A 72,089-nucleotide genomic window follows, 5' to 3' on the forward strand; every position below is an offset into this window, starting at 1 on the left:
GAAGAATGCCATTTATACAGTATTATTTATACAGTAGGTAGTATAACAAATTCTGTATCCTCCTGTTAATTGGTATACACCTAGCAATTGTTATAAGTTCACTCGTGCACAGACATGATCTGGTATATAATGTATGAAAAGCCTTTGGTTGGTACCGTCTGGCTTTGCGACAACAGCTGTAATGATTCAACAGCTTGGGCTAACTGGTTTCTAAAGTTCTGACAAGACGAGCCATGTCTGCATGATACCATGAGCTCAGGGAACGCAATAAAGTGCACAGCTTTATGGAAAGAATGTAAGAAAACATTATCTGGTTAAAGTTTCTGCATAGGATGAGACAGTCCTGTGATAAAAATCACAGGAGAGCTTTGAATAGGTACAGCTGTTTAAATAGAAATTCAGGTTACCACAGGCTACTGATAGCAGCTGGCTTTTCACAGATCCTCTTGAAGAGGTTTTTACAAACTGATTTGTACCAGAGTGTCCTGTATTTGAGGCTGGGAGTCATGCGAACACACAACTCAGTGGAGGATTCTCTTTGTTGTTTTCGTTCCAGCTGTTAGACACCCTTTGACCCCAGTATCTGAAAGACATAAACACTGCTACCTTTAGAGTTTTTGTAAAACAGGTGATTACATTCCACACTCTGACCACCACCAGTTTAATAAACCTGACGAGCTGCTAAAAGATTTATAACAGTCTTTTGAATTTATTAAAAAAAAACTATGACAGCTTATTAAATCGAGATGATTGGCAACATAAATTATTTTGTTTCTTATGTATATACTGTATATAGAAAGATAAGTAAATTTTTGGAGAACGGGAGACACAGTGATTACTGCCAGCAGTCACTTGCCAGCAGCCAGCAGCCATATCACCAATTAACTCACACTGAAGCTCAGGAGGTGTGAGCCTGGTCAGTACCTGGATGGGAGACCTCCTGGGAAAAACTAAGGTTGCTGCTGGAAGAGTTGTTAGTGGGGCAAGCAGGGGGTGCTCACCATGTGGTCTGTGTGGGTCCTGATGCCCCAGTATAGTGATGGCGACACTACACTATACTATAATGAGGTGCCGTCTTTCATATGAGATGTAAAACTGAGGTCCTGACTCCCTGTGGTCATTAAAAATCCCAGGGCATTTCTCAAAAAGAGTAGGGGTGTAACCCCGGCGTCCTGGCCAAATTTCCCCCTGGCCTTTACCAGTTATGGCCTCCTAATAAATCCTCATCTCCGTTCTCCTCTCCACTGATAGCTGATGTGTGGGGAGTGTACAGGTGCACTATGGCTGCTGTCGCATCATCCAGGTGGATGCTACACAAAGCTCTGTGAAGTTGACACCCCCAAACAGCACAAAATATTAAACCCATTTCATTCATTTGCCGGTTTGTGCTGTTGAAAGTAGCTTCCCAGCTGATTTTGTTCATGAGCGCCTTCTTTTTCTGGTGATCACGTGACCCCTTCTGCCGAGTTCAAGCGCTCTGTTACTGGTGCAAGAGTACCAGTATCTTCACCCAAGGCGTGAAGACAGGGCTGTAGCCTGAGTCCAAAACTGTTCAATATCTATATCAATGAATTAGCAGGAATTTTGGAACAGTCTGCAGCTCCTGGTTTCACACTACACGACACAGAAATCAAGTTCCTGCTCTATGCAGATGATTTGGTCCTGCTGTCGCCCACAGAACAGGGGCTGCAGCAGAACCTGGAACTGCTGGAGCAGTACTGTCAGACCTGGGCGCTGATAGTAAATCTGGACAAGACCAGAGTTATGGTTTTCCAGAAGAAAGCCAGACCTCAGGGAACAGGTACAAATTCACACTCAACAACAACACATTGGAGCACACATCCAGCTACACATATCTCGGTCTCACCATCAGCTCTTCTGGGACTTTTGACCTGGCGGTGAAGGCACTGAGGGAGAAGGTACTCAGGGCTTTCTACGCAATAAGAAGGAGGCTCTTCAACATTAACCCACCAACAAGAATCTGGCTCCAAATATTTCAAAGTGTAATCCAACCCATTGCCCTATATGGCAGTGAAGTGTGGGGTCCCCTTACAGACCAGGATTACACTCAATGGGACATAACACCCCACAGAAACTCTGCACATGGAGATCTGTAGAAACATCCTCCATGTCCAGAGAAAAACACCTAACAACGGGTGCAGGGCTGAATTAGGCCAGTACCCACTATTGATAAACATACAGAAAAGAGTATTAGAGTATTGGCTACACACAGCACTAACGAATGAGATAGGTCTCTTCATTTGTGCTGTTTGTAGGGGGGCCAACTTCACAGAGCTGCTGCACATTGGTGGTGGAGGAGAGTCCCCATTACCTGTAAAACACTTTGAGTGGAGTGTCCAGAAAAGCGTTATGTAAGTATATACTTTATTTTCTTTCCATTTTTTCGGGTTAAATTCTTTAGTAAAGACAGGGAGCTTTTTGATGCTTTAAAATCATTATTTCAGCATAGATTTTATCACGGGTCTTGGGTGACTTCTGTTCGCTTCTTTTGCCTCACTGAAAACTGCCTTAGTCCCCTCACCTCCTCAAATTAAGAACATCAAAACATAAGAAAGGTTTTATATGAGAGGTGATCATTTAGCTCAGCTGGTCTCTTACTAGCTGATTGATCAAAGGATCTCAACCGAGCCGTTTCGTGAAGGAAGCCAAGGTGAAAGCTTCAACCACATTTCTGGGTAGCCTGCTGTGTACTTCTACAACACTTTAGTAAAGAAGTGCCTCATGTTCTTGGTTTTGAGTTAAAGATAGAAAAAGATTAGTTTAAGTTAAAAATGTAATAATTCTGTTGCTGGGTGTTTTTTTTTTAAATGCAGATATTTAGCAGCTACTGCTCATGGTGACGTACTGTAACTGAAAGCCTAAAATCTTGTAACTTGATATTTTCATTATTATACTTAATATATGTAGTTAACAATAGTGTGTAATAATAGTGTGTGTATAATGCATGATATTCTCAGATCTTAAAAAAATCAAAATCATATTTAAAAGACAACAATATAACAAATAAAAGATGACCATTTGACCCATTGTGCTTGTATGAGTGTCAAAGGTTTATGTAAAAAAATCTTAAATTAATTCCTTCTTAAGATGTATTATACTGTACATCTGTTCAGAATTGCTGCTGCAGATCAAGCACTGAACTGCGACCAAATACATATGCTTATATCTGGCTTTGATTCTATTTAACTTGACAATAAAATGCTGATTTGATTTATTACATTTCATGTTTAAATGCCTCAGTTACAAAATTATCCCATCATAAGAAAATGGAGCTTATAATGAAAGTTCGGGACGGATGACAACAGCCATGTAAATCGTACTCAGCTGTCAGCAATTAGCAATCACTCCCATCATCCTTCCTCCACCAAACACTATAAATACCAACCTGATTTCCTACTATCCCTTGTGTGCAACTTTCACATCCCACCTCCACCCCTACTCCACCTCTGCAGCTGCCCCTTGGTTACCCTGCGTGGGGGTTCTGGCCTCCTTGTCCTCTGGCCAGGAGGTCGGCCCTCAGCCAAGCGGGTTAAGCCAATATTCGTTCCATAATCATTCATCACGCTTTGATCTTGGTTGTTGTCGTTCCTAGTGAAATATAATTTGCAAATAACTGCTTTGTTCGTTTGGTTGACTGTCAGCTTCAACAATCTCAACAAAAAAATGTTTCTTTTGATTTGTCAAATGAATTCTGCAGATCCTGAACCACTACTTCTATTTTCACATTGATGGGTCTTACTTTACATCATTCTTCAGAGGCGTGTTGTCAACCCAGAGCCAGTCTCCATCATTACCCTTCAATCCCATCAGTCCAATCCAGTAGGAGTTCCCCTGACTTCGTCTGTTGGCCTTTTCCCACAGGAATGCCTGGGAAGCAAAGAAAGGTGCTGCAATAATGAAGCTACTATAGCACTTCTCAGCATGATGTAGGTTATGATGAAGTTCATTTCTTTAACCTTACATTAACAATTACATTAATGCTTAACAGTTACCACTTTGTCTCCCCAGTAGTATACATATGTAGTTTAAGGGAATTTTAAAAATAAATTTCTATCCCTATCAGTGCTCATTTTTGTTCATCTAAGTGTAAGTATCGGGTTTCTAATATTTTCCCAGTATTTGTTGCTTTGTATTTAGTCATGCTACACATATGACCTTCCCTGTTGGCTACAACCTCACTAATGGTTTGCATGACAACAAATTGCTCACCCTTGGGCTCAGATCTCTTCTCCTATCAACTCTTTTGCAGCCTAGTTCCAACCTTTCTGTTATTTCCAGGCATCCAAACGGGGAAGTTCTATCATTCTGGGAACTCAACACTGCTTCTCAATAAGATCTTTTAGCAGATCTCCAAGTGGTTAGTCTCACCACAATGTTCACAGCCAACAATCCATCTTCAGGTTTCAGTTGCTCAAAATCAAGTTTTTGTTTGTCTTTCACTTAAAAACATTTGGAACAGCAGCATGCGTCTCAATTCCATTGTAATTTATTAAACTCTATAAACATTTCAGCACAAAAGAGCCTTTATCTGATATCAGCTAACATAAATTAGCAGGAAACATACTGTACCTTATGAGAAATGTTAGATTCAGATTATTTGCCATTTAAGCAATTAGTGAATCAATCAATTGCATTATAAACACCAAATAGCCAGATATGACAGATACTTGACTTCACAAGGAATGAGGGCAGCTGAAGATTTTGGGAAAGAGTTTGTGGAAACTTGGCTTAACCCACCCGGCTGGGTGACAGCATGGGTCATAGGATGGGGAGGGTAGGAGCCCATGCCCGGTGAAAAGGCACTCAACGGGCAGCTGCAATGGTGGAGATGGGGTGGAGGAGAGATGCAAAACGAGTGAGGAAGAGGAGAGGATGATGTGCTGTACTGTATATATGGGAAACTGAGGAATTACAGTACGTCAGGATTAGGTGTGTATTGCAGCAGCGGAGTTTACCTAGTCCGGCTGCTTTAATCTCTCCCGAATTTTCATTAGAACTCCATCTGATATAAAAACCCAGGCAAGTAAACAGTGTTCATAACACTTAAATGATATAGTTATGAAATCATTCTTCATTCTTTTTTCAAAGATATTTAATTGGGAAATAATGCTAATACAATTCCTATGTTTTCAGTTACTTAATGTCAAATATAAATCTTACATTGAGTCCAATGTATCTGTCCAGATGAAGGCTTTTTTTGTGCAGAAATACTGAGTTAAAATAAATGACAATGGATTGAGAGTGTGTACTCCCGTTTAATTTTTAAGCTATTCTCTGTGGAAAGCTCCTCATTAATTTTATGTGTGTGTATTTATTTCCCTTTTCTGTGTATTACACTTTACTGCGATGACCTCACCTCAAAATTAAGTCACACCCTCTTCAGCTCCAGCTCGGACCCCTGGACAGTCGGACATACTGTACCACTTCCCATTCCTCTATCCTCTGCTGCAGTAACCCTGTCTCATATTGTTTACTGCTTTATGGTTTTCCCTTCCTTTAATAAGTCCTGGTGTCCTTTTCAAGATTCTTATTTTTATTTTAGCCTTTTGTATTTTCTAAATGTTTTCATTCTTATCTACTTCTTGTTTCACTCCTCTTTCTCTTTTTGTCTACAGCTTCCTCAAGTTATCAAATCTTCAGTGCTCCTTTCTCCCCAGTTAAAAGCATCTGATATCTCCTTCCCTGTTTTCCTGTTTGCTTCCTTCCCCTTACTTCCCATCTCTAAACTGTCTGTGGTTTTCCAATGGACAACATGGTGTTCCCTCCCTTGCTTAAAACTTCTGCTTTCCCTACCAGTTGTTTGTCTGTTAAGCCTTGGCTAGTGTTGTCTGTTTTCATCTTGTTTCTCAACACAGTCAACTTTCCATCCCCAGTACCAGTGTTGTAGTCTCTTTCCTGACTGGCCCCTGAATCCTTGTTTGATGCAAACCAACCTGGGCAATAGTTACAAGGCCAGATGCATTGTTCCCAGATCACCCCCAGGCTTGGTATCTCCTCAGTGTTTATCTTGGCTTTGGCCCCGACTTGTTTCGATCTTGTTTCATCGGATTCCCCTCGTGCTTTGGACTGTTTTGGACTCATTGTCTTTGATTTCTCCCCTGATCAACCACGAACTTGAACTATGCTTCTTTCCTGGGCCCCTAGTCTGCCGCAGCCCCCATCTACCTGCTTGCAGTACTGATCCATCGTTCCCCCAGGTCTCATCCTCCTTTCACCTAGCAGAGGGTTCAGTTTAGGGTCAGGATCTGCTGCTAGTTCCACTGAGCAGTGGGACCATTATGGTAGCAATATGCACTTGATGTATAGCCTACTGCTGCATTGTAGTTGTTGCCCAAAACTACGCCAGAGCAGTTGCTTTTTGTTCAAAATCTGAACTTTCTCTTTTTAATCACATCAGAAATTTTATTTTCTCATTCAGGTTTTAAGCAGAGAAGTTGGCTCTAATTCTTGGTTCTCAAATCATTTTTCAGATCACATATAGAACCAATATACAGTATAACCCACAAAGCTGCAGCAACAGCTTTTCATAAGTTCTTCTTATCAGTGGAGTGATACATACCTGCTCTTCTTCAGTCTCCACAATGACCAGGTGTCCCCCTTGTGCCATACACTGGTGCTCACTGGCTGTCCAGTCCAGTCTATCAGAGGAGTAGAAATAGCATTTTTCCTTGAATGACACCCATCTCTCTGGACAGGGTTGACAGTCTCTCTCTGCAGATAAACCAGATTCTCCCAGTCAGTGCTGGGTTTAGAAAAGAGGCACAGCACAGGCTGGTAAAGCAGTATCACTTCTGCTTTTTAAGAACCAATAAAACTGAAATGGCAGTGTTACTGTATTCATGGCAATACCATCTTTAATGAGTAACTTACATTTTGTTTGTTAGCTTATTGCTTGGCTTTTAGATCTAGTTTGCCAATTAAAAACTGTAATTTAAAAAAATAATTTTGATTTTTGGAAGCCAAAACATAATTTTGTTCTATTCGGGCAGACTGTGTGCCCATGCAATTATAATTTAGCCATCACTCTGATGCTAGGGAAACAAGAAGCCAACTTACCATTTGAAGTCATATCCCTGACAGGGCAGTATTTCATCAGCACTGGGTACTTCTGAAACATTTCATTATAGGTGTTGTTGAGCTTCTTGTATTTCTTAGACATCTGACTGCAGTTTTTTTTCAGTGACAAGTTCTGGGTCTGGAATCTATTGGTGACCTGCAGAACTGTTAACAGTTCAATGTAACAGTTTTAACAGTACAGTATGTGTAAATGAACAAGTAATAGGTTTATTCCATGCTGAAAAGAGAAGAAAGAAAACACATTGTTTTAGCCGTGGAGCCTTCTTCAGGTGTAGCCTTCTCAAACCTGAAGAAGGCTCCATGGCCGAAATGTTGTGTTTTCTTTCTTCTCTTCTTAGCATGGAATAAACCTATTATGTGTTCCTTTGCAGCCTAAGTCTTTCAACGCAAAGGATTTCCTGTTAGCAGGATCTGAAATCATAACCTAAAAGGCATCAACTTTTATGATCCCATTCTTTAAAGTTCTGTTTGGAACAATATTAAGTGAACCTACGCCAAAAGTATTTGGGATTGAGATCACAGCCTGATCTCTCAAAAACTGTTAAACCGAGACACAGTTTTCAAAGTGTTACTCTGCAATCTACGATAGTTATGAGTATAGTTAACAGACATGCACATGTGTCAAGAGCAGCTTTTTCCCCACTACTTTCAATCATGGTGGCCGCCACCTTCCATGTGGAATGGCAAAATTTGGTATATTAAAATTAATAATTGGTGTATTATGCCAGCAGCCATATCACCCTGCGACTCATAACTGGTAACTGACTGAAGCTAAGCAGATATGAGCCTGGTTATTACCTGAATGGAAGACCTCCTGGGAAAAACTAAGGTTGCTGCTGGAAGAGGTGTTAGTGGGGCCAGCAGGGGGGGCTCACCCTGCAGTCTGTGTGGGTCCTAGTGCCCCAGTATAGTGATGAGGACACAATAGCTGATGTGTGGTGAGCGTTCTGGCGCGCTATGGCTGCTGTCGCATCATTCAGGTGGATGCTGCACATTGGTGGTGGTGGAGGGGAGTCCCCATTAACTGTAAAGCGCTTTGAGTGGAGTATCCAGAAAAACCCTATATAAGTGTAAGCAATTATTCTTTTACAAAAATACTACAGTTTAATTAGCTTAAAGTCAAAGCTAGCTATTTTACATGTTTCTTAGGAGTTCTGAACTGACTTTTGTCAGAGATCTTGTAAATATCCAAGCCCCACATAGAACTCCTCTCCTTAGATTATTAAAGGATTTAACCCATAAGTATTTTAACTTATACATCTGTTTTTAAGATGTCCTTATTATGAAACAAATAACTGTATGATCTACTCACGGTAGACAGCTAAGAGAATGTTAGCAATCACTAACAGCATGCACAGCAACCCCAGGAACATAACGGCTTGTCTGTACATGGTGGCTCTGGAGTCTGTACTCTCAGACAAAGAAGAGTCTAGAGGAAAGCAATACAGCAGTGAACAATACAGTTATTATCACAACTGCCTTGACTCCAGTACGCAGCATGATATCTTTATATTGTACCTGAGGTTTTAGTTTGCCTAGTTTAGCCTCCAGCCACTCCTTACTGATAATATGCAGTGTTTTGCCTTAGAGTGCAAAGTTGTGCAGTTCATTTGCTTTTAGGACAGTTCTCCCATTGTCTGCATCTGCATCACCATCTTCCAGCCTCTGAGCATAACTGAATACTGGAAACCTGAATCAAGCTTTCTTTTTGCTGTTTTTGTCCCCCTCTCTGCCAGTATTGGACTAGTTTCAGGACATGACATGATGATAATAATTCTAGTTGGCAGTCTTTATAGGAAACCTTTGAATATTTCAAGTTTGTGTGGGTATCCCAAACATTTTTCTATATTTTGATATTAAACGGGACCTTCTGTATTGTAAATGGTAAAGGGCTGCAGTAAAATCTCTAGATACAATCTAGTGGTTTAATGTAGGAGTGTGAGGTAAAGAGAGATATCTCACTCAGATTCATTGGAGGGTGATGCTTTAATTTCACATGGTAACTTGCTATTAATATGCAAAATGAATTTAAAACTGAGAACACAAGACCTTATGGAAGTAGCTTCCCAACCATGTTGCCAGAAAACAAAACCCTGGCTTATTTGAAGCAACAGGTGAAGGTGGATCAATTTTTTACCAGCTAGCAAATTGGCTAAGTGGGCCAAATTCTCATTTGAAACCTTTCCTATGTTTTCATCATTGATCGAATCAACTGTTGTAATGCAGCAGGGTGGCTTGTTTGAGGTATTGGCCACACCCTGTGGAAGGGAATGTTTCCAATTTTACATTAAATAAAAGTAAGCCAAAGTCTGTGAAAAAGCACATGACTGACTTATAAAAGAATTAGACTAACACATATCACAAAACAGCCATGGTTTACTTTATTTACAGTGCTGGAGTAACCCTAATGAGAAATTATCACAAATTTATAAGGTATTCTGTAAGATTTCCTATAGTTTTGTTTTTCATATGGATACTATGTCTTTACTTCCAGGTTTCACACAATTTAACCCCAAAGTTACCGTAGTTTCCTTTTATCTTTAATGTGCATAGTTTGCCCTACTTGTGGAATCACAATTACTGGCTAATGACAAGAACCAGGCTAAAACTATGTGGAATATCAAAGCAAGGTTTTATAAGGGGTAATTTCTCTTACCATATGCAGCTTGGCTCATACAATGAGGTCGGCTCAGTATTTTGTTCACATTCTCCTCTGATCTCTGCAGCCACATGTGAACATTGCCCATATCCACAGATGGCCTGGTCTGAGAGACAAGTAGTGACTGATCTGAAGAGACTGGGCGCTGTCTCGTTAGAGGGCAGGGCCGAGCCAGGAGGGCTGTGCTTTGGCATTGAAGCATGAAACACACACAGAAACCCAGTCTGCAAAGCAGGATGGAAATGTGACACTCCGCAGTGAAGGAATGCAAGGAGTGTCACATTAAATTGAATAGTTTACTGTAAGCAGTATACTGTATACTGTATAATGGTTTAATTTATTTACAGTACTGGAGTAACCCTTATGAGAAATGATCACGACTTTATAAGGTATTCTGTAATCTTTCTAGTTTTTTTTTCAGATGACTACTATGTCTTTACTTCCAGGTTTCACACAATTTAACTCCAAAGTTTCCTTTTACATTGAAGGTGCATAGTTTCCCCTACTTGTGGAATCACAATCACTGGTATACAGTATTTAATTTGAGAGTAAATATTTCTGTAGCTACTTTTCAATGTAGAATGAAACCCTATATGTCTGTAGTAGGGCACCACAGTGGAACAGTGGTTAGCATGGCTGCCTTGGAGCACTGCGTCCAGCTTCAGACCTGGGGTGCTGTCTGCATGGAGTTTGTATGTTCTCCCAGTGTTTATGTGGGTCCTACATTGTCCTCCGACAGTCCAAAGACATACTGGTAGTTAATTGATTTGTGGGGAAATTGGCCATAGGTGTGAGCGTGTGCATGTCCGTGTTTGTGTCTGTGTGATGTGATGGACTGTGATGGACTGGTATCCCATCCAGACTGTATCCTGCTTTCTACTTGGTGCAAGGTGCAGGTGTGAGCCTGGTCAGTACCTGGATGGGAGACCTCCTGGGAAAAACTAAGGTTGCTGCTGGAAGAGGTGTTAGTGGGGCCAACAGGGGGCGCTCACCCTGCGGTCCATGTGGGTCCTAATGCCCCATTATAGTGACGGGGACACTATACTGTAAACAGGCGCCGTCCTTCGGATGAGACGTAAAACCGAGGTCCTGACTCTCTGTGGTCATTAAAAATCCCAGGGCGTTTCTCGAAAAGAGTAGGGGTGTAACCCCGATGTCCTGGCCAAATTTCCCATTGGCCCTTACCAATCATGGCCTCCTAATAATCCCCATCTATGAATTGGCTTCATTACTCTGCTCTCCTCCCCACTGATAGCTGATGTGTGGTAAGCGTTCTGGCGCACCATGGCTGCCGTCGCATCATCCAGGTGGATGCTGCACATTGGTGGTGGTGGAGGGGTCCCCATTACCTGTAAAGCGGAGTGTCCAGAAAAGCGCTATATAAGTGTAAGCAATTATAATTATTATTATTACTTGCTGCTTGCCAGGATAGGTTCCAGCTCCCCTGTGACCCTGAATTGCATGAAGTACACAAGGGATGAATAGATTGCTGTATTAACACTGCATTCCTGTCTATGTTCATTCACCTGTTGCAAGGTACGAACATAAAATATCCTGAATCTATCAAAGTTTCAAGTCTCTGCATTTAATATAATCTGAATAAGTTCAATTTGCTAATCAGTGGAAACTAAATCCAATCCTAAAGAATTATTCCCATCTGAGCTTTAAAGCTGCAACTGAATCAATTAGTAATGAGAGATAATAACGAGAAAGCGAGACTGACATTGTTCCTATGCTTTGATTGCCAAAGTTTAGAAGGTACAGTAAGTATTGCTGTTCCAAAATACATTTGAAGTGATATATTCCCACTTATTGAATATATACTGATGGAATAAAGAAATGCAATACCTCCTCCTCCACACTCTGGCCCTCCCATCTGTGTGGAACAGGCTGAAGAGTGACTTATCCGTGAAGAGGACCTAATGCCACTGCTGACAAGTCCCTCGCAGCCTCTGTCTGGCCAAAGCCAGTCGGGTGTGACGTCTAGGAGGTGTGAGCAGAGGGCCTCTGACAGGTCGCCTTGCTCTAAGGTCAGCAGCATGGAGCCTCACTGTCCTGTCACTGATGTGGGCATTGTGTCTGCTGGCAGTTTCAGCAGCAGTACAGGTGGCAGATCTGAAATGATCTCTCAGATGGACCAGTCTGATGTGTCGGTCCTGCTCTGGTGTGGTCACTCGAGGGTGACCGGATCTTGGAAGGTCATCTGTCCTGCCAGTCTGATGAAAACTTCTCTGCAGTCGAGACACAGTGGAGCGGCTTACTCCATAGTATCTGGCAATGCTGCCACATGACATGCCTGCCTGCAGCATGCCAATGGCCCTCTTCCTTGCTTCTGGTGACATTCGGGGCATTATGGAATGTACAGAAAACTGACCAAGTGCACTTTTTCTTGCAGTGACCTAAGCTTTGAATTAAGGCCTTTTTAAAGGTGATCTGATCAGGCATAGTTCCACCTGGACCTCGTTGGGTTAAAGTGCACCTAACGAGCTTTTGTGTGATTGGTAAGTTGCAATGCCTCACTGCATAAGCTGTATTGCTGGTCAGAGAGCTTAAAACAAATTGACAACTGATTGTGATTGTACATAAGCTACAGTATAACTATAGTATTCTCATTCCAGAAAATGTTGCGTTTCTTTTTTCCATCAGTATATATACTGTACCAAAAAAAGATTTTCATTGCTCTTCTAATTAAACAGTGTGTTTGCAAACAAAACTGTAATTAATTCTGTTATTTTGTTAATCATGTTATGTGCCTGTTATATGGTAACAAAAGTACATCAGGAGTAATAAAGATGCATTTTTTTTTCTAAAAAACTATTTTTGTTTAATGCAGTTTGGGTGTTGTTTAATTGTACTCTTTGTCAATTAATCTAGTGAAGTCTCAAGTCTTTGAAGCTAATAAAAAAAGTATTTTTTGTTGTCACCTATTATTTTCAACTTTAGTCGTGATTTTGGGGAAATCACAATCACTTTTGCTGTCTGGGCGGCACAGTGGCACAGCTGTTAGTTTCGGCCCCTGTTGTGAATGTGTGCGTGTTTGTGTTTGTGTGTCTGCCCTGCGATGGACTGCTGTCCTGTCCAAGGTGTACCCTGGCCCTAGTTCCCCTGCCACATTGAAACTGATGAAGTGTCAAGCCCTGTACACCTAGAGGGCGCTCTACTTCTGTCCTGTTCCTAGTTCCCTGTGATTATTCATGTCTTTCTGGTGTGTCTTGTTGTGTTGCCTATTTACTTCCTGTGTCTGCTCTGCTCCCCGCCTAGCACCAGGTCGCTCCCTGTCTGTGGCCTGAGGGCATAGGTTTCTATGCTAACATCGTCTGACCCCCTGAGTCTGGGCTAACCCCCGTGTTGCCCCCTTTTACCGCTACGCATAGGGTCTCTACTGCTTACCTAGTCATTCCTCGGCTTGCCCTTCTGACATCTGTGACATCGAAAATTCTGCCATCCTGGTGATGTGGCATATTGCTGATGCCTCGATCAGAGTGCCCTGATGCAGGTGGTTCTATTGTAGCTGGTTGCATTTTTGAGAGCTTTTGGACAAAACTTGGAGTGAAGCATCACTAAGGGGTTGGCAGATTGGAGAAAGATTGGTTTGGTTCGGGATGTGTTTGGTGGGATTGCAATTTCTATTTTGGTGCTTTATTGATTATAGCTGAATTTCTGTTTTCGTCAAAAAAGTAATGTTACAGCGAACTTTGTGTTTGACTGTGCATGTCACAGTAGCACAAACTCAAAATGTGGTTTTCTTAAGTAGAAATTAAATCTATGAAATGTTTCCAGGTTCGGATCCTTTCTGTTATGGACAAAAGCATAAACTGTGGATATCCAAGACTGTCTTTTAGTACAAGTATGCTGCAGTTAACATTATTGCTTTGGATATAGGAATATTCTGTATGCATTAATAATTCATTAGGAATAAAACAATCCTGCAATTAGAAGTTATTTATTGCTCCTGGTTTCTAATTTTTTTATAGCAAGTAATTCATGATCCAGCAAGTTTCAACTGTTTTCATATACAGGTACTGGAATTTTAAGACTTTAAACTTATTTGCATTTAGGTGCCTGCATTTCAGGAGGTTTTATTTGTTAGAGGAAACTCTATAATGAAAACTTTTAGCACTGAGAAATGATCACTTGCTGTGCCAGCCTTTTGCATTGACAGAGAGGGCCACGTGAGTTAGGTATATCTAACTATTCTTTCGACATACAGCAGGAGAACAAGGCTGTTCACAGAACATCCGATTTGAATAAAACTTATCAGAATTCTTCATCTAAGCAAAAGCCACAGTATCTGAATACATTATAGACAGACTGTGTGGTATAGAAATGTTAATCATAGTTTCGGTTGCTCTAGGTAATATCAGTGCTGGCATATACTGTAAAAATACTTCTTCTTCTTCTTCTTCTTTTTCACAGCATATATTGTATAAATACTGTAAGCATATAAATAAGTGATGGCTCAGCCAGTACAGACATTTATTCTGAGGAAGCTATCAGCCAGGTGACACCTACTGTATATTCCCTAATTGGATGAACACTAAGCCAGTATTGAGAAGGCTCAAGTTACCAACAGCTAACATTTTAACTTGTCAGATACACAGACGTTTCTAACTCTGTTTTAAGTATTATTAGTCTCAGATAATAAAATAATGCCAGATGGCTATGGCAGTGCTTCAGAGGAGAGTGCACACATGGTCCTTTGTGGTACCAACTGTGGTACTGGGATCCTAATGGTAAACCTCATTTGATTCCAAATCACTGGTGAAATAAAATTCTTAAGGTAAAATATCAGGGCAGACTACACTACCGCCAATATTATTGAACAAAAGGGCATAGTCTGATATATTTTTGCAGGAGGAAGCTGCGTCAGCATGGGTAGGCTGCAAAAGAACAATTAAAGGTTTATTGTTGTAAACTTTACTGAAAAGTAAAGTTTCAGCTGTGGAGCCTTCTTCAGTTGTGATGAAGACCACACCTGAAGAAGGCTCCAGAGCCAAAATGTTGTGTCTCTTTTCTTTTCAGCATGGAATAAACCTTTACTTACTTGTTCCTCTAAAGAAATGTGATGCTATGATAATATTGTAATGGGAGCCGGTCCAGGCTCCTGCCAAACATAGTTCTGGACCCTGTGCAGACGGTATAATCCGGAAGTGAGTGGAGTAGGACAACGGGGGGGGGGGGGGGGGGAGATGAGGATCAGGGCAGGTTGACAGACAAGGGGGTGTGACAACGGTGAACTGGTGCTTGGGGGGCATGGCCATGGCAAAAGAGTCCAAAGAGTCCAGGGGGGAAAATATTTTCTTTGTTATTTTTCTCTTGTATTTTCTCTTGATACATCTGTTCTGACCAAACTATCCTATTCTCCTCCCCACATGTCCGGATGGTGCTTGGGCTGGATACCATCTGAGCTGGATGCTTCATCACTGCCATGGATCCAAGAGGGACATAGTGGATATAGCTATCGTTTAGGAGGATTTTGATGGTCCACAGAGATCTGAATGGAGTACTGACATGCAGAAGACATGATGGTTGGATTAATACACTCATTCATTTATTTCTTTTTTAATTGTATAATGTTAGCATGCCCAAAAGGGTTGGGCAGCCAGTTGACCTTGGACCCCTAGAGGTTTTTTTTTCTCCTTACTAAGTTTTTGGTTCCTCTCCTCCGTCTTCTGGTCTTTTCTGTTCTGTGTTCACAACATGTATGGTCACAGAGGAGATTGTTACTTTTGACAGTTAAACAGGTGCGTGAGTGAGTTATGTGTTTTAAAATGTTCAAAGTTTTCAAAGTTCCTGGAACTAGAAATTTTGAATATCAAACAATGTAATAACTTTTCACCTTGGAGAGAAATTCTTATCGATTCCTTAATGCTACCTATGTTTCACTAGGAATAACAGCACCCAATAATTATGTTTATTGAAAGGATTATGCAGTTTGGCATAGGGCTGACATCCTGGCCATAGGATGAGGTGGCTGAGACTTCCATGCACAGTGACAAAGAGGCAGCTGCAAAGCTGGAGATGGGATGATGGTGGGATGCAAAAAAACATATGCAAGGGAGAGAAGGGAATTATGTAAAGAATATTTATATTTATAACTGGATTGAACTTGGCTATTGTCCTCTATTCAGAACTTTCATTTCATTAAACTCCATTTCACTAAGAATAACAACACCTCAGAATTAAGTGTACTGAAAGGATTAGAAAGTGTTTTGGTCAACATCTGGCTTAACCCACTTGGTTGAGGGCCATAGGACGAGGAGACTAGGACCCCCAAGAAGAAGCAAGCAGGATTCCATACCTCCAATGAAGAATTAGGGGAAGCATAGAGAAGATGAGAGATATGTTCTGCTATGTAAGGCCTGAACTGTGGGCCATTGTTGCAGTTGGATAGAAGGCTGGAGGAGTGCTTGTTTAAGGTTATCTGTATAGGTTTATGTAATCACGATAGGCCCCAGATGACCAGCTGCAAGGTTGCTGCAAATCTAGACTTTGTGTGAACATCTTGCAAATTAAAGAGAAATCAGTTACAGGACAGTAGGAGACTTTTCATTAGCGAAAAGAGGAACCTGCTGGAGATGCTCCTTGAGAGACGCAAAGCTGAAGATGATGGAGCAGAGGTTCTTAAGGGCTGATGCAGGTGGACTTAAAGTGTTTTTACAGAATGTTAAGATTTTCCATAACATAGAAGAGGAAGTAAGAGCAAAGTTGCTAACCTCTAACTCTGATAATAGCCTCCGAAGCAAATGGAAGGGCTGTGACTGTAAAAACTCTCTGGACTCATCATAACAAAAAGGCAACTCTTTCCAGTTTGTTAAAAACAAAAACCACAGCTGAACTTCTGCCTTGCAATTTGCAAGTAAGAGTGGTATGAAGATTGCACTGATGCACGTTTGAGAAGATGTAAAATAAAAGACCGCCCAGGGGGTATAATCCACATGGCACAGTTTACATGACCACCAGAGACAAAAGTTCATAATGTGCAAAATGGAACTGACAGGAAGGTGGAAAGACAGATACTGTATGGATGCAGTCACGAGGCAGAGAGTGCAAGATATTGTAATGAACAGTTCTTTCCGGACCCTATGCGGACGACACAATCCGAAGTAGTGAGGAAACACTGGGGAAAAAGGTCATGCAGGAATACGGGGATCAAAACAGGGGGGCGTGTCCAAAGTGCGCTGGTGCACGGGGAAGGTGTGGCCGAGGCAAACAATCCAAAGGTAATCCAGACTGGGAATCCAGAAACACAAGCATAAGTCCATGGCCAGGTGATCCATCCAGGAGATTAAAACCAGGAACCGGGTCAGAACCGGCAGGGGGAATGGGGGACAGAGACAGAGACGGAGACAGAGAAGGAGACAGAGACATAAAAACATGACGGAGCCAGACTCATCAGGACCTGGGCTTGCATGATATGGAAATCAGATTCAGAGCTCAGAACTGACTGAGTCTCTGGCTTTTGAGGGGAACGGGAAGGAGGCTGGAACAAGGGGCAGGTGCACAGAATTAAGTCCAAAGTGAAAAGAGCCAGAGCGCCCTTAAGGAGGAGGGACTACAATCGTGACAGATATGTGGAAGTGAGAATGTTTTCCAAAGTTGCACGGGAACTGGCACGATAACAGGGACTAAGGTTGTGAGTTGAGCACATTATTCTGGGGTTTAAACAGGTGTTGCATTGTAAAAGAAAGTAGCTGTAGTGAGGAAACAGCGTGGCTGTCTCCAAAGAGATGCTGGGGCAGATTAATTTGTCGACTTTGCAAACCCCTGGTGTGGCTGGAAGAGGTAAGTGTCGGGAACGAACTGCTGAGTGACACGGGTGCCAGCAGACTCTGAAAGATGCTGATAAACATTACCCATGTTTTAAGCCCATGGTTCTCAAATTATGGCGGAGCGCCCCCAGGTGGTTCGCCAGATGACTCTGGAAATTTGTTGTGTGCACTGAAAAATTGTGACGGGCTTTCATATTTTCTATTTTAATAAAATTTGATGTGTCAAATACGCAGCCTACGTACTATGATACAACGCACACTAATTCTTGAGTGGACACAAGAGCTACTATGTGATTCTATACCATTGTATAGGAATGCGTGCTACGAACGAAAGTGGCCAATTGTATTTAAAAAAGTTATCTCCAGCAAATAGGGAGATAGGAGAATGTGCATGGTTTTGGGACACTGACAATCTTGTGAGCACAGGAAAGAGTGATAGATAGAAAAACATTGAGATTTTCTGTGGTTCCTTGAAAATTAAGCAAGTGACAGTGTAGGGAACCATGTGGAGACGGTACCCCCCCCCCCGAGCAGCTACTGCAGGTATATTATCGAGTGTGGGCACCAGCTCTGGACTCAAGCTTTAATTCTACAACAGACAAGGTGCTGTACTGACCCAGAAGCAGCAGTTTGGAGATACCTACAGAAACCATTTGTGGATATATGCTGGTGAGCAGGATGTGATTTTTGGCAGTTTTCCAGCTATTGTGGTGTAAGCAATGTCGTTATTGTGTTTGTACCAGTTGCCTTAATGTCAAGTGTGACTTTTTTTTTAAATTGAGATGAACTCTGAAGCAACTTACTTGCACTGCCAAATAATTACTTGTTGCAAATAAAGAAGCATCAGTTTTTTGTTGGATAATGCAATTGTACTGGCCTATTGCAGGAACTGAATAGAGATAAAACAGATTGATGGTGGAATTGCTCTTGATACACTGAATGTAAATGTGACTTGTCTGATCGGCTTGTAACTGCTGTATACACTGTAGGATTGTGTTGGTAGTCCAAAACAGTGAAAGGCAACTGTCTTGAGGGAATTTTGAAAAGATTATCTGGTTGCTGGAGCAAAGGACAGATGGAAGAGGCCATGGAGTCAATATTTTTCTATGCCAGGGAACAGAGAATATTGTAAGATGCCAGCTGGCTGGGCTGAGTCTAGGGATACCCTACAGATCAGAGACCAAGGATGGCATCAGGTGCAGCAGGGACTGAGAGGGAGGAAACCGAAGCCAAACTGAATGCCGGGGATAATGGCATACAAGCCGGAGGACGACTGCTGACTCAGCCGGAGGCAGGATGCCTGATATACCCCGGGCCGAGGGGATGGCATCAGAACTCTTACTTTGCACCTGGGGCTAAATTGGATGCCAGGGAACGGAATCAGAAGACAGTGCAGGAGGAAGGCCCGATTAAATTAACGAACGTGAAGGAAAGAATGTTGTTTGAGATTCAGAGCAGTGAGTTTAGACAGGATAGGGAAGAAAACAGGAGGAAGCAGAATCAAGACAAACAGATCCAGACTAAGAAAGAACGCTGAAAGAAGAAACGAGCATGTAAAGAGAGCAGAATGGATGGTCTCAGGTGTGAGAGTGTCAGGTTCTAAAGGGTGCTGCCTGAGCACCGGCAGAGCGTTTCTTATCTTTGAGCGGTGTGTAGTCTGGGAAGGTGTCTGTTCTCTGGTATACAAGAAGATCGACTACGAACCAGAAAAATAATCCTTTGTAGCCGGCTTGCAAATACTCTGGTTCTAAGGGTGAACAAAGTCCGTGGCCGTGTGGGGATCTTAAATAGTGGACCTGATTAGCCTCAGGTGTGGAAGCTGCACATTCCCATGCGCTGCGGAGTAAGGAGTGCAGTGGGAGGGGTGCTCCACTGTCGCACAGGGTTGGCAGGAATGGCGGCAGTGCGCTGAGTGATGTCATCACCAGCCATCACCAGATGCAGACATATGCTAAATAACCACAGTTTACGGACAGCAGAGATCGAGAAAAAAAGCGTTCTTAGGTGCATTTCTCTTAAACGGGTTTGTAAGAAGGCATTTAACATATCAGCCATTCTGAGGTCATCATCTGAAAGTTTCCTGCCCTAATCCCTGACATCCTTTAAATCATGCTGTTAAAATCCAGAAAAATATTTAAAGTAGCCTCCATTGCAATATTTCTTTGTCAGTTGCTTAATGCCTTTCTGATATGCTAATTAATCCATGATGGATGCTTCTTGTTCTTCATTTCCAGAACTGGATCTGTTTTTTTTTTTAAATAATAAAATGTATTATTATCATGTATGATTTAAATTGATTTATTTGGGAAAATGCTTTCCATTCCTTGGTTTGCTTATGAGATTAATGTGTTCTTTTCCTTCCATTTTTCATTGATCCCATATCTGTTATATCATTCTATAAGCTTAGACTCATTCCTTCATAGTATGCATTCTTAAAATTGCAAACCTTCATTTTGAGCTCTACCTGTACATGTTTAAAAAATATGCCAATATGTTAAGAGTTAAGGGGTCATCAATTCAAAAAATGAGTAGAATTTAAGGTGTTTTCTGAGTTGTAGGAAAAGTAAACACAAATAATCAAAGAGTTCAAGTAGGTAGCTGTGTCAGCATGCGTAGGCTGCAAAGGAACAAGTAAAGGTTTATTCCATGCTGAAAAGAGAAGAAATGAAACACAAAGTTTCAGCTGTGGAACCTTCAGGTGTGAGAGAGAGAGGAAAATCAGCAGTTAATAAACAAAAGCCGGGAGTGGAGAGGAGGCGGGAGTAGGAGAGAAACAGAATCGACACTCAGGTGGTGCGAAGTTGAAAAATGAGAAGAGAAGTCAAAACCTGCAAATGAATAGAGAGGATTAGAAGGAAACGAGTCTGTTGTGAAGAGAACGGGTGAGGTGGGATCCTAGTTTCAGGACTATTTGGGTTTCGGATGTCTTTCTGCAATTGGAGTTCCGAAACCCCTCTTTGAGAATGCAGACGGAGAGATCAGTATCATCATAGCCATTAGAGGTGAAATGGGAAACTATTTTGTTTTGTTTAGTTTGTGATATTTTATTCTGAAAACATATTTATTTGTTCATCTTTGACTCTAATCTATTACTCTTTTGCTAGAGCTGTGCCAGAGAATAAAGAACTGACGTGCCTCAAGTTCTACCTGCTGCTCAAGTTTCATTTGATTTTAATTATTTTATTTCTCGCTCTCAATTTCCTGGCATCCACTAGGTTGTAAGAACATTATGATCACAGTTACTTCATGTTTCTCTTTCCTCTTTTTTCCTAAGTGTCTGAATTGTTTAAAAAATTGATCAATACAGGCATTTCCACTCAGAGGTGTTCCGACGGAAGGAGTAAGAAAGCAGTTATTGGCTCCTATTTCAATTCTGCTGACATCCATTATCTATTTGTAACTATTCTAAAGAAGGAAAGTAAAATCTCTCATGAGAACCACATCTTCATTTACAAATACAGTGCCTGAAAAAGTATTCAGAACTTTCCATTATGTGAAATTACAAACACACAATTACATATTTTTTGTACCTGCCAGCAAAAACAAGAGTAAAAGTGAAATATATTTAGACCTCTGAACTCAATGTTTGGTGGAAGCACTTTTGGCAACAAGTACAGCTGCAAATCTTTGTGGGTAAAATGTGCCCACTGGCTTAGTGCAGTATTTGTGCATTCTTTTTAGTAGAATTGCTCAATCTCTCTCAAATTGCTTGGGAATTGTTTATGATACCTGCCTTCTTTGTCTGATTCTGTATGTTTATTCGAATTGTCTTCTACCTTCTTATAAGATTATTATAATAATCCAATTACATTTTAGGTCTAAAACACACAAGAAAACAGAACAATGTAAGGGGTTCACATTTTGTTTCACTATCTATACAGTATGTATAGATCACTTTATTAGCCATATAATAATATAATAATAATAAACTTTATTTTATATAGCGCCTTTAAAGGTGGCTTCTCAAAGCGCTTTACAGGATGACAATAACAATAAATAAGAAGACTACAACAATAAATAAGAAGATTTCACAAGATAGGACACAATTATAATTACAACAATACAACAATACCAATAGAGGAGACTGTGGAAGGTGGTATTAAGAAGAGCAGAGGGGTGAAGAATGGAACCAGTTAAGTAAAGGCTTTTCTGAAGAAGAAGGTTTTGAGTCTGGATTTGAAGGAGTTTAGAGAAGATGACTCTCTAATATCCTTGGGCAAAGAGTTCCAGAGCTTGGGGGCATAGCAGGAGAAGGCCCTGTCGCCCATACAATGTAGACGGGCTTGGGGGACAGTGAGGAGGGCAGAATTTGAAGAGCGGAGGTTGCGAGGTGGGGAGTAGGGCGATAAAAGTTCAGACAGGTATTGAGGTGCCAAGCCATGTAAAGCCTTATAGGTGAGCATGAGGATTTTAAAGTCTACGCGGAATTTGACCGGAAGCCAGTGCAAGGACTCCAGGATAGGAGTAATGTGATCACTTGCACTAGACCTGGTCAGGATTCTGGCTGCTGAATTTTGGACATACTGCAGCTTGTTCAGAGTAGATTTAGATACCCCAGGGAGTAGAGCATTGCAGTAGTCAATTCGAGAGAATACAAATATGTTGATCAGCTTTTCAGCCACAGTTAATGATAGCATAGGGCGTAGTCTTGCGATATTTCTAAGGTGAAAAAAAGATGTTTTGACAGTATGCTGTACATGTGGGTCGAATGTTAAGCCAGAATCGAATATAACCCCAAGGTTTTTCAATTTTGATTGAAGCTCAAGTACAGAGCCATCTACAGACAGGGTTACAGGACTGGCTTTACGAAGTTGATGGGGGGTACCAATAAGCATGACTTCAGTCTTGTCACAGTTAAGATGAAGGAAGTTTTGAGTCATCCAAATTTTTATGTCAGAGATGCAATTAGATAGAATAGAGACAGCCACATCAGTGTCGGGTTTGGTATGGATGTATATTTGAGTATCGTCAGCGTAAAAATGAAAGCTGAGGCCATGTGATCTTAAAAGCTGACCAAGTGGGAACATGTAAATGCTGAAGAGCAAGGGGCCCAGTATTGAGCCCTGGGGGACACCAGACTTGACAAGACCAATTTCAGACCTGTACCCATTGAGAGAGACAAAGTGACAGCGATCAGTGAGGTAAGACTTAAACCATTTGAGGGCAGTGTCAGAGACTCCAAACACAGTCTCGAGACGAGAAAGTAAGATGTTATGGTCAACAGTGTCAAAGGCAGCACTGAGATCAAGAAGGATGAGTATGGAAAGAGAACCAGAATCAGAAGCTATTAGGAGATCGTTGGTGACTTTGACTAGGGCGGTTTCTGTGCTGTGAAGTTGACGGAAGCCAGATTGGAGGGGTTCGAAAAGGTTGTTTGTCATGAGGTGGTTATGTAACTGAAGTGTGACAGCACGTTCTAGAATTTTCGAGAGAAAGGGTAAGTTGGAGATGGGGCGAAAGTTGTTAAGATTGTCGAGAGCCATGTTAGGCTTCTTTGGCACGGGGGTAATAGCAGCAGTTTTGAGGACCGTTGGTACAATGCCGGTGCTCAAGGATTCATGTATTATATTGAGGACAATGGGACAGAGAGAAAAGAAACAGGACTGGAATAAGGTGGTGGGAATGGGATCTAAAATAGATGTGGTGGGTTTCATGCGCGTAACTAGTTTGTTTAGGGATGCTGAGTCAAGAAGAGAGAAGCTGGAGAGACGGGAACCAGAGAAGTTGGATGAGGAGGGAGGAGGTATGGAAATTATATCCGTAGTGGAGAGAATGTGATGCCAGATGTTGTCAATCTTAGAACTAAAGAAATCTAAGAATGTGTTGCAAAGTTGTGATGAGGCAGGTAATGTGGTAGGGCAGTTTGGCTTGAGCAGTCTTGATGGTGGAGAAAAGATGTCTGGGATTGTTTTGGTGATTTTCAATGATGTGAGAGAAGTAGGTGGATCTAGCAGACTCTATAGTAACCTTATAATCAGATAAGTAATCTCTCCAGGCCTGATAATGTACATTTAGGCCGGAAAGACGCCACCTACGCTCAAGTTTGCGAGAGGCTGCCTTCATGAAACGCAGATGGTCATTGTACCAGGGAGCAGGGCGAGAGAAGGAGATGGTTCGAGTTTTTAAAGGAGCAAAGGTGTCGAGGGTAGATAAAAGAGCATTGTCAAGTAACTGTATTTTGTCCTCTAGAGGGTCAGAGGAAGAGAAACAGGATAAGGAGGACAGAACAGAATTTGCAAACCTTGGGTGATCAACTGATCGCCAGTTGTGGAAATTTACAGAGCGTGAGGGGGAGGTGTTAGAAACAGGTAATTCCAGATTGAAGAGAATGGCTAAGTGGTCAGAGAGGCCTAGATCAAGGGGAGAGCAGTGGGAGACAAAGGAGTCATTTGCAATAATTAGATCTAAGGTGTGTCCTTTGTTATGTGTAGGGGTACAAACAAACTGAGTAAGGTCAAAGCATCCCAAAAGAGAAAGGAAGTCTTTAGCCAGACTGAAAGAGGTTGAATCAATGTGTATATTAAAGTCCCCTAGAATAAGGATCCTTTTAAATTTAAGGGATAAGAATGAAAGAAAATCACCAAACTCACCTAAGAAGATTCCACTGGGTTTGGGTGGTCTATAAACTGTGGCAATAATTGTAGATTGGGGGATAGAAACATTTAAAACAAGACACTCAAAAGAAGAGGGAGGAGGTATAGCTATAGGACTTAGACTGTAAAAAAGGTTGTAAATAACAATGATGCCCCCGCCTCTGCCTGAAAGACGCAGAAGGTCAAACAAACCATATCCAGGAGGAACTAGTTGGTTGAACAGGAGTCCATCGTTTTGTTTGTGCCATGTTTCGGTTAAACACAGAAGGTCCAGTTGTTTTTCTTTGATAATGTCACATAAAAGAAGAGCCTTGCTGTTAACGGAGCGGGTGTTGAGTAGCGCTGATCTGGCCAGTCTCGGGGATGCAGGGGGAAGCGGAGTGCGGTCCAGGTGCGGTAGTGAGAGGAGATTTTTTAGATCGGCGCCGGTACGTGATGGACTTACAGACGTGTGCCGAAAGGCAGGAATAGAGACTCCGCAGGCAGACGAACGAAAAAAATGGCGTCCTGTGCTGCGATGGATGTAGCGAGTCGGTCGTAAAATCCCAGTAAAACGGCAGTAATCGAATGTGTCTCTGACCAGGAAGTAGCTTTGTTTTAGTTGAAGAAGTTGCAGTGCAGTGTACCTCAGAGACATGATCGATGAATCGAGACGGGGAGGAAATCCAGAGAAGGCGGTAGCAAGTGGTGAAGGTCTTCAGTTGAGTAAGTTCACAATGCAGTGGAAGTCGCATTTGTGAATTTGTAACGTGGAGCGGATAGCGTGAAAATAGATAAATTAGAAATCAGTGTAATCGAGGAGAAAAAGAAAAAAAAACATAAATAAGTAGATAGAAATGAAAAACTGGTGAGAGGAGCGGCAGCCAAATGCGCCAGCGTTCCCTCTCGACCGGAACCGGTAGGATATACAATTTCTTGCATTAGGAATTTGTCTTTTTTGCATACCCCAGCTTGCTCTCCATGAGACACACAGACAGGGAGAGAAGCTTGGGGTCAGAGCACAGGGTCAGCCATTGTACAGCATCCCTGGAGCAGTTGGAGTTAAGGGCCTTGCTCAGGGGCCCAGTGGAGTAGGATTCCTCTGCTGGCCACAGGATTTGAACTGGCAACCTTCCAGCCACAGCCACAGCCACAGATCCTTAGCCACAGAGCCACTGCTCTGCCCCGCCAGTACAGCCACTAAGTGAAAAAATTTCACTCTGAATTCCATGTTTTCGAAACGTGTCTCTTTTCGTTTCCTTTCAGCATGGAATAAACCTTTACTTGTTCCTTTGCAGCCTACACATGCTGACACAGATACATACTCGAACATCTACACGTAAATAACAAGAAGTAATGATTTTATTAGTAATAAGAATCAGGTTCTTAATCATTCATTTGACACTTAAATTAGAACTGGAAAGGAGTTAGAAAAATGACACAAATCAAGTTATAAAACAAAGGCATACATTCAAAGAGCAAAACTTTACAATCCTTAACAATGTAGGCCATAACAATATCTGCAGGTAAAAAAGGCTGTACTAGCACAGGGCTGTCCGATTCTGATCCTAGAAATCTACTGTCTGCGTATTTAAATTATAATATCACTTTAAAACACCAGAAGCAAAATTTAAGGTTATTAAGTACAATAAAAGCCAGAACACACTACAGTTCTGTAGGTTCAGGATAGAACACCATATGCTATGTTTGTTTGTAGTGCAGATCGAAACTGGCATGTAAATTTTAATATAATTTTACAATGGAATTCAAGAGATAATTATATCTATGAGACTTGGAGACCGCTTCAGAAAACATGTTAGGGCTGTGAAGATTAAAGATCTCTCCAAGTTTCTCTGTTTTTCAAGTTTTTCTGTTTCTCATTTCATCTCTGACGGCCATGACCACTCTAATCTCTCCGTCTGTGTTCTCAAAGACGGTTTTCCGAACTCATACATCAGAAAGACTACAGAAACCAAAATTATCCTGCAGCTAGGATCACACCTTCCCCCTTCTCTTAACGACAGACTACTTTTCTTCTAAATTCTCTCTATTCATTGTAGGTTTCATTTCACACCTCTCTACACCTATTCTGACTTCACACCTCTTGATTGGCCTCTCTTTCTGTCCCCTGGTCCTCCTCTCTCCCAGCTTTTGTTCTCCCCCTACATTACCTTTGCTTACTGAAGAAGGCTCCACGGCTGAAACGTTGTGTTTTCTTTCTTTTTTTTCAGCATGGAACAAACCTATTACTTGTTAATTATATCTATGCCTAGTTGAATAGAACTTTTAAACACACAAATATGGCAAATTAATGGTATGGTGCTTAGAGTTGAAAAAAATTAAAAATAATAAAGTCCAGTTGTTATAGTTTAATTAATGTTTAAGCAGGAAATGGAGTACGCATTTGCAACAGAACTCAGAAAGCATAGATTATCTTTTATTAAAATATAATCTACATTTTTTTTATTAAACTGACTGAATTTGGAATGGCCAGTTGTGTTTTCTATGAACCTTGTGACCATACACAACAGAGAATGAGAAAATATGGTGCATCCAGGTCTCAATCAGCTGACAATGACATGTCCCGGGCTGAAACTCATGGTCATAGTTTGAGTTCAGGCAACATCAGACAAGGTGTTCTTGTGGTTGTACAAGTATGGGCCTGGATTGGTTTTAATAGGAAGGTGAAGGGAATCTCAATAATTAAGGTATTTTGTCTCTATACTGAATTGTCTGAAAAATGAAACGTGTTTTTCTCCAAAGTATATATTCACAAATTTACAGTACACATCTTTTGATTCCACTGATTCATTTAATTACCAGACAATCTATTAACTAAATTCAAAACATAATCTTGGTTACCTGTGTATTTGTATCACACCATAAATGGTAGATTGCATTGCAAATGTACAAATGTTTAGTAAGATGAGCAGCCTGGATTAGACTGTTTATTAGGAGTTGCTGAGATCGTGCTGGATAGTCATTAAATCCAGGACAGCTTTCGATGTACAGAAGCAATGTGGAGTGGCCTTTGGTTTGCATAGGTAGCATAGTGAGATTGATCCTGCTTCCATCTCCTGGGTTCACTTCTCTCTTCCTTGTCTGTAGCTGATTAGAGAAGAGAAGACATTAGGAATGTTATGCACGTAATTCTGCTATTGTTCATTTTTAAGAAATGTGTTAAATTTGTCATAAAAGTATTAAAGTAATGTGGGTAAAAATGATACATCTTGTACATCACATTGTGTGGGAAACCAAGATATCCTGGGTGATTTAGAAGTCAGCTTAACCAAGGAAAATCCAGTTACAGTTAATGAATGAAACATCTCATTGTCTTGATTCTTTTACTCCCTTTTATTAGCCCTGTTGAGAAATTAGTTTTGCAGGCAGGTAACAAATATAGCACAGTAAACAAAACAGTTAACACAGCATGAACCCATTAACAAATAAGAGACATTCAGTACATGTACAGTATGTTAAAATCTAAATAAAGTAAAATATACAATCACTTGTCAAAATTAAGCAGGTTAATAGCAACAGAAATATCTGGGGTCTAAAATGACACCCAGATGTAAGGAGCTCAAATGCACTGTGCATGGGGTTGTCATGACTATTTGTTTGATATACTGTAGATGTCTGACAGCTTAGGTAGGGATTGCGCATCAATAATTTTGCAGGCTACCTTCCTGTTCAGTCTATTTTTACTGCATGTACTGTATCTCTGGACTATTCCTGCTCTTCAAGTTGTGTATGAGTAACTCATGTGCCTACTGTATATGAGTTTATATTTTCAATCACTTATTTGTCTGATTTAGTAAAAGATAGCTTCATATTCTGACAATCAAATGATTTGAAATGTAAGTGTGAACAGCGAAAAAAAAACAATACTTTGCACGTGAAGCCTGATACTGCAGTACCTAGCACACTTTAATTCTTTATATGAATGTGATTCAATTTATTTGGAAGGATTTGAGTCTTGAAATGAAAAAAGATGCTTCTTTAAACAGTTCAAGATAGAACATTATTATGACATAAAACAATCAAAATATTAATTTATGAATTTTTGGCTTTCAAATGAGATTTGTAGTGTATTCATTGAGAAACAATGAAGCATAAGAATGATGCAATAGAATGCATATTGTCATACCACTGCACTCACTTGAGTGAACCATGGTTCCAATGCAACTGGAATTCATCTTTTTAAAAGCTTGAAGGAGTCTTGAAGGAATCCATGGTATCTACTCAAAAACTCTTTGTTCCAGAATCCCACAACCCTTTTTGTAAATAACAATCTTATTCTCAGTTTTAAAGAGATTGTAGGAGTGCAAGATTCATTTATGTCTGGAAATATTTAATATATTTTGATATTTCAAGCTTATTTAATGTTTCTCTGGATTTGTTCAAGACCAGCAAGATCTTTTTGTGATATGATAACCAAAACCCTATTCGATATTCTAAATGCAGTTTTACTAGTGAGTTGCTCAATTTTACAGTTATACAGTATAACAATAACATTATATCCAAGGATTCTATTTGTCTTTTGTACCACTTCCCCACATCATCTAGAAAATGAATGTATGTCAATATAGACAGCTAAATATTTTATTATAAGGAGCTTCTTCAAGACCACTGTTTTTTCATGTTATATTTCTAATTTATTTATTTTTCTACCTTGCACTTAGAACATTGCAACTGTTTTCATTAAAAGTAATCTGACAGTGAAAGTTTGCCTATTTTAAAATATCATTCAGGACTGGCTAAACATGATGCCAGCTACCAATCTTGAACTATCTCCACTTTAAATCAATGCATATTCACCCGCGTTCGAAACAGAAAATATTAATTGTTTTGACTTTGTCCATATTGCTATTAGTAGGATTGCCTTCTCCAGAGATACAGAGCATAGTTTAATTCAGACACAAGCACACTTGCCAGTACAGATGCAGCCATTCAAAATGGGTGGGGTATTTCGCGGTATACCCCGGTGGGCGTGTCGCAGTATCACGGGGTAAATCGCGTCATTTGACGTCATGCCGGAAAGTATCCAGCATCACCTTGTAAAACCGCCAGGAGGAGCCAATAAAGCTTAACCTCTCATGTACAGCATTTGAGCTTTTAAATTTAAACTGTGTATTACAGCATGTTAATCATCAGTCAATAAGAAGTTGGTATATTTTATGAAAGCAAGATTGCTCAGTTGGACAAAAGTACACAAACTACCTTTATCAGAAATATTTAGGCATCAAAACCTTTACCGAAGATATTACTAATAGTATTAATAATGAATAACTTTGGACAAGTTGTAAACTCAAAGTATAATTTCTTTAGCACATTTGTACAAGCACTTGGAATCTGTCCAAGCCCTACTTTGTCAGGCATTTTCTTTTACTGCAACGGACATAAAAACTCCCTTGCTTTTAACAGAGCATTTCGTAATTTCTAACTACGAAAATTATTTAAACTGAGACACTTATCATTCAACCAGAGCTTGAAATATCACAAGGATCCTCTAGAGCACAGCAAAGACTGTATTAAAAGAATCGCGTATCTAAAGAAATTAATAAGATATAATTATATTCGTGTACTGCAACAGGGCTGTGTAGGGCTGTTTCACCTCTCTCTTCATGTGACTCTATTCAAAAGCCATTTAGCAAAGAGGGGATGAGAAGAGTGACAAACTAGTATACTTTAGATCTTTTTTTCTGAACCGGGGAAAATCTGATCATGTTTCTCTATAACAATAATAAAAAACATTATTTTACATATCGCCTTTAAAAGTGGCATCTCAAAGCAATACAGTAGATGGAAAAACAGTTAAAAGGACCAAAGTAAATACCAGACAAACGCAAACGCGTTTTTAATAAAATGCTTTTATTCATTCAGCAGAGAGTGAGAGGGACATCCAGCAGAGAGAGACACACACACCGGTTTTCATTGACAAAAAGTAATTGTTTTTTTACATTCCTGTTGTCTAACAGGAATGTTTTGTTTGTGGACAGACTGTTAGACTAGAGGAAAAGAGCGCCTCCTTCTACGAAGCATTTCGTTGATCCGATCACGAATTCTTTTCCAGTCGCACGAAGTAAGGGTTGAGAATCTCCGATTCACCATGCTACTAATGGTTTCCCGGAGATTGCAAGGCAAGGCACTTTTGCCTCTGGACCCATCGAAATTTACAGACGTGGTCCACCCCCAGTAAATTTCAAAAGTCACAAGATTTCGAAACACGGGGGCGGCGTAGCGGTCGGCTCTTGCTTTCCCGTCCAATGAAAGGCAGGTTCCTTTTGCCAAAGTCGGGAGACATTAGAGGCTTGCCACACCCGGACTGTTAAACCAACGCAGTAGCACGTCAAACCCCATTGAGGAGCCGGGCGCAATAATTGTTTTGTCCCTTGATTTACTGATCTGCATTAATTACAGAAATCGAGTTCCTGCTCTTTGCAGACGACCTGGTCCTGCTGTTGCCCACAGAACAGAGGCTGCGGCAGAACCTGGCACTGCTGGAGCAGCTCTGTCAGACCTGGGCGCTGACAGTCAATCTGGACAAGACCAGAGTTATGGTTTTCCAGAAAAAAAGCCAGACCTCAGGGAAACAGGTACAAATTCACACTTAACAACAACACATTAACACCTAACAACGGGAGCAGGGCCGAATTAGGCCAGTACCCACTATTGTTAAACATACAGAAAAGAATATTAAAGTATTGGCTTTAGTATTAGCCATACAGAACATTAAAGTGCCCCTTTTCATTCAGCGGGTGTCTGAGCCTCTGTGTCCTATCTTCTGACAGTCGCTGTTGTGAATGTCTGTAGAGTGTATCTTATTTTTAGTACTATATTTTTATATTATATTCCCTATTAATCAAACTCTAAGAGCACTCTGTCAAAGTGCAATGAAATACAATATTGTTGTTGTTGCTGTTATTGTTGTTTTTATCCTGTAAAGCGTTTTGAGAAGCCACCTTTAAAGGCGATATATAAAAGCGCTGATTCTTATGGAATGTGTTCCGCCGGGGAACAAGTATAACCTTGTTCATGCACAAACAGTGGCATGTTACATTATTAATTTGGGTGTCTCCTCTTGCCAGAAAGCTCTAAATTTTAGTGTGGTTTTTGACTTTTTTTAAATTGCAACCCGTAAATAAAGCTGATACTGTTTAGACTTATATTAGGATTTAGACTTATATTAGGATTATATACTTTGTGAAAAGTGAGTCTTTTAACCTTTTCTGTGAATTCGCTTGTTATCTAACAAATACATACTTTTAGAATTTGATTAACAGGGAATATAATATGGAATTGCGTATCTAAACAAGTTAATAACGATATAATTATATTCATGTACTGTCTGGCGGAATAAACTGAAGAGGTTAGTTAATGCGACACGGAATTACTTTCCACCCCCTCTACATTCTCAGAGTAGAACAGACTAACCTTCTAATGAAAGACGGTCCACCCCCCACGGACAGGAAAAGTGCCCACAGGCACTTAAACTTAATATGGTCAGTAACAGTAAACAGTAACATGGTCAGAAGGAGCACGAACAAACGTTTCCGAAATAACCACATGTAAGACTCTAATGCTTAAAATGTTTAGGGAGAAAGTGGAATACTGGTGTGTATTTTTTCTTTGAACTACCAATACCAGCCATATACAGTCTGTAACGTAGGGATTTCTATATGTCTTTATTTAGTGGTTACATTAGTGACAAAGGCTAAACTTTTAGCTTCAGTAATGCGTACACATCTCCCCTTTTTATAAAACGACATGGTTGAAAACTGTTCCAGAGCCACTGTTGTTTCATCAGTGAAAAGTACATCATGAAATGCCTCTCCCTGTTCAATCCACTGGAAAAAAGAAAAGGAGCATAAAGCGTCTGATGGTCATAAACGATATTCATTTAGGAACAGCATCAGAGATATGTTTTTAACTGCACTGCATCGGAGAGAATACCATAGTGTGTTTTTTTTTACTCCCTGGCGGAAACTGGCTTCCATAAGAATCAGTATGGCTCAGAGATTAAATAAAACTTCACTCGCACCAAACAAATGTATATTTCTAAATATCACAACATGATCGAATTTAAGTCATTTTAATGACAATGAATAGTCACCTAGGCGTTACAATATAAACATTTATATTGATTTAAATCGCAAACGCGGGTTTTAATATATGTGTTTTTTGATTCACAATCAGACAAATGCAACATAAATTGATATCTTTGTCTTCTAAGTATCTTAATAAACTTTCAGCATAGCTTTCTCCCCGTTTAGATTTATTTTTCTTAACTAGTATACTTTAGATCTTTTTTTCTGAACCGGGGAAAATCTGATCATGTTTCTCTGTAACAATAATAAAAAACATTATTTTACATATCACCTTTATGTGATATCACCTTAAGGACAGCACATACAAGGGTTAATTGCACAATGGACCGTGCAAAGAAATTTAAAATAGTCTTCTTTAGTTGTGAGGGCAGGAGTGGATCGCAGAAGGCATAATCAGCAAATTAGGAAAACAAAGAACAGGACAGGTGAGACGTTTATCCAGAGAGCGAGTGATCAGAAAAAGGAACAGCTGTTACGCCCAGGTTTTACACTCTCTCTCTGCTGAATGAATAAAAGCATTTTATTAAAAACGCATTTGCGTTTGTCTGGGTATTTACTTTGTAATCTGTGGTTTACATCTACTGTATTGTTTTGAGATGCCACTTTTAAAGGTGATATGTATAATAAAGTTTTTTATTATTGTTATAGAGAAACATGATCAGATTTTCCCTGGTTCAGAAAAAAGACGATTAAAATCTGTAATCTTTCCACTTGTATGTCATCGGAAAATACAAGAAGTTTCTGCTTTGTGTAAGGATGGTATCAAAAAGTAATCTAAGTGGTGAGAAAGCTGTGCTCCTCAAAGCGCTTTACAGGATAAAAACAATAACAACAATAGTGTTAGGCTGGGCAAACGATTTTTTTATAGAAATACAAAATGAGATATAATGATGTGTTCCGGCTAAGACATTAACGAGTACAACCCCCCTCTCTGCGGGAGTGCTGGCTGTGACAAATTAAACCGGTTTCACAGGTATTTTCAAAGTAGAAGGGGGCGAGATTTCCAGCAAAAGACACCTCCCCCCTCCAAAACCAAGGAAGTACAGTACTTACTAGTTAAGAAAGCTAGGCTCTTCAATGAAATCACTTTAACATGCTAATGCGTTGGTGTAACAGTCCGGGCGTGGCAAGCTTCTAATGTCAACTCGACTCGATTGGAAGACAATGAACATATTCTAGCCCTAAATGAATTAATAGCAAACATGGTTTACATAAAAGACATTTTTCCAAGAAAGTTTATAATAATACGATCTATAGTTGAAATCGGAGCCTAAATAAAAAGAAAAAGCATTTTCAGAGAGCAATTACGCTGTATTTATGTAGAATAAGTGATTAGGTTTATGAGCAATCTAATTACTTAATTGTTTAAAACACTATATAAAATAAAGTTTATTATTAATTTGCTGGACAGAGCGGTGAACATTATTATGCATAAGACAAAGATAACGATCCTGATCAGTTTAGAATTCTGTGTACGCTGTAAGGTTTTTACTTCTTAAACTTTTAAAATACAGGTTTCGAATAGAAAGAAATCCTCTTCCTGGTGCAAACCAGCACGTCTTTTTTCTCCAATCAGAGGGGTGTCAGATGGTGTCAGCTAATCACCATTCTGAAGCCCTACCATAATCTCTGGTATGGGGAGACTCCAGAATTCTGTCCCATAGTTTAGACAGATGATACTTTTATTGATCCTGTGAGGGAAATAAAGTAAATCATTTTCATTTTAGGAAATTATTAAACGCTCGGTTAAAAGCAAAGGAGATTGTCTGTTATAGTGGACATAAAAACAAGAGTTTGCTGGCATTATATCCTAGAAGACACAGACCGGCGCCAGACCGGGAGAATGCCCGCAGCGTAAAAGAAAATGCCTGATGAACTAGGGATTGGACAGTTTCCAAGTGCTTGTACAATCGATGGAAATGTTCAAATAAATGTGCAAAAGAAATAAACAAAATAATCATTTATTTCTTTATCATATTGGCTAGCTAATGTCCTCTCTTTGCTAGTTAGTGGCTGTGTTTCTGTGTTGGGTAGCAACGGGTGACTGTTCTCAGGCGGAAGATGTAAACAGCTTAATTTTCGTGTTAAATAATTTTTTTTAATTAAAATTCATTCTATACAGCAATCGCATATTTGGGTACCGTTTCATAAAACTTTCATGCTTAAAATGTTTAGGGAGAAATGGAAGACTGGTGTGTATTTTTTCTTTAAACTACCAAGACCAGCCATACACAGTACAGTTTACGTACATACAGTAATGTTTATGTTCCTAAATTAATATCGTTTATGACCTTCAGATGCGTTATGCTCCTCTTCTTTTTATGCTCAGCTACTAAAATTTCCCTTTAGTGGTAAAATTCCATATAAATATTCAAATCTAAGCGGATTAAAATGTGAACAGTAAAGACATTAAATGATTAAATCTTTTAACTACCAACCAATGCACCACGAGTGCCCCTGTCGGTCATTTTGGCCAGCCAATCACTTACTGCGGTGCCCTGCGGTGCCCCGAGGTGCCCCGCGGTGGCTTGTGGGTAGGTTACCGTACCGTGGGTTTGTACTGCGCATTTTAAATGGCTGCATCTGTATATTGCAAGTGGAATTCGGCTCTGTCTGCACTGATACCAACATCCTAACTCCTCTAACCTTATATGAATGAAAGTGACAGAGCAAGTGTAAAAGGCAGACTGCCTTAATACTGTATGTGTCTGCAGCAGTTCAGGATGTAATTGTTTGTCTTGGTAAACATCGGTTCATTGATTTAACACACATTTTCACTAATTAGATGCTGTTGAGCTTACTTAATATCATTATCAAATAATATAGAAATATTATTATTTGAATGTTAAACTGAATACTGAAATACTTTTCTCAGGGCCTTTCCACCAGACTGTGGTGTAAACTTTAAAACCTCAACCCTTCATAGTGTAGCGCCCTCCCCTGGCGTTGCGGCCGAAGAGCGCCCGGCTGGGGTGCAAGGCGAGGGGCTGGACGGGAGTAGTAGTGGCCAGTGCAGCTGACCAATTGTGGAACAGGTGTACACAGTAGCGAAATCGCCCGGAGTCACGTAAATAGTTTCCCTGGTGTACCCCTTTTATACATGTACCAAATTACCTGTGTAACTGTACCCGAATTGACCCCAGTGTGTTGTACCGTGTTTGCCTCTCTCTCTCTGTGGTTGCTGGGCTGGACGCACGTCCGATTAATAAAGCAACACGTGTCCTCCGTTAACAAGAGCCTGAATTCTTGTCTCCATCCTCGCCTAACCCGTCGCGTTACTATATACTGTATAGTATAAGTGTATGTAGCAAATAGCAATCCGATGGGCTACAGGTTGAGTTCACAATACATTCAATGAAAAACAGTAGAAACCGCAAGGAAAACGAAGCGTTTTAAGTCGATCACTGAATAATCTTTTGTATTGCACATTCGCTTTCGCGCTTCAGCGCCGAGTTTTTAGGCAGGCGACACACGCGGCAGGTGTACAATTGCGGAAAACGTGAATCTGTTCATTTTTGCTAAAACACCTCCAGTAGTCTACATGTCTATCTTGAAAATATGTCACGTCTACCGTTCGCTACTTACATGGATCTCACAGGCTCAAAACCAACTTAAATACTATATTATTACACATTATTACAATAACTTCTGTTTTGAGATCGCTTATCCCGCTCTTATTTTCTATTTCTATTTTCAGAAGCATTATGTACTTGATTATGATTGGTCATCTTTTTTGACACAGCGACAACAGAAAGGGACGCTATAGCTAATGTTACGCTCGATTTGACTGTGGCGATTGAAAAACATGTAGCGTTGCACGCTGAGGGGGCCCCCTGGCGGCCGCGGCGCTCCAGGCAGCCGCCCAGTTCTCCTGTGACACGGGCCAGCCCTGTAGGAGCGAGTCACACACGGAGAGCTGCTCTCATTGTCTTAAATCATAAAAATCATGCGTACATAATCAGTTTACTGCATCATTTGAAGACCAAAGAAAACAAAACATTTCCCTCGGTAAAACAAGAAGTAAACAAACCTCTTTCCATCCCGCTCATGGAATGTGCAGTGCTCCGATCTAGATCCAGGTCCAGGTCAGCATAAACGATCTCGTCTGAGGCCTCTTCCATGGGGCGACCTATTGAGAGAAAACACTAACTATACTGTATATAGTGCCTTGCAAAAGTATTCACCCCCTTTCCAATGATCTCCTCTGAGTATTGAATTACAAATGACAGATACACTTTTGTAGACGGCATTCAGTGAATATTTTTCCAAATAAACAGTTTTATAGATGAAAGAAAAAAAATGCAGCTGTCATGGGTTGCTTTTCTTGAAAAGCTTCAGAATACCAAGCATTTTGTTTGGTGATGGGCATAACCCTTGCTCATTTATGATACTACAAACTCCACTGTTTTTATTGTTTTCTATACTTTACAGTAGAATTCATATTTGGAATTAATATATTGTAACGCTTACGGCCGACAGGTACTGTGTAAGAGCCGCAGCCGTAAGCGTTACAATATACACAAACTACTCCACACATTAAAAGCAAACAGCAGAAAAGTAAATAGATAAATAAGATATAATTAGATAAATAAGATAATCATAATAGATAATAATTAATGTGAAAAATGGAAAAGTCATGACTAAGTATTCAAACCTTTTGTTATGGCCAATCTAAGTTAATTTAGGTGCACACAATTACCTTAGTGAACCAATTACAGTAGTTAAGTGTTCTCTTACTGTGTACAATAATAGTGGTTAGCATTTTACCACAATATAATAAATACACCTGTTTCTGTAAGGTTTCTCTGTCAGGTAGTGAATTTCAACAATGAAGAACAAGGAGCTTTCAAAATAACGCAGAGACAAAGCTACAGGAAGGCACAGCTATAAAACAAAAATTCTGTGGACACTGGTCTTTTTCCCAGAGCCCTCATACCTTTTGGTAGTTAGCCATTAAGAGCCAATTGCCTGAAAAAGAAGGAGGTGTTTCAGCAATAAAAGGCTGACACCAAATCTAGAAATGAATGTACCATATATTGGTAAGAGAAAATCCACAATTTTTGTATAACACGACATATATGCCAAATTTAATTTATTTTAGACCCTCCTGCTCTATCAATGCTGTACCTCTCTTTCAGAACATCCAATAGCAATTGTACATTTCTCCCTTTCAAGCAGGATTAACCAAACACTGTTTTTCAATACATCTGTCAATTTTAGTCCATAAGGCTCTACAACCAGCTGTACACTCCAGAGTTGGAGCTGCCACATCTGCAATCAGCTGGACCTCCATCAAGTCAAAGCCTTAGACCTCTGGTCCTCTTCTGCTGTCAACTTTTACACTCACTATTCTTGCTCAGATATTTTAGCTGTTCATTTGTCTGTTTCTAGCGTGCCTGCAGTGGGGGCATGTGTTTAGCCTTAGATGTTTTTCCTCTAAACTGAGTGACCTTCACGTAGACTCCACCCCTCAGCTCCTCTCTGTCCATTATTATCTTTGTTTGTCTTTTTTTTTTGTTATGCATTGGGACTCTCTTTTGGTTGTCCATGTTGTAGGGGTAAGTGAAGCTCACCTTGACACGTTCTCACAGTGTGAGTCAAATAGGACCCCCAGCAACGCAATCCTTAGTAGTTTCTATGTACTTGCAACTTAGCTGATCTGCGGATTCTCCTCCTATCTCAGTCCCCTGCAGGCTTAGCTCTCCGTTTGTGAACCAGTGAGTTTCAAACAATTCCCTAAGAGATGCTCAATGTCCTTTTTCACTTCTGTGCAGCACTCAGATCATAAGTTCCCAGTAGGAGTATAATAGTTTAATACATGGAGACGAGCTGTGGCTCTGTGGCTAAGAAGGTTGCTGGTTTAAATCCTGTGGCCGGCAGAGGAATCCTACTCTGTTGGGCCCCTGAGCAAGGCCCTTAACCCCAGCTGCTTCAGGAGCGCTGTACAATGGCTGACCCTGCACTCTGACCCCAAGCTTCTCTCCCTGTCTGTTTGTCTCATGGAGAGCAAGTTGGGGTTTGTGAAAAGACAAATTCATAATGCAAGAAATTGAATATGGCCAATAAAGTGATCTTGTCTTACATAGAGCTTTATTACTGTGATACTAAGACCTGTACAGTAATTGTAACCTCTAATAACATTCATACTTTAGATAAATTAATAACTGTTTCAAGGGAAACATCTTAAATTAACAATCTGTATTTTTATACAAATAAACACACAATAGGCCAGCATGGTGGTGCAGTGGTTAGAATTGCTATCTCACAGAGTTGGGGCTCTGAGTTCAATTCTTGGAGTTTGTATTTGTGTGGATTTCCTTACCATGGGAATGAGACTGACAGGAGTTTTACAAACAGCCATGAATATTTTAAAACAGCGATCAAAGTTCTTTACACCTTGTAGTTATCCTTAAAAGAAGTATCTGGAATGTACAGCTTCCAAAGGCCACTTTAGCTATCATGTACAGTGAAAACAGAGTTTTCAGTCAAAAGGGGAAACTCAGAAGGAAGACATTGAAGACAACTGGAATAGTCACTACCTTTCTATTGAGAAGATGGAGGGAAACCTTATCACAAAAAAAATGAAAAGGCAAAAATCTAGCCATGACTTAAATGACTTAAATGCTACTATGCTTAGACAGATAGCTTCTGTGCCCAACCTACTACCTAATTACCATTATATTTTTCAGTATTATTTTCTCTGCAATCAAGTATTTTTGCTTTCTTAGTATTTCTATTACTAATAAAAATATTAGTGACTTTAGTTTCTCATGGGTGTACAAAAAGTAAATGACTTTCTGCTTTTACAAATTCAGGAAAAATGATTATATTGTGGCATTTAGATAAGATCACTTTATTAACCATATACAATTTCTTGCATTAGGAATTTGTCTTTTCACATATCCCATCTTGCTCTCCATGAGACACAGACAGGGAGAAAAGCTTGGGGTCAGCCATTTACAATATAAAGTGTCCCTGAAGCAGCTGGGGTTAAGGGCCTTGCTCAGGGGTCCAACAGAGTAGGATTCTTCTGCCAGCCACAGGATTTGAACTAGCAACCTTCCAGCCACAGCCACAGATCCTTAGCCACCACTCCACCCACTACTTAGTAAACTATACATTATAATTTAATCAGTAACTTCTATTATTTTACTTTAGTTTTTGATGTCTAATTTTTCCATTTTATTTTAGAAGTAGCAAATTTCTTTAAAGGTAGCCTTTTTCATTAATTACAAAATAACTTCCATAGCCAGCTGTTTTATTTGGAAGGAGCTCATAGCATTAGTTAGACACTGAAACACTGTACAACACGTTTAACCACAGCAATGCTACATAAATTATAATAATACCAAACCACCACTACAACATATTAGTGTGAATAGAGTATATTTTTGTAAGTGGTCTTACCTTTGAATGCTACAACATTCTCGTACACAACCTCAGTGTTGCGAGCTGCCGGGCCTCTGTCTGAGGACAGCCCAAGAAAAAAGTGTTTTCAATTAACAAAACATTTCATTAGGCAGACGCGACACTGCTCTGAAACCTAGTCTCATGTACATCAAAATGAACATCCCTTGTTGTCTGTTAAAATAATTGCATGAGGGTTAGTGTACAAAGTTTTAACCATATCAATGAAACTTCATTCCTAACCTACAGTACCTAATCCAGAATTGAAAATAAATATTCCCATTTAAAATGATCAATTGTTGTCTCAGACATTTGAACAAATGGCTTTTGAATCTTCAGAAAAAAACAATGAAAGATGTCGAGCACACTTAAATGAGACTTACTGGTGAATTATGTTTTGTGTAGACCTCTAGCAGGTATGACTGTAACTTTGCATACAGTTTGACTTTTAAAGAAATCAGAGAGATGAGTTGATAGGTCACACTATTAAAAAAATCTCAGTATCCATATTGTTACAACGTTCCATCCATCTATCCATCCATTTTCACTGGTGAGGGTCGCGGTTGCAGCAAGCCTGGTAGATCAGCCCAGACTGCCACGGGGTCTCCGCCCAGTGGGGCGTGCCTGGAACAGCTCCAGCAGAAGCCGACCTGGGGGGCATCCTAATGAGATGCCCAAACCACCTCAACTGGCTCCTCTCGATCTGGAGGAGCAGTGGCTCAACTCTGAGGCTCTCCTGGATTGCCAAGCTCCTCACACTGTTACGGAGTCAGCCCGATACCCCATATTCCTGCAGCACCTCCCACACCACATGCCGAGAGACATGGTCGTATGCCTTCTCCAAATCCACAAAATACATGCAGACACCCTAGAGCAGTGGTTCTCAAACTGTGGTATGCGTACCTGCAGTGGTACGTGGCGTGCCGCCAGGTGGTACGCCAAATGACCCTGGAACTGTGTTGTGTGCGCTGAAAAAATTGGGACGGGTTTTCATATTTTGTATTTTTATACGTGTCGAATATGCAGCCTACGTACTACGATACAGTGCGCGCTAATACTTCAGTGGACACAAGAGATACTCTGTAATTCTATACCACTCTATAGGAATGCGTGCTAAGGACGCAAGTGACCAATTGTATTTAAAAAAAGCTACTGTATCTCCAGCAAATAGGGAGAACGGAGGATGTGCGTGATTTTGGAACAATGCCAACGTTGTAAACACAGGAATGCATAGAAATGCGTGCTACGAACGCTGGTAATCTTGTGAGCACAGGAAAGCGTGAAAAATAACAGAAAAATATTTAAGAACTGTTCTAAGTTAATTTGAGAAAAATACACCGAGCGTCTCTGTGTTTCTCTCCCATGCGCATGAAATAAATACTTAAAATAAACACTGAAATAAAAACGGAAACGTGGAAAAATGCAAGCTTGCGGATTGCTAAAGCAGGTAAACCCCACACTATTATGTGTGGAGAAAAAGCTGCTGAACAGCTAGACCTGCTCCCCCCCCTGAAAGACACAGTCATTCATAGAATTATTGAAATGAAGGATTATATCAAAAGTACGCTGACAGAGCGCGTTAAGATGAGCAGATGTTTTTCACTGCAATTAGATGAGTCTGTAGTCGAATTTGGCCAATTTGCTCGTTTACGTTAGATACGAGTTTGAGGGTGCGTCCCGTGAGGACTTTCTGTTCTGTAAACCGCTACCAACAGCGGTTGGTAACTACAGGAGAGCACGTATTTCAGCTTCTGAATGAATTTATCGAAGAGAATGGCATCGACTGGATAAAATGTGTCGGAGTTTGTACAGACGGTGCTAGAGCAATGACAAGCCGACACAGCGGTGTAGTTGCACGAATTAGAGAGGTTGCTCCAGAAATTAATGGTTTCATTGCAACATCCACCGCGAGACCTCTGCCGTCAAGAAAATGCCTGACGATTTAAAATCTGTTAAGACTGTTGTGAATTGTATCAAGGCTCGAAAAATTAATTCACATCTGCTTTGCTCGACTAAACAGGCTCACCCCTCTCACTGAAATGGTGCTTTTCTATTTTTATTTGTTGTTGTTTTTTTCTGTAAAACACTTTGAGAAGCCACATTTTAATATATCAAACAAAGTTTATAATTATAATATTTATTATATGTATGTGTGAGTGTGTGTGCACATGTGCTCATGTTGGTCATTGAGAATTTCTGGGGTTCCTATGAGAAGATGACTTGTAGATGGTACTTGGATGCTTTAGTTGGATTAGGGGTGGTACTTGGTCCAAAAAGTTTGAGAACCACTGCCCTAGAGCAACTGCATCAGGGAGAAGAGTTGGTCCACCGTCCCATGGCTAGGACAGAATCCACATTCTTCCTTCTGCATCTGAGGCTCAACTACTGGGCGGAGTCTCCTTTCCAGTACCCTGGCATAGGTTTTCCCAGGGAGGCTGAGGAGTTTGATCCCCCTATAGTTGGAACACACTCTCTGGTCCCCCTTCGGCAGTGATGTGCTCCCCTGCACCAGGTATGTCTGTCACTGCCTTCTACTGCCCCAGAAGAGGTCAGTAGTTCCTCGTCCCTGCTTAACACAGCCTGGGCAAGGTCACGCCTTCTCTTCCTGAGGATGCCGAACGGTTTCCCAGACCAACCTCGAGGCTATCCGATAGTCTTAGTGGCAGGCATAAGTGGAAAGAACCTAGACAGACTAGATGCTGGCAGACCCTGGAGACTGGCAATGTTACAACACGGAAACAAAAATGAAAAATCAATGCAAAACCAAGTCCTTCCATAAATAGTTCCCTTCAAAGAGAAATAAAATCCCCTTTCTTCTCTATCAGCTCCTCTGCCTTCTATGCCAGTGTAAAAATTCACATTCCATTTCCTCTGGTGAAACCACTGTATGAATATTATTCAGTTATGAGTGGTCTTCCAGTTTCGTCACCTTGCCTTCAAGACTTTCCAGCTTTGCTGTTTGAGAATGCAGCTGCAGTAATGAGAGGGTTTTTAATTTGAAATGATTAGAAATCAGTAAATGAGGGCTAAATGAGGGTTTGGAGGGCTGTTGGGAACCATCCATCCATTTTCTATCTGCTTCATCCAGTACAGGGTTGCGGTACAGAGCCAGAGTAAGGCAAGCAGCAGGTGAAAGGCAGGATACATCCTGGACAGGATGCCAGGCCAAGGCACACAGACAACAGACACAAACAAGCTCATACCAGGGCCAATTTTCCCAGAAGCCAATCAACCTACTAGTATGTGTTTGGACTGTGGGAGGAAACCAGAGCACCTGGAGGAAACCTATGTGATTGCAGGGAAAACATAACACAGATAGCACCCAAGGAATTGAATCCTGGACCCCAGGGCTTCAAGGCAGCAATGCTAACCACTACGACATCCATTGTTTGGAACCAATCAAACACAACAAAAAGCAGTCTTACACATGAATTCTAAATATACAATTTTAAACCATCCACAGCAAACCAAAAAAGTAATAAAATGTAGTGTATTTGTAAATCAATTTGCTGTAATAGAAATGGTTGATTATTCACTCAGTGATTAAGATAAAATTTAATAATATCAATTTTTAAATAGAGTATATCAAATAGAATGTTTGTTAATGTCTACCTTGTAGGTCAGTTTCATGTAGTTGATCACATTCATATCCTCAATGATACGTAAATTTACCATTGGGAGCTAAAGTTTATCGAACATGTTTAGAGTAGTAATTCAACTCTTAAAAATTGCAATCTGACTATGCTTTAGAGATGTTTTTTGTAGTTAACTTACTGGCCAAAGGTTTCCTCAAGAGTTTCAATCTTCTCGCTGAAGATGGAGCTGGCTGGGTTTGTTGTAGTGCTCCAAACTCCTTCAGCTGGCTGGCTTTGTACCAGGGCTGTCCCACTGTGCAGAGAGAGTGGGAGGGAGAGGTTCAGTTAGCTGTGGCTGGAGACAGCTCTCCAAGGAAGTAAACAGCCTGCTGAACTTTGGATTTTTTTAAACAGTCCATGCACATTGTCTGACTAGGGTCCTGCCTCAAGTGATCTGGTTGGGTGGACCTCGGTTTATCCTAGCCATTGAACTTTACTGAATCTGCTCTGATATTCAGAACTTTGACAAAATAATTCAACTGTATAATTTAGTTGATAAGGCAAAATAATCATTGGTTTCCCAGTTTAGCAACAAGATTTGTTTTTGTTGCATAGAAACTCCTGTTTCTAAGTCCTGACTGCTTGGAGTTAAGTGATTGGTAATGTTGTCAGATTGCAAGGATCGATGGAGAGAGAGAGAAGAGTAAGCGAATAAGGAATTAGTTTTGCAGTTCCCGGGAAATCACAGTTGGTGATTGGTTATGACACTATCAGGGTAGTTTTTCTACCCACCCTGCAGATTCCTATGGTAGTATAAGACCATAACTGTAAAGGGAATTATGTACCTGCAGTTGTTGTGGCAACTGTGACTTTATGCCCTCTTGGATTCTCAGAGGAACTGGATGTTCTTGCAGGGAATATCAATTTGTGGTGTGTTAGAATTGAACTGCCTTCAGCATTTAAAGGAGATGGTGATCAGTATTTTCCTCTGTTGAGCTAGAACTTGTGCAGTTGCAGTGTGGGCACTTAATGGCGTGAGTGGGAACAGCATTGCTATAAGACAACATTATCTATCCTACTACCCACGCACTTGGGGAGGGGGGAGTTGTCATGCCAAAAATGTGTTCTTATTGTCATGCTGGCTGATTATGACAGTGGCAACTGAAGACCGCATTCAACGGAAGCAGTTTATTTTCTGCTTTCAAACATACAGTAGATTAATGCCTGTCTGTGCAGGGTTAATTCGATTTGCTTGGCTGCATACATTTCCAAACTGGTACTTGAAGCTTTTCTGGACTATGACATAAATGGACAGAAGGGGGGGATAATTTAGATGTTTTGTGGCCAGATTAGATCCTGTTTATTTTGCCATCAACTAGGAGCTACAGATATGGAAGATACTCTTATGAAAGCCAGCCCATGTGAATAGGCACAGAAGGTGTACAAATTGGCTAATTCACTTACCACCCCTCCTCAGGCATTGCAACATGCAGCAAGACTGTAAACACAAATGTCTTCAGTTAACACTGTATCAGATGAGAAAATGGGCTTCTGAGAGCACTGGGAAGCCTAATAGCTAAACTGGCCAGTTCACAAGCTGAGGTTAGACAGTTGAAAACAGACAGACAGTTGGATTATAAGAATCTATGGGAGGATTACAGGGGGCTTCTCCACTCTAGCTTGGCCTTGATCAGATATTGATCAGACCCCCACTGCATTTGTGTGGATCATTGTTAAAGGACTGTAGTTGACATTCTGATTGAGACAGGCTCTCATGTGTCACGTATGAGCTCTGACTTTAAAATGACTGTACCTGCTTTGAAAAAAACATTCACTGGCTCAACAGTATCATTTAGACTGAGCAGTCGGTTTCAGTTCAGATTTAGTTCCGTTTATTTGTGATATGCACAAGTGCAATGAAATGCTTATTTGCATGTATGCTCCAATACATATACATTAAGAAACCACCAAACATAAACACAGAGCAGCAGCAGCAACAATAAGGTTAAATACCTTCCAACCATATAACATACAAGTGAGCACAAGCAGTGTGCAAAAAACATCAGAGTCAGTGGTAGGAGTACAGTTCCATAATCTGACAACATGCGGGATGAAGCTGTCTCTGGATCAGGAGGTTCGTGCTTGTATGCTCCTATAACTCTTACCAGAGGGAAAGGGAGAGAAAAGTGAGAAACCAGGATGACTGGTATTCTTAGCGATACTCCCAGCTTTCCTGAGAGAGCGAGTAAACATGTAAACATGTCCACAACAGAGGGGAGTTATACTCCAATACTGGACTGGGTTGACCTGATCACCCCCTATAACACTGCTTATTTTAGCTTTGATTTGCTATAGACTGAATACCCCACCACATTTGGAGTGCATTCGGAGAGGCAGCTTGTATTTCTAGTTTGTTACATAACAATATTGCCTTTTAACGTCCCTGATAGCTCTCCACAAATCATACCTTAGATAAGATAAGATAAGATCACTTTGTTAGCCATATACAATTTCTTGCATTAGGAATTTGTCTTTTCACATACCCCATCTTGCTCTCCATGAGACACACAGACAGGGAGAGAAGCTTGGGGTCAGAGCGCAGGGTCAGCCATTGTACAGCGCCCCTGGAGCAGTTGGGGTTAAGGGCCTTGCTCAGGGGCCCAACAGAGTTACCTTGCCTTCTTATACAGGTCCAGATTGGCAGTTTTAAAAGCCTTCACTCAGCTTACTATGAATATCACTATTAAACCATGGTTTCTGGTTAGGAAACCATGAATTGTCCTTATACTATAGGCACACAGTCTTCCACACATTTCTTAATAAAATCAGTGACGACTGTAGTGTACTCGTGTAGGTTTGCTAATGAACTTTTAAACATGGCCAAGTCCACAGACTCAAAACAGTCCTGCAGTATTTCATGTGTCTCCTCCGTCCAGTATTGTACAGTACTTTTCTTGTTGACACATTGCCAGCTTGTAAGCCAGCAGCAGAAGTCCTGAGCACTGACAGGTGATCAGACTGTCCGAAGTGTGAGCGAGGGATAGAGCAGCAGGTGTCTTTGATAGTCACACACATATAGCAGTGATCAAGAGTATGCGCACCATTAGTCGGGCAGAAGACATACTAATAATATTGTGGTAGAACTTTATGCATGTTGACCCAATTAAAGTCCCCAGCAACAATAAGTATTGCATCAGGGTAAGCAGTTGTTAATGGTGTCATGTAATTCTCTGAGTGTTTCTTTCACAGCATACTGTACATATCTGAAAAAATGCCTCTGTATTTAGTATTTACTTTGCAAAATGCATATGTAATATAAAAATAAGTAATAACTACAGTCACTGTACAGTATGGAGTGATAAAGTTAATTTTGCAGCAGTAGATGTCATGACTCGTACCTTCTCCCGTAAATGTCCTGGCATTCCCAAGCATACTAAATTCCACACACGCTCATCCAGGAACTAATTATCCAACCATGTCTCTCTCTCTTCAATATTTAAACACTCTTCATTCTTCTCACTACTGAGAAGTCTTCCACAGCTTTCTCTTGTGTGCGCACGTGCTACAATTCTCGACCTTACTCCTTTGACTACCCGACCTGGTTCTCCTACTTTTGACTTTGCTCTTGCCTAACGACTTGGATTTGGAATATTGGATTTACTTTTGCTCATACTACCTTCCTCACGGCTTCGCACAGGCGTCCCACTACTCACCCCTTTCAGAAATCCTTGACAGTAGAAATGCACTTGACTCACTGTATACTATATCCATGGAAAAGGTAAGATCTGGATGGCAAAGGGATTTCAGACACAGATGCTCAGTGTTGCTCGTTTGCTTGCAAAAGTGAATAGTGTGTGGGAAGACAGTATGTGAGAAGATCTGCAGTCTTCCCTGGAAGGGAAGTACGGAATGCAATCCATGGTGAACTGTTGGACTGCATCTAGTCTTCTTTGCTGTTTTGTAACAACAAGTACATTTTAAATTGAATGGGTGTGTGTGCAGTTGGTCAGGCCAGAGAGCAGGAGACTCAGCTGGAGTCTCTCAGCCCAGATGAATCTATAATCATCTGCTCCATCAGCACCACTGTGTTGCTCATGTTGTGTGAATTTTAGCCTTCATACCCCCAAAGACAGTTCTCTTCTCCCAACAACCAAGAGTATCAAATAATAATAATAATAAATAGTAAAAGAAAATATGAAGAAATGCATTATAAATATCACCTCCTGGAGAAAATGGCCTTTGACCATACTAGATGGAGGTAGAGTCTGAAATGGAGTCAATGGTGTCAAATGAGAAAACAAAATGAAAGCATTAGATAATAGAGTAGATGACCTCATATTTCACAGACATTTTGTCATAATTCACAGCCGCACCCCAGGAATAAGCAGTTTTCTGATAATGTATGTATTGTTCTTTATATGGAATATATGGAAAATTCTTTATATGGAATATAATTGATGTATAGAGTTCAGTCATTTATTTACATGCATCAACAGTCATACAGTATGTTGACTAGGATATGAAAAAGATGTGAAAATAATTTCCATACGAGAATTTTACCTCTGTTTCTGAAGTGTCTCAGTAAAAGTATTATGAAGATGACCAGGAAAGTAAAACCCAGACCTATACCCAGACCCAGGCCCAGGCTGAGGACAAATGCTGATTCACCTGTGTAAGGAAAGAGGAAGAACAGTCATTGCCTATCCACCTTCTGCCACACATACATGATGGACAGATGTTTGCTAAGAATGAGCAACTCCATTATTCAAGAGCTGGATTCCAGCAGCTTTACAAATCACTGAATTTCTGAGTTAGAGTTAACAAGATAAGGGTGGCTTATAAGCCTTTTGGCTATTAATATGATATACTACAAGAAAATCCCAAACTTACTCTGATTTTTGGTCACTCTGGGTGTTGAAGGTACTGTTAGATTCAGACTGGGGATTTGTTCTGTAGAAAGACAATGGAAGAACTGGTTAGGTGAGCACTTGGATTATTCTTTGTACAACTGACCCCGCACAAGATCCACCAACCTTAGATCACAACTGAACTCCCTTTTCTCAACTTGAGCACTCCCCTTGTTTAACATGTAAATTCGTCTGTAATATCATTACAGCATACTTTACTTGTTTGACTATTTGTTCATACAGGAAAAAACTATTACAATCATGTGACAGAAACTGGCTTACTCTTTATTGGGGATGTACTGTAACTAATGATGGTAACAGAAGACATTTAATGAAGCATTTTGTCTGCTTATGTAGAAGACAAAGGTTCTGTACTCATTGTGTGGTATATACAGCATACAGCATAACGATGATACAAAACAGACAGCCAATGCAAACAATTTAATTGGAAGATAAATGTGGAAATCTTAGACTAGCCAAAAGAATCTCTAGATTTAAATTCGATTGAGCATGCCTTTTATAAGCAAAACATCTCAAAGGGTTACATAAAGAGTGAGAGTTCAATAGATCATAGATGTCATGCAATTATTGTGCAAAGGGTTATGCGACCATGTGTCAGAGTTCTACAATATGCATATCAGTCAAGCGACATTTTTAGTTTTTAGTCCACTTTTTTAGATGTCCTTAAACTTACACCCCTCTCTGTGGAAGAAATCTTATTCTGATGCCATAAGTCTGGAGAGAACAGTGAAGAAACACATTACAAAGAACACACCGAACCAAACTGACCACCTGCAGTTTACACACAAAAAAGAAGAGGAACAGATACTGCAATATTCAAATGGTTAAACCTGTCTATCAGCATTTTGACCAACCAAGGCATTAGTAAGACTCTTATATTAATCTCTTTCTAGCACACCAACTCTCATAGAACTTCAAATTAAACAGTAACTTGATAAGGTTCTAATTCTAAACTTAACAAACAAGTCCCAACAGGTCATAGTAGGTAAACGGTTCTCCAAAACATGCTACACTTCTACTAGATCAGCACAATGCTGTGACTTGCCCCCCCATTTTACATCTTGTAAATCACAATTCTTGGCTAGCAGCCATATCACCCTGCAACTCACAACTGGCAACCCACTGAAGCTAAGCAGGTGTGAGTCTGGTCAGTACCTGCATGGGAGACCTCCTGCAAAAAAACTAAAGTTGCATCTGGAAGAGGTGTTAGTGGGGCCAGCAGGGGGCGCTCACCCTGTGGTCTGTGTGGGTCCTAATGCCCCAGTATAGTGACAAGGACACTATACTGTAAAAAGGTGCTGTAAATTCAGATGAGACAAAAAAACGAGGTCCTAACTCTCTGTGGTCATTAAAAATCCCACGGTGTTTCTCAAAAAGAGTAGGGGTGTCCTGGCCAAATTTCCCATTGGCCCTTACCAATCAAAAAGAGTAGGGGTGTCCTGGCCAAATTTCCCATTGGCCCTTACCAATCATGGCCTCCTAATAATCCCCATCTATAAATTTGCTTTATCACTCTGCTCTCCTCCCCACTAATAGCTGGTGTGTGGTGAGCGTTCTGGTGCACTATGGCTGATGCTGATTGGTTTATTAAAAGGCCTAGAAAATCATTGTGGGCCCACTATAAGTGATTTTCATAAATGGTGTGATGAATTCTATCAAATGATAAATAATAATAATTAATTAATAATTGCTTACACTTATATAGTGCTTTTCTGGACACTCCACTCAAAGCGCTTTACAGGTAATGGGGACTCCCCTCCACCACCAATGTGCAGCATCCACCTGGAAAGAACTGTTCCTGACATATATGGGGATTATTAGGAGGCCATGATTGGTAAGGGCCAATGGGAAATTTGGCCAGGAGGCCTGGGTTACACCCCTACTCTTTTCGAGAAATGCCCTGGGATTTTTAATGACCACAGAGAGTCAGGACCTCGGTTTTACGTCTCATCCGAAGGATGGCGCCTGTTTTATGGTATAGTGTCCCCCTCACTATACTGGGGCATTAGGACCCACATGGACCGCGGGGTGAGCGCCCCCTGTAATTAATGGTCAGAGTGTAGAAGCTGTCAATGAAATATACCTGGGACTGGTATTAGACAAAAAACCTCAAATGCACAAATATGTAAACATTTATTAAAAAAGCCAAACCTTTTCTCTGAAAACTCTACTTTAAGGTAGTGTGACAGCCTGTTGGGAGTACAGTAACAGGACCTTTAAAATAGGTGGGTCAAGGGGAACAGACACACAGAGACAGCTGTGACAACAGTGCAGGGAAAATGCAATACACCACCACACCCAAAACCAAAAGTCTAATCTCCTTTCTGAGCTCTTGACTAGATTTCTTAATGTTCTTAGTCCTTATTTACCATACTGGGCAGCTAAACTGCTTACTAGCTACAAAACAAAGAATCACAGCATCAGACTCTCCCTGAGACTCTTCTTAAAACTAAAGTCTGACTCAAATCTTGCTCTGAGACTACACAAAACACTTCCAAAGTTCTCAAACTGACAGATTCCTTAGTCCTTCTCCCTCAGGTGAATGAAGCATGTGAGGTTCTGCCTTCTGTCCTCCAGACATCCGATGTCACTCAAGTCTCTGCTTGCAGGTGTCTGAACAGTAACATCTTCCAGCACATGGGCAGGTGACCTGGAGCACCAGCTCATTCCCCAGAGGTTTCTATGCTCACAGCAGGGCTTTCAAAGTATATAGAATTATTTATTCCATTTATATTAAAAATAATTTATTGAAAGTGTTTTAACATACTATCACATTCGTTGGTTTGGCAACGTCAGTACCATTAATTGTAATAGGTTGTGAAAATTAATGAGAATAAGCAGCAAATTCATTTAGGCAAGTCAAATAAACTTCACTGCCCTCTACAAACAGAGATAAGATAAGATCACTTTATTGGCCATATACAATTCCTTGCATTAGGAATTTGTCCTTTCACATACCCCAGCTTGCTCTCCATGAGACACACAGACAGGGAGAGTAGCTTGGGGTTGGAGCACAGGGTCAGTCATTTATACGGCACCCCTGGAGCAGTTGGGGTGAAGGGCCTTGCTCAGGGGCCCAACAGAGTAGGATTCCTCTGCTGAGTGCGTGATTTGAGCCAGCAACCTTCCAGCTACAGCCGCAGATCCTTAGCCACAGTGCCACTGCTCCAATACAGAGGGTTCTAAAGAAGGTCAGGAGCATTATGGAGTGTGGCTCAGGCCCTCAATAGTGAATTTAAACTGCTTTCATCTGGGAGATGCATGTGACCTAAGATGTCATGGAAATAGACATACAATACCTACTTTATAATTATCTGACATTCAGTTTTAAGTAGTAGAATCCATTCCCGGGTACACTTGTTCTTGTTTGAGGGTATGTGTGAGTGTTCTCATGGTTAAAACTATGTTCATGTGAGGTACATACTGTATCATTTCATTATGAATAAACCCCAGGGGAAAGTACGTCCGTGTGCATTTTGCAGCTTTGCACATTGTCAGGAACACTAAACCCACCTGTTGATAGCTTGTAGGTACTATCATTGCACAGTGTAACAGGTTGTTCATACAGTGAAATGATCATTGCTATATCCTAATTATGAGACAACTCACAATTTTTTTTTTCTTGGTGGCAGGAATGAGCCTCCATAAATGCAGACATGGGATTACACCAAAATAAGCTGTATATTATCTTGTATTTACTGTATCTGTAAACTAAAAAATAACACTTTTATCTTTGCTTTTCCAATACGTTTGGAGGACTGTGCAATCAACCACCTTGCAGGTAAGTGTGAGATGGCCACATGGTCACAGAAAAAAAAGAACCCATAATGGCAGGAAAAAATCTGTAGCAAAAAAATGTCCAACCACAATAAAACAAACACAACACAAACAAGACTCCTCTCCCCGCCACCAGGGTTGGGTTTAAATACCCTAAACTCCACCCCCAGCTCCCCGTGACTGACAAGCAACCCCTGTTTGAGCCAAGGGAGGGCCCAGCTCTGTAACCTGACAGACAATGGAGGCACAACAAACAAGGACAGACTGAAACCTCATAGTTGAGACAAAACAGGACCATTGAACCACAAATGACAACCTCAAGAAACACTCGAGGAAGGCTCCACAGCAGAAGAAGGCTCCACAGCTGAAACGTTGCGTTTCCTTTCTCCTCTTTATGCATGGAATAAACCTATTACTTGTTCCTTTGCAACCTCAAGAGACGCCATGGAATGAAGGCCAGCACTGCCTGCATCGCAAGCACACTATATGATTAATAGAAGGATTTTATAAAATACAGAGTGAAAAAGGGTAATTACACCTCCTGTGAATGTGTATTGAGTGAATGAATGGGCCTACCTGTCATCGACACCAGGATGTCAGGTGATTCCCCAGAGTATGATGTCAATGTCTTGCTTTTATGACATTTGAATGTATAATTAACTCTGCACTTAAAATGTCCTTCATCATGTTGAGTGCTGTTTTTCTGGTTGTGGAAAATTAGTCCATTTCTGAAATACACAACATTTTGAATTGAGGGAAAACCACAAGTGTGGTTAGGGTAACGTCGCACAGCACAGCTTAGATTCCCAGTGCTTCCTTTGCTTAAGGGCTGTGGACTAACTCTCAAAATGACATCTCCACCTGTAGAAACAAATGACAAACAATTTAGCTTAGCGGAAATGCGCAGTATTGAAAATAAAATAAATTGGTAGAATCTGAAAAAAATTAAATGTACTACAGATAACACCCTATTTCATGTGAGTCATACTGTAGCATGGGTTGCACATTCTGTACATACTGCATTGCACATATTAAGATTACATCAACAGTATTTATTAGCTTACCTTGTACAGTCCACAGTTTTGTATACATTTGTACAGTAAAAAATCAATCCAGTGGATATCATTTGGCCTATCTAGCACAGTTGGTACAGGTAGATACTGTAGTTGGATTTTTTTGTGTTGTCTTTCAACCTAGCTATACACTTTGTTTGCTTGTTTCCACTTCGCTTCTTGGATTCCCTTTATGCTTCACAGGGTTTGTGTTGTGCTTCTCCTGCACTTCTGGTAACTTCTGACTGATTCCCCGTCTTCCCTACATCTTCTTCCCTGGGCTGGAGATATCTGACATGCCTCATGTCACAGCCTCTGATGTACGCTGTGCTCTCACCATACTATAGGTACTTCTCTGAGCAAGAAGTCAGAGCTCATATGGTCTTGGCAGCAGCTCTAGTCATACCAAATTTCCTCACAGCTGCCACACAGATGAGTGGGGTCCTTCTACCATAAACACCAGCAGCTTCATAAATCCAGTGCAGTAGCCCTACCTGTGGTTGGCACTGTGCAGGAATTCCAATCTAAATTGATGAAATTTGAGGTGATATTAGATCCAGGCTTGACATTTTAACCCCCATGTACAAAAGATTATGTCCAAAGTTGTCTCTGACTGTAGCTGAAAAACTAGACACCAGCAGCCATATCACCCTGCAACTCACAACTGGCAACCCACTGAAGCTAAGCAGGTGTGAGCTTGGTCAGTACATGGATGGGAAAATCTAAGGTTGCTGCTGGAAGAGGTGTTAGTGGGGCCAGTGGGGGGCGCTCACCCTGCGGTCCATGTGGGTCCTAATGCCCCAGTATAGTGATGGGGAAACTATACTGTAAACAGGCGCTGTCCTTCGGATGTGATATAAAACTGAGGTCCTGACTCTCTGTGGTCATTAAAAATCCCAGGCTGTTTCTCGAAAAAAGTAGGGGTGTAACCCCAGCGTCCTGGCCAAATTTCCCATTGGCCCTTACCAATCATGGCCTCCTAATAATCCCCATCTCTGAACTGGCTTCATCAGTCTGCCCTCCAACCCATTGAGAGCTGATGTGTGGTGAGCGTTCTGGTGCACTATGGCTGCCGTCGCATCATCCAGGTGGATGCTGCACATTGGTGGTGGAGGGGAGTCCCCATTACCTGTAAAGTGCTTTGAGTGGAGTGTCTAAAAAAGTGCTATATAAGTGTAAGAAATTATTATTAGTCAACCCATTTGACTTTTCTAGAATTGTACACCCACAGTGAACAAACATCATGTCCAGAATTCGGAGCCAGAATCCTGAAATGGTTATGTGCAAGTGATCACATTACTCCTGTACTGGAGTCCTTCAAAATCCTCGTGCTCACTTATAAAGCTCTGAATGGCTTGGATAGAATGGTCCCTCAAGCTTGTCTTTATACTATGGGTGTCGGGGTCTTCTCAAAGCTGTGGAATTCTATCCCCAAGGATATCAGAAAGCCACCTCCCTTAAGCATTTGGAATCCAACACTTCTTATTCAGAAGGGCTTTAACTTTATTAATTTACATCTTCCAACACACTCAAAACCCATGTTTTTTGTACTAACTTTGTATCTCCTGTCATTTTTTTTCTCTTAGCTTTAGGTGCTTTTAGAACCTACTTTTAAAGGTGCTGTATAAAATAAAGTCTGTTATTATAAATGCCAGTCCCAAAGTCAAATCAATGGAATGAGGCACTTGCAGTCTGCCTCCATGCATTGCTATCCTCCTTATCCATCACTCTGATTCCTGCTTCTTTCCTGTGCTTCTCTGCACCCTGGAGTGTGTACGTCTCCTACTAGACTAGATTTTAAATTATATAGAATTTCTTTGGCAGCATAATTATTCCCATTAAGCAAAATTACTTAGTGGATCACATTAGGAAATCATATTAGACTCTAAAATTTGTTTCTTCAAGAACAAATCATATAAGATAAGATCACTTTATTGGCCATATACAATTTCTTGCATTAGGAATATGTCTTTTCACAGACCCCAGCTTGCTCTCTATGAGACACACAGACAGGGAGAGAAGCTTGGGGTCAGAGCACAGGGTCAACCATTGTACAGCACCCCTGGAGCAGTTGGGGTGAAGGGCCTCTCTCAGGGGCCCAACAGAGAAGGATTCCTCTGCCAGCCACAGGACTTGAACCAGTAACCTTCCAGCCATAGGCTCAGAGCCTAAGCCAGGGTGCCTTAGCCACAGTGCCACCACTCCTCGCCATCATTACTCATTTATTGTTTTCAAACCTCTAAAACACAATACTTTATTATTTTTTTAAACAATGTATTGGACTCTCTTGGAGTTAGATCATTATCATGCTCATCCTAATTGTATGATGGTTCCTTCCCAAACAGTTTGGAAAGCAAGGTTGTGAAATTGGTCAGTGTTATCAATATTTTTAAACAAATGTACAGTTATACTGTGGGGTGGCAAGGTGCAGTGCTGGGGACCTGGGTTTAATTCCGGGGGTGCTGTCTGTGTGAAGTTTGTATGTTCTCTCTGTGTTCATATGGGTTTCCTTCAGGTGCACCGGTTTCCTCCCAAATTCCAAAGACATACTGGTAGATTTGGCCCTTGTATGAGTGTGTGCATGATTGCGTCTGTGTTTTTCCTGTGATGGACTGGCGTCCTGTCCAGGGTGTATCCTGCCTTGCCTGTTGCTTGCCAAGATAGGCTCCAGCTCTGGTGCAACCCTGTATCAGGTAAAGCAGTTAGAAAATGAATGGATGGACTTACTGTACACAGTAATATTGAGCGTGTTGCTGCACTCTCCTGATTCAGATTCACACCAGTACTTTCCACTGTGGGACACAGAGGGGGATATGAAAGAGCACTTCTGAATATTTTCCAGGCTGTATGCAGTACAAGCCGTTTCTACTTTTCCATCTTTTTTTCGTTTTATTGTCCATTTTGCTGGATCCCTCTGCACGACACATTTCAGGAAAAATGTCTCTTCAGTAAAAAACTGTGTCCAGCCAGTCTCTGTGGTCAGTATAGTCCTCTGAGCACCTGAAAGAGATAACACAAAACTAACACCTGCATCGAGATTCACAGATTCTTAAAAATCTTAAAGGTGTCATCCTTGCAGCTGCAGGGGTATTGCAGAGTAAGCTAGAATTACTATGGCAACAGATAGAATCTTTACTCAATTGTCAGTTTGCTGGCTGTCATGATAACACAATCACACAGGAAGTCTGTTCCACCTGTGCTCTGTTGTGTCTACATCTGCACTATTAGGGATCACGCCATTTAAAATCTGTCTTGTCTTTATTCAGGGCTCTGTTATATAGTTTGCTCTGAGCCTTAGTTTAGTTCCCTAGATCTTGTGTTCCTTACTTGTGCTTCACCTTGGATTCTTAATCCTTGCTTTACTCTGACTTTGGTCTCCTGGATTTGCTCTTTTGTGTTGTGGACCATGATCCCTTTGGCAATGAACTTGGCCGTGTTTCTGAAAACTACTCTGGACTGTTTTCCTGCTCATCACCACTCCACCCATTTCCCTTGCCAACTCTGAAGTTCACCTCACCACCCACGAACTGTTGCTTTACTCTAGTACAAGCAGCAGTATTTAAAACGACACATTAAAATAGAGTAGCCAAAGGGCCCCAAAATCCAGTCATTTTCTTTAGTGTTGTTTCTACACTGAAAGTTAATAAAGCATAAATAAAACACTAAGCTTATTCTAAACTAATATACAATTTTCACTTATTTAACTTATTTAATTGGTTATTATTTGATATTCATCTTTAAAACAAATATATTGTCATAACGTAGAGGAACTCTCCCTAATCAAATTGGTAATTCTAATTGGTTATTCTCTTGGTCAGATGAAAGCAGTTGTGTTTGTCTTGAGTGTGGACTCTACAAAATATATTTATATTAATTAGATGAGAAATTCTTGATGTATAAAAAGTAAATAAAATAGACACTTTTCATTGTTCTAGGGCAGCAGTGTGGTCAGCATTGCTGCCTTGCAGCATTGAGGTACTGTATTAAATTCCTGTGGTGCTATATGTGTACTATACATTTTATATATATATACTGTATATATATCCCCTTAATTGAACAAAACATTCCTTTTTAAAATGTAATTTTTTACATGTGTTCTTAATCTGTAGAAAAAATCAATTAACGGTAATTTGTAGACTGACTGGATTAGACCTTTCCAAAATAAAAAGTGCTCTGTTGTATGAGATAACTTGCATATTATGTGGGTTAACCATATACAGTATAATGTATGAAGGGCTCCACTTTTAGATTACAGCCTTTGATGATATCTTTATGAGCAACTCACTTAGTCATGAGTATATATTTATAGTTCAATATTTATGGGATCAAGGAAAATACATCAGGCTGTGCTTGTAAGTATGAAATGTCTGCTGCTTCCTTACCTTGAGATAGTCCAGGGCAGAGGACTGCAGAGAACACTGAAACACATTGAGTAAAACCTCAATTAAAGTTTAAATAATAATAATAACAATATAACATTTTTCAAAAGTGGTTTCTCAGAATTGCTTTATAGAAAAAAATGAAAAAAATGTACAATGAGAGGGGACAGCAGAATTACACAGCTACAATGAGGGTTTGTAATACAGTAGGAAAGCAAAGGGAGACTTCCTGCTCCATCTGCCACATGTCAATAAAGTTTATTATAATCCTGGAGGAGGGGCTTGCTTTCAGCCGTGCACTCCCAGAGGTTTCCTGACAGTTAAATGAGTTTTTTCCTCCCCCCTGTGCTGTGCAGCTTATTCTACGTGAGGTACTTGCACGGTCGACATCCAGCCCCTAGATGGCGCTCCACTTCTTTCCTATTCCTAGTTCCGTGTGAATATTCATGTCCTTCCGGTGTGTCTGGTTTCCGTTTCCTATTTAGTGCCTGTGTCTCCAGTGTTCCTTGCTCAGCATTAGCATACAGATGTCGCGAGGCCCTTCTAGCACCAGGTTGCCCCACATCCATGTCCCGAGGGCATAGGCCTCATCCCCGACATCGCCTGACCCCCTGAGCCTGGAGCAAACCTCTGTGTTTGTCCCGTTTTTGCAGCTACGCATAGGGTCTCTACTGCTCTTCTGTTCATTCCATGACTGGCCTTTCCGGCTGGAAAGGACTCTGGACCCTGTACAGGGATTAATGGACAACAGCAAGTGGTAGGGTTTGGAGGGACTCTGATAATAGCGCAAATCCACCCACACTTGCAATGATTGATAACGGACAATCACCGCTGTTCTGCCGTTGGTTTTATTACGTGGAGTGTTAATATGTGTGAGATGTTTCCTTTTGAGATGTTTTTTTTCGGAATAAAGTATATTTTATAAGTCCCAACACAGAACCTGTTAAATATAAAACCTTCTAAAGAAGAAGGTTTTGAGTTTAGATTTGAAAGAGCTACAGGGAAGGTGGCTCTATGATATCCTTAGGGATAGAATTCCAGAGCTCTGGGGCTCAGCAGGAGAAGCCCTGTCACCCATAGAGTGTAGATGGACTAGGGGGACAGACAGGAGACCAGAATTATATGAACGAAGGTTGCGAGGTGAGGAGTAGTATGACAGTAACTCAGATAATGCAGAGCCTTATAGTTAATATTAATAATAATAATAATAATAATAATAATAGCTTACACTTATATATCGGTTTTCTGGACACTCCACTCAAAGCGCTTTACAGGTAATGGGGACTCCCCTCCACCACCACCAATGTGCAGCATCCACCTGGATGATGCAATGGCAGCCATAGATCGCCAGAACGCTCACCACACATCAGCTATCAGTGGGGAGGAGAGCAGAGTAATGTAGCCAATTCATAGAGGGGGATTATTAGGAGGCCATGATTGGTAAGGGCCAATGGGAAATTTGGCCAGGACGGGGTTACACATCCTAGTTAAGCATGAGGATTTTGATCTCGACACAAAACCTTGATAAGAAGACAGTGCAACAACTCAGGGGCAGGAGTAATGTGATCACTTGCACTAGCTGTGGTCAGGACTCTGGCTGCCTGATTCTGGACGTACTATAGTTTATTCAATGTGGATTTAGAAACCCCTGAGAGTAGAGTGTTGCAGTCATCAATTCTAGAGAAAACAAAAGTGTTGACTAGCTTTTCAGCAATAGTTAGCCCCAACATAGGATGAAGTCTGCAGATATTTCTGAGGTGAAAGAACAATGTTTTTATAATATGTTGCACATTATATCTACTTCACGTTCTTCAATTTATGTACAGTACCCTCCACAGATGGGGATACTGCATTGGCTTTACAAAGGTGATGTGGAATGCTGAAAAGCATGACTTCAGTCTTATCACAGTTTAAATGAAGGAAATTCTGTGTTTTTACAGTATGTCAGAGGTGCAATTAGAGAGAACAGAGATAGCCACTTTAGTGTCAGGTTTAGTGTGGATGTGGATTTGATTATCATCAGCTTAGAAATGATAATTTAGAACATGTGATCTTAATAGCTGACAGAGTGGGAACATGTAAATACTGAAAAGTAGAGGTCCCAGTATCGAGCACTGAGGAACACCACACTTAACGAGTCCAATTTCAGAACTGAAACTGCGAAGAGATACAAAGTGACAGTGATCAGTGTGGTAAGACTTAAACCATTTAAGTAAACCTGAAAACACAACCTATACGTTTTTCTGATTAACCTGCTGTGAAGGAAGAGAACATCCTTTTTTCATTTTGGCTCCTTCTTTCCAGTAAAACAGGAAACTGCAAAAATCTCTTTCACTAGAGATACTGGTGTGGACACAACTGACAACTGAAGAGAACAATTTAAGCCAAACAAGACTGTGACGATGTGTGTACATATTTTCACCAGTAAAAAGTCAACGCCCCAGGTGAGGGGACAGAAGCACTGGTGTGAGGTTAGCAGTGACAAAAACATAAGAGAGTGTACCCCTGTGCCTTGTGACCTCCACTGGGCTTACCCTATTTAACGGGGTCCAGCCTGGGAAGAAAAGAACTGCCAGCACAGCAGCAACCAGACTGGACTGACCCTATTTGGTGGCGTCCAGTCTGGTAGAGCAGGGTGCGTAAGGCAAAAACAAAACAAAAACTTAGTGCGTGAAAAAAGGTGTGTGTGTGCTTGCCACGGTGAAAATACAAGATGGGACAGGCAAAAAGAAAAGAAAAAGATCTGCCATACACAGGTGCAATCCCCTCCGGGACTGTGTACAACTCCCCCTTCTGGGGGTGTCCCTGCTTGTCCCTTCGGGGGGCATCTAGGGTGCCTTTATAGGACCCTCACAGCTGTGACCCTCATCATCTAAAAGCTGAGACAGCTGTGACTACAAAGGCAAGGCGTTGCCCTTCTACCAGAGCTCTGCCCCCACACTGGGCCCCGTGTAATGCCACACTTGTCAGCACAAGAAATCACTGGACAGTCAATAAAGAATGAACAACAATCTTGTACATGTCTTTCAAAACTCTGAAGACAACGTTTAATAATACTAAGAAGAATTCCTTAGACTTATATAAGTGCTTTTCTGGACACTCCACTCAAAGCGCTTCACCCTTCACTCCCCTTCACCAACAACAATGTGCAATCCCCACTTGGATGATGCGACGGCTGTAAAGCATTTTGTGAGTGTCCAAAAAAAAGCTATATAAGTCTAAGGAATTATTATTATCATTATTATTATATTGTCTCCAAGATAGATCAGAATAAGGTTCTCCTACAGTACATGACAAGCTAAATGAAAGAGTATGGTGATGGTGTTTGTTTTCTCTGTTACTTTTCCTCTGTTTCTCTGTCCTTCTTCTCTCATTATTTTTGCTGTATTCTGTTTTATTCTGTTAATTTTTATCTTTTATTATAATTAACCAGAGTAATTCACTAGCTTCTAAGCTCACCGATGGTTACAAACACCTCCAACAAAACCGCACACCTGGTTACATGGATTGCAACGGTACTGTTCTGCAATCAATCTATTCCCACAATGAGTACATTCAAGTGATCCTAATAAAGAAGGTTAATGAGAACTAGCTCAATGATATGAGTATTGGTAGCACAGAAAGTAATTAGCATCTCATGATCATCGCCTTGGATCAATTTAAAAATCATTCCCAATCTGCTTCAAGGAACTGTTTGACATTTTCTTTGCTGAAACATCTAAATTTTCCTCTCTTTTTAAAAAGAATTAATTGAAACTTCTCAAGTGTTAGGAACATGTCCTGTGGCCCAAAAGGAGAGGAGTGGGGAGAAAACAACTGTTTGCACACCTTCTAAGAAGAAAAATACGTCCATGGCCAATGATTTCTCAGATGTCATGAATTCCAGCAATACCACTTCACCTTCAGATTAATACTCCAAATGTAAACTTTCGTCAACAAGACAAAGATTTTGATCTTCTATCCTGATGGAAAAAATATTTCTTCTATGTACCTTGTGGCATTATGCGGGGGCGTGCCCAGTGTGGAGACGGAGCTCTGGTAGAAGGGCAACGCCTCCCCTTTGTAGTCCCAGCTGTCTTTTTTAACGCACTAAATTTTTCTTTTGGCCTTATGTGCCCTGCTCTACCAGACTTGACCCCGCTAAACAGGGTAAGTCCAGTCTGGAGGTCACGAGGCACGGCAATACACTTTCTTTTTGCCTTTTGTTTATTTTTTTCACCTCTTTTTGTATTATTTTTGGTCCCTGCTAACCTCACACCAGTTCTACCGTGCCCTCGCCCGGGGCGTTGACTTTTTACTGGTGCTCACCATGGCACCTCCCCCACCACACTGTCACACAAGTAATAGTAGAAGTCACTCTGTAGGAGGGGTCTACAACCTATGGCAGACATTGCCATTACTTGCATGTGCAATAGCTGTCTAAGCCACAAAGTAATTAAGTTAAAAAAACTACAAAAACCATATCAGACTGTTCTGTAATTCTCTGCAAAATGCTCTTTGGGGTGGAAAACATGATTCACTTGGTTTATTTAGTGCATTCTCTTTTGTAGGGCTAGCTTATTGATTTCATAGGAAAGCACACAATCCGTGCTGCTGATAACATTTGTCACACTTACGTGTAACGTCAAACATATTGGAAAATATGGTGGTTGCTAAGATGTTTATGTTAAGTTAAATGTTTTCTCATTTCAGTCCTTTTGGAGAGATGAAAACAGATTTGTTGCATACAGGCAGGATTTGAGAAGGGAGAATTGAGGGGCAGTTATAGTCATTGTTGTACGACGAGTCCTGTGTGATGGGTAGATTGATATACTGTAATAAACAGCACTGTAAGAAGACGTTATGTGGGAGAACTGCCCTATCTGGCCTGTGGGTGGTGGCCCGGTGGTCCTGGAGATATTGGCATAAGTGTCAGTCAACTACAAAGCTAAAGCAGTTCCTGCATTAAAGAGTCACTATATATCCGTATCAGAAACAAAGCCAAACAGGTGTACTAATGTGAATTAAATTAAATCATGTCAGCTGTCACAAAACAGTTCTTTCCAGGCTCTGTGCAGACGGCACGATCCGGGATTGTGAAGATACACTGGGTAAAGTCATGCAGGAGAGAGGGTCTGGAGACAGGGGGGCGTGTCCAAGGTGAGCAGGTGTTCTGGGGAAGTGAGTCCAGGGCGAACAAACAAAGACAAAGTCCAAACGGGGAATCCAAAACAGAAGAGTAGATTCCAAGGCCAGGAGATCCATCCAGGGAATAAAAGCATGAACCGGGTCGGGACCGGCGGGGCGGGGAATCGGGAACAGAAGGTTAAAACCATAATGGAGCCAGACGCAGCAGGACCCCGGGTTCTCACGAAACGGGATTCAATGAGGAACCAGGAGCTGCGTCTGTGTCTGGCTTTTAAGGGGGAATGGAAATAGGAACAGGTGCAGGTAATGGGAGAAAACGAGGAAGGGCTGGAGCGGCCTTAAGAGACGGGGTTAGCGATTGTGACATCAACAGCTCCAGGAAAGGATTAAAAGGGCGTAAATAGAGCTGGAAGAAGTGAGAAGACCAGAATCTCAGGTAATTTGAGAACTAAAAAAAAAAAAAATCTCTCTTTTGATTAGTGATGGATAACTTTAAGTAGAAAAATACTTATTCCGGAGTGGGATATTTTTTGGGATAAATCACAAATAGTTTTTTTTTTCCTCTGGTATTTGGGCCTCTGTTGCAGACAGAGTTCTATGTTCTAGAAGGCAGGTTCCCTGAAACTCACAGGTTTGTAACTATGTGGAGATGGTAATAGTGAATATTTTGTGAATGTATTTGTAACCTACAATGAAAAATATTTGTTGTTTGTCTGCCCATCAGTTATTACTTCATTGCTACACTGTGCCATTGAATTTAAGAAAGCATGTGATGTCACAATTTATTCCATGTTACAATTTATTATGGGAAATGCAGTGCACAATTGTTTTCTTATAACTATTTTTTGTATATTATATAATTTAAAAATGTGTTTTTTCAGATGACTTTTTTTAAATCTAGCACTTTTAAAACACATTTCTGAGGACTGCTGACAACATAAGCTGCAATGTGTTGCTTTTTTTGTACCTATGAAAATATAAAAAATGTATTTAAATATTATGCTCATGATTATACCTTTTTGTGAAGTTTAAAAATGTCCTTTCTTAATGTTTTTCTAGTGTCTATAGATATTACAACAGAAGCTGTAAAAAAACTTTATTCATGGATACAATAACTTATGGAAAACTTCAATAATGATGTATGTTAAGTAATAGCTTCACATATGTTGCACTCAAACAATCATATCAGCTACTGTATAATCTTGAACAGATTGAATGTACTGCCCAAATAATCTAAATGGAATACTTCAGTTAATTGGACCACTGTGCTTCACAGTATTAATATTACTGTGGTCTTACATTTTATATACTCTATAACCTTTTTATCATTAATTCAATGATTAAACTGTTTGCAATGGATAGGTTGCAAGGCCATGTGATCTCATGGATTGACATTAACACAGGAAACTGTGTGTGTCTGATATTCATGAAACACTTGAGTAATCACAGCAGACAGTTGTGTGGAAATTAAAAATTGAAACAGCATTTGAAAATGTAACACTGTGGTTAAATGAAGAATGCTTTTCACATTCATGGGGTAGTGCTATCTTTGCTGATGCATTTCCTCTGCGGATGGAAAATTACTGATATCTATAGAACAGGAAGCCCTTGACGGGGGAGGTTGTTACCACATGGTTTTAAAAAGCACGTCAAACTTAACAACGGCAAAACGTACTTAACACTGAGAGCTCAACCTTGAGGTATATTTCAAACAAGATTAATAAAACTGTTCTTTTTTTTAAACTTGAGTAACTGAGCCATTATCTACAGGTTTTGGTCTAAAACAGTATTTTGTTCACTTTGTCAAGTTAATGTGAGGCTTATCATATTGTTTAATATTGTATCTGCCTCAGCAGACTTAGTAGATGAGTAGAGATCTTAAACTCTGATGTGGGGAGGAATGATTAGGGATCTATATCCTCAGTCTGTTAGGGGTTCATGTGTGCAATGTGCACCCTTCTCTGGTATCCTTTAGCTAGCTAGATATTATGCTTTACTCTAATTGCTCCATACAGCCCAGCTGGGTAACATGATTGTTTGAAGTTAACCAAAAGGGAATGAAACCAGAACATTCAGAAGTCCTATAATATCATTTCACCTTATGCTGCAATAAAGAGGCAAACTGTCAGTTACTGTGAATAAAAGGTTTCTCACCTTTTTTATCGCATCATTTTTTCCTAGGTTCAGAGAGGCTCACTTTTTTTTTCTTAGCTCTTTGCCCTTTTAGCAGAAACTGCTATGAAATAACAAATGTTTACTGATGCAAAAGCAAATTCAAAAAGTGCTTTATAAATTCATGTAGGGTAGTTTAATACCATAGAAAAAACAGAATCCCAAATCCCAGGAAACACACAAACTCCTTAGAATTTAGGTCCTTTTTATATTTCCTAATTACCTTACATACTGTAGATATACACATGAGCCTGTTTGCTATGGAATGAATCGTTGAACTAAAGATCAATCACTTTTAGCACATAACATACATTATGCACACAATGACAAGTAAGAAGAAATGAAAACTTAATATTGGTAAATTATACAAATGCTTATGGACTATAATCTGCACATGGTTATGATTCTTATTGAACCAAAATCAAAACGTATACAAATAAGCTAAGTAACAAAAATGATAGTAAATGCATGTACATGAAGTATGAACAAGTTCTTCAGACCTGTTTAAAGTTAAAAGATTAAAAAGTGAATATTATTTTGGGTGGATTTGTCCCTGGTTATGCTCCTTTCCCATAGGAATTAATCTGATTTCAGCAGTGTTCAAAACACTAGTTTTCTGGTTCTTACCTGCAAGTTGGAGATCACAAAGCATCCTGACAACTGTTTGAGTCAGAATTTTACATTCAGTTTTCTAAACTACAGATCGATTCAATTAAACATTTCTGTACAAGTTATTTCGTGATGTTAGTTATTTGTTTTTAAGTCTGTAAAAAAGAACACACAGCTGGCATTTCAGCATTTCAAATCGGGAACCAGATTTTTTTAAAAGATGAAAATGTTATGGGAACTTTAAACTTGCAGTTTGTTCCTGTGCAACAAAATTAATTTAAAAGTCATCAACCCCTAATTATCTATCACAGGGAATGTGCAGAAAATGCAAGTAATAATAAAGATATCATCTTGAGAAAGAATATTATTAAAAAAATCAAGTTTAGTGCACATTAATATGATTAATATATGTAACAGTGTTAATGATAAGGATGACCAAAATGCTCTGTTTGCATAGATTTTTCTAGAATTATGGTGCTAGTAAATGGATTTAGCTCATTGTTTCAGAGATTTGGTTGGTAAACTATTCTAATAAAATTTACTCTAATGAGCTTTCTGTTTAAATAAACACCTAAAAACGATAACATGTTGCAGGGAAAACCATAAAGACCACAAGGCTGAGGCATGTTCCCCGGTGAGTGACTTGACTAGCATAAAACACTAAGCACCTCTTAATTCACACAGATTTAGAACATTTTTCAGATTATTCAAACTTTTAGAATTGTTTGTATACCAAAAAGATCAAATCACAGCTTGTTTAAGATACTAACGTTATCCAAACCAACTTGTATTTGAAACAATTCAAATAACTGTATTACAGTTACATACTGAAGGCTGATACAACCAAAAGCTTAAAATATCTAGTTTCTGGTTTTATTTAATTAATGCTAATATTCATATTTTGCAGCAACATAAAACAGGGACTAGCATACGCCAAATACTTACACATCAAAAGCATAGCTTGCACCTCCATGTTCCTGGTTTACGAGAGTACAAAGTGCTAAAAAAAGACAACGCCCTCTGTTTAATAAGATGAGTAGTAAGAAAATAAAGATATCAATCTGTTTCTGAGTGTTTTGAACTTTTTTTTTATTCGCTCTGACCCTCAGTCGAGGGCATAATTTTTATTTTCACGAGGAACGTGACTTTTTATTCTCGTCCTTTAAGCCTCGATACAATTAAAGAACGGATCTCTAAACTGGGATATTGATCTGAGGCCGCTGCAATGCCGGACCAGAGTCATTCTTGTCGTTGAACCCTGTTAGAAGAGTGCATGGAGTTTTCTGCATTTGGGGTTGTCTGTTTGATCATGTTTGAGAGGCACTTTTTGGGCATCAGAACAAGATGGCAAAGGCTTGAGCTCCACACCAGCTTTCCCTTGCATGTCAGTGACCCTCTGGTTAGATAAAGAAAATAATCAGCAGGTGACAAAGTCAGTTTAAAACCGGCAAAGCAGCTTTAGAAAGATACATGTTTTGTTCCGGAATGTTGTTTGGTGCATAAAATAAAAATGTTAAAAACAGAATTAGAACATATGAATGATTAAAAATAAGTAGTACTAATTTTGTTGTTAGTAGCCTCCTCCTGTTAGCCTCACTGTTTCCTTGCCTGACATTTTGCAGGGAGACACTTGGGGTTAGGACTGCATATCTCCAGGAGGGGTGGGGGAAACCACGCAGTTGCCAAGGTAACGAAGAAATGTAAAGTAACAGGAACTGTGTTTTCCCTTTTATTTTAGAGTTACTAGTTTGGGAATTGCTCTTTCTGTACATTAAAGTTTTTTAGTTGTATATCACGGTGTTGACCTCAGTCACTCACATTACAATATACTGTACTTAAATCGGGTCTCTTTGTAATCTCTGTTCAAGACACAAATTACATGTTTTTCAGCATGATCCTTTCATTCTTTTCAGAGAACTTCATCTAATTCTAATCTAATTGTGGTAATGAAACTAGAGATTAACTTACTTATTTACATGTACTATACCTTAAAGGCTCATATTTTGTTTTATTCATACATTTTGTTTGCATTGGTTACTACAGGAATCAAGTACAGTATTGTGTACTTTTCTGCTGAACCAGAGGAGGGTTGATCAGACAGCTGAGTTCCACTGCTAAACTCCATCTAAGGGTAATCCCTATAGACCCGGCCCATCTGTCCACACCTCCAACATGTCCCCCCTCCCACAGAAATCTCTTTCAATTCCCTTCTTCATTTAGATGAAGTTTCTCCTTTGTGTTCAAATTGAGCGTCTCACAATTTCCCATTTGACAGGCTGGTACATTATGGACAGCCTTCTGTAGTTCACCCATAAGAAAATGTGCCAACTGCAAATCCATTCTTTACTTGACCACACAACGCCCTGGCAGTTTTTACAGATACCTCAAGAAAGACCTCTAGGTCATCATCTAGACTCATCTTGTGCTTTCAGAGTGCGGATCTGACATGGCCTCTTGATAGTAGGAACTCTGTAAGATTGACCCTGTCAGCAACTTGATTGACTGCAAGAGTATCTGTGTATTCCTGGTGTTGGGCTTGGAGCTCTCCATCTTGCATTCAAGATAATTGCTGCACAAATGGGTCTACAGGTCTGTCAAGAGGTTTCTAGATTTCAGCACTACTGTGATCACCCTGGTTCAGAAATCCTGCCATCACATCAAGAAACATAGCACTAATGTGCCATTTATTGAAGAAGAGACAGCAGCTATTCATCATACTAAAGAAAAAGTAATACACTTTGTATTGGATGCTTACTAATCACAGGTTAAGATAACAAACTAGATAAATAAAGTACTATGATGGACTGGCCCCCGTCCAGGGTTTACTTTGCCTTGTGCCCATTGCTTGCTGGGATAGGCTCTGGTTCCCCTGCCAGCCTGAATTGGAAGAAGCAGCTAGAAAATGAATGAATGGATGGATGACTAAGGTAACCGACTAACAAAATAACCTTCCTGCAGTTCTCACCAGTCTTTTCTTTAGTAGGATTGCACCTGGTCTGGAGTGTCTTTCCCTGTTTTGCTTCAGCAGCTGTTTTCACCGCCTCCCTCTCCTAGAACAGCAAAAAAGACCTTTCAGATCAATTTCTCTCATTATTTTTAACTGTAATTTTTTCTCCCTAATGAGCCAATTCTTGCCATCTGCATCTCCTTGTTTCTCCTTTCTGACTCCTTCCTTATATTACATTGTAAACACATCATTACATTATGTGTAGGTACTGCAATAAAACACTAGTCCACGTGTTTGACACACATATCATTACATGCTTTTGAAAATGGTTGATTTAATGTTACACAGCATATGTATTGATCATGGTACAGGATTGGTACATTTTATTTCTGGATTTCCCTTTACACATTCCATTCTTAATAACTTAATTTGTATTTTAAACTAGCATTTCCTAGTCCAAGAGAAAAAAAAACATTTAATTTCTACCTGCTGAAGGGAGTAATGGCTATAGTGACAAAAAAACACCGAAATGTCTTTTGATTTGCATGGATGTAGACTTACTGTGCAAGATATTGTTGAATTTTCATTGTTATGACAATTGTGCAAAATACAATGAAAAATGAGCATCTAATCGTTTTAATACTAGTACAGAAAATTCCACATTAAGTGCTTGTGCACATTTAGTTTACTGTATATGTGTATTAAGTAGGTTTGTGAACAGAGAGGCAATTTTAAATTATTTATTGAAATAAATGAAATAACTATATGATTATAGTTTAAAATGATAGAAAAAGATCACATCTCTAATTGGGATTTTAAATGTTAAAAGTTAAGCAATATTTACATTACAAAATGCAATGGTCAAAGAACAGAGTCACATGTGACCTCTCCTTTGAGTGGCTGGACTGTGGCCTAAACTGCAGTGCACTGGACTGACTCCTGTATTTGGAAATGCAGGTTCACTACAGACGGATTAGCTTGCACTGAACAGACTGGTAAATATTACGTTTTGGTTGTGGTCTTCTTCAATAACGAGCTGCTGTTTGCTAACAATGTTAATGACAACGAATGTTTTATTCTAGCATAGAACATTATGTTATTTGTGTTTATTTTAATCCAGAATCAAAGGGTTTTGTTTGATTAAGACAGAAGTATAAAATATACGAGATTTCCTTGGTGAGCAGAAGTGCCAGGAGTTTTTCTTTTAACGATTTACTGTCACTTAGAAAGTAATTATTTAGTTTGCTTTATGGTACAGGAGGTCAGCCGGGGGGCACGGTGTTTAGCATTGCTGCTTCCCAGCCCTGGTGCCCTGGGTTCAGTTCTGGACCTGGGGTGCAATCTGTGTGGAGTTTGTGCTGTATGTTCTCACTGTGTTTGTGTGGGTTTCCTCTGGGTTCTCTGGTTTTCTACAACAGTTCAAAGACACACAGGTTATTGGCTTCTTTAAATGTGTCCCTGGCTTGTCTGTCTATGTGTATCCTGTGATGGACTGGAGTCCCATCCAGGTTGTAACATGCTTTCTACCCGTTACTTGCTGGGTTAGGCTCAGGGTTAGGATGAAGCTCAGGATGTTTCATTTTTAATGAAATTAAATATGTGAAATAAGATACAGAGATGAATGGATAAGATAACAAAAAATAGAAATTCACAATTATACAGAGATTAATTCATCAGATAACAAGAAATAGAATTCACAATTAGAAAGGCAATATATACACACAGTGAAAAACACTATGCAGACAAAGCCATTTCATAATTTGTACCAAACTCTTTCTTAGCTGTGTTCTCTGCAATGAGTTCTTGATCAGACTCTCCTTCCCTCTGCAAATACAGAAGCATGAGTTGCTCCACCAAGCTAGAGTTGCTTTGCTTGATCCCTAGCACCAATCCGGGTGTCACGGATGTCGGAAAGGGCAAGCCGTGAAATGATCAGGAGAGCGGTAGAGACCCTATGCGTAGCTGCAAAAAGGGGCATAGCCCGAGCTCAGGAGGTCAGACAATGGCAGGTAGAAACCTATGCCCTCAGGCCACGGAAGAGACGACCTGGTGCTGGGCGGGTTGGGGAGACATCCGAAACCTCAATGCTGAGCGAGGAGGAAAGGGTGACCCGGAAATATATGGCCCCACACAAAGACACACCAGAAGGACAAGAAAAGCACAGGGAAACTAGGAACAGGACAGAGAAGGAGCGCCCTCTAGCTGTAGAGGGCGTGACACCAGGTGTTTCTTCTGTGGTAGACTGGAACAGACATGCTGGCTTCAAATTGGTGATGCGGGCAGGTCTAACATTCATAATATTTTTCAACATGTCCCTGCACATAGATGGCCAGCACATCACTTCTAAGATCCAAATAAGGGTCCCCAGATGAATTTTCTTCTATTGACTAAAAATATTCTTTTTACTTCCAGTTTTTCAAAGTCTCAGAAATCTTTCTCCTTTTCTGTTAAGGGGCACTTTTCTGTTGACCAAATCCTGTTCTATGACACAAGTGCCAGATGGGCTGAATGGCTTCCCTTTGTCTGTAAACATGTTTATTGTACAGAGAATACACAATTAAAAAAGATCATTTACAATTTAGAGAAATCGAAAGAAAAAGATTAAGAATTAAAGACCACGTACATGTTTCCAGGCAAGATTTAATACCAACAGAAATCACATTTCTAAGATGGTCAGAAAGAATATTACAAAATGAGAAGCTAACACTGAAAAAGCATGATCTCCTAATGCACAATCTAAAGGAGCCAATTTAATGGAGTGAGTCAACTCTAAATGAATGAAGTGAGTGGACAAATGCTGACCAGATATTAGGAACGGGATATAGAGTAAAGAAGAGAGAGCAGTTGCATTCTAAATGTCTGGGTCACTCTGAGCTACAGCTAATTGTACTTCAATACTTTTTTTGACTTGTAGAATGAATCATACCCCTATTTCGAATAAGTACAGAACAACAAATATTGACAGACTGCATAAAACCTTCTCAACAAACTCAGGGAATTTGCCCCTTGATCCACAAACATTTGTTTACACAGTTAACATGGAATTCTTTCTTTTTGTATGCGTGTGCCGACTGTAGATAAGCAGTTTCCAAAATGCCAGATTGAACACCACAAACATAAAGATACTTTTGATTAAGTACAAGTGTTACAATCTGTGCTGCCTTAATGACAGTTGTACTTCAACAAAAGTAGTTTGATGTCTGTGGTGTTCAGTCTGGCATTTTGGAAACTGCTGATCTACTTTATAACTCTTCAATAATAAATATATTGAAACATCTGTTTTATTGATCATTGGAATTTTTATGTTTGACTTTTTAACAATATGTGCTACCTTTGGATATACAGGAGAGAAAACAAACATGAAATGAGAGACCATGCTTTTACAAAGCTGACCGTGCTGAACTGCCTAATGTAAAACAACTTTGAGGTCAGCAATTATTATTTTATTTTTGTCTGTGGTACATACTGTATATATACTGCCGTGTGAACAGGGCCTCCAAAATGACTTTATTTTACGTTTGTAACAACACCTCCAGATTCAGTTGTCAAAGCTGGTACCCTGTCTGTGTTCAAACCAATGTCTAATGTTTCTTCAGCTGTGGTGCGAGGTTAATAAAGCTTCATAAAACAAAATGATCTCTCTCTTATCTTAAAAGAACTTTCCTATTTTTTTATTTTGTCTTCAAATCAAAAATATGTGGAGCTCAAAGCTCCATTTCAATTTACAGTATTTTAATCAATCCTTCAAAGTGGTGTAAATGAACAAAAGTAGTAATCTCTTGTCAAATTGCAAAGAATAGTATAATGCTTTTTAAAGGTTTATGATTTGAGAAATGCCTCCTAAATAGAAAAAAAATATGGTTGTTGTTGATACTAAAAAAGAAAAACAAAAGGATTAGTTCATTAT

General features: G+C 40.2%; 2 protein-coding genes across 3 annotated transcripts in view; one reads left to right on the forward strand and one right to left on the reverse strand.

Moving 5' to 3' along the window:
- Positions 1 to 25,445: 25,445 nt before the first annotated feature.
- LOC148814445 (uncharacterized) lies at positions 25,446 to 57,988 on the reverse strand. Its single transcript, XM_088907239.1, has 9 exons — positions 57,853 to 57,988; positions 55,676 to 55,948; positions 52,473 to 52,757; positions 48,082 to 48,141; positions 47,752 to 47,859; positions 43,391 to 43,504; positions 39,617 to 39,676; positions 36,240 to 36,338; positions 25,446 to 27,209 (listed from the first exon to the last, which is right to left on the reverse strand). The coding sequence occupies exons 1-9, from the start codon at positions 57,986 to 57,988 to the stop codon at positions 27,085 to 27,087; spliced, it is 1,260 nt and encodes a 419-aa protein (XP_088763365.1). The 3' UTR covers positions 25,446 to 27,084.
- Positions 57,989 to 69,118: 11,130 nt separating this feature from the next.
- The window catches only part of LOC148814446 (uncharacterized), an 8,809-nt gene continuing 5,838 nt past the window's right edge, over positions 69,119 to 72,089 (forward strand). Inside the window, exons 1-2 of one of the 2 annotated variants that reach the window (XM_088906626.1) lie at positions 69,119 to 69,177; positions 71,528 to 71,609. The gene's annotated coding sequence lies outside the window, so the exon portion shown is untranslated. The remainder of the gene's footprint in view (positions 69,178 to 71,527; positions 71,610 to 72,089) is intronic. The other variant, XM_088906627.1, reaches the window with a different exon arrangement.

This window comes from Atractosteus spatula, chromosome 27 (genome assembly GCF_055471065.1).
Source record: "Atractosteus spatula isolate fAtrSpa1 chromosome 27, fAtrSpa1.hap1, whole genome shotgun sequence".
NCBI lineage: Eukaryota > Metazoa > Chordata > Actinopteri > Semionotiformes > Lepisosteidae > Atractosteus > Atractosteus spatula.

Bases quoted from the DNA above. Each gene is read 5' to 3' on its own strand.
- LOC148814445 (XM_088907239.1), bottom strand. From the start codon at position 57,988: ATGCGTAGCTGCAAAAACGGGACAAACACAGAGGTTTGCTCCAGGCTC. The intron at 48,142-52,472 runs GTAGGCCCATTC...GTCTTTCTACAG, and splicing joins CATCCTGGTGTCGATGACAG to AACAAATCCCCAGTCTGAAT. The intron at 47,860-48,081 runs GTAAGTTTGGGA...TTCCTTACACAG, and splicing joins CAGAGTGACCAAAAATCAGA to GTGAATCAGCATTTGTCCTC.